The 72,089-nt window shown below is 47.2% G+C and overlaps 1 protein-coding gene across 2 annotated transcripts; it reads right to left on the reverse strand.

Annotated features, from left to right (window-relative positions):
- Positions 1-5,863: 5,863 nt before the first annotated feature.
- On the reverse strand, positions 5,864-53,279 carry LOC142559624 (uncharacterized). 2 transcript variants are annotated; one of them, XM_075671199.1, is made up of 9 exons: positions 53,190-53,279; positions 47,013-47,403; positions 43,942-44,085; positions 41,702-41,930; positions 37,093-37,222; positions 32,623-32,877; positions 13,377-13,611; positions 9,308-9,468; positions 5,864-6,205 (listed from the first exon to the last, which is right to left on the reverse strand). In XM_075671199.1, the coding sequence occupies exons 2-9, from the start codon at positions 47,374-47,376 to the stop codon at positions 6,083-6,085; spliced, it is 1,641 nt and encodes a 546-aa protein (XP_075527314.1). In that variant the 5' UTR covers positions 47,377-47,403; positions 53,190-53,279; the 3' UTR covers positions 5,864-6,082. The 2 variants fall into 2 exon arrangements, with proteins under 2 accessions (XP_075527314.1, XP_075527315.1); XM_075671200.1 differs by lacking the exon at positions 9,308-9,468 and having other exon boundaries at positions 6,094-6,205.
- Positions 53,280-72,089: the final 18,810 nt, after the last annotated feature.

Raw genomic sequence — 72,089 nt, forward strand, 5'->3', positions numbered from 1 at the left:
GTACAGCAAGGAAGCTATGACAAACACTGTAGCTTATGGAGATTCTCCAATAATCTTTCTCGTCTGGCACAGCGCTTTCGGGCAGCCCATTTCCCTTTCCATTCTTCGCGCTCTTTGTCATTGGCTCCTCCGACGTGGCTCGAAGGGCCCCGTTATCGCCGAGATTAGCCGCTTTGGACGCATAAGAATAATGGGAAAGGAAAACTAAATGGAATGTCACAAAAACACGCGCCCCGGAGTTTGCTCCCAAGGCTCAGTACGTGAGCGCATTTGCATTCTGTCCCCCTCCCAGTGAGACTTCCACCGCTGAATTCGCATGTCATTGTCTCTTTCCACACCAGCGTCTCCGTTTTTACGGTATTTTTTTTTCAGTAACAGTAGTGACATATTTGCACCCAAGCGTTTCTTATTCACAAGCCCCATCGCCAGCTAGGCAGCCGAAGATGAGCCAAACTCCTGCGTCACCTTCCTACCGTCAAGATACATCAACCTGTGAGCGGGCTTCTCATTTCTTTCAGGCGAAGGGCGGACAGACGACAGCGGAAGGATCCGTTACGGAGCATAAAAAAAACGTCTTTAGACCAAGCCTCCTCATCGACAGCGTGAAAAACTGCGTAGTTTTAAAAAAAATACCGACTGGCTCAAGTAACGTGTAAGACTAGTCGATAACAACATAGGTGAGTTACCGAAGTGAGGCTCACTTTTCTCAGGAAAACCTCGCTGTGTTCTGCAGATGAAGCCAGGCCTAAACCAGAAGGAAGTGAACCTGGGTTGATCACGTGCTTGCTCGCGCGCTCCTCGTGTTATGGTGCTTACCCACTACGCGGGATTGGTCAAGAAACCGGCTGCTAAACGGGTTAGGGGCGACACAAGTTCAGAAACAAAGTATATGTCACGGTAAAGCAGAATTTGTACAATTAATGAAAGAATTGATTGAAGATAGAAAAATTTGTGCTTTATGAAAGGAAAGAAAATATTAAAGTAGTAAATTCTGATCGATTTAAAATTGGAATTTTCTGAAATATCAAACTATCGCAGATCTAGTAGCGTCACACAAATGAAAATACGCCTAGCGCTTACGACGTTAGCCGAACGCCGGCGCTGCTTGCGTCTCAAATTTTTTCATAAGATCTTTTACAACAATACTGGCATTAATAAATCAAAATACATGCTTAAACCGCATTACATATCCCATCGCCGTGAACACCCATTAAAAGTAAGGCCAATGAACTCAAGAACGAACTTGTTAAAGTATTCTTTTTTTCCCAAAACCATCAATGAATGGAATGCTCTGCCTCAAGATACTGTTTCTAAAACATCAAATTCAGCCTTTTTCAATGAACTGCTTGACATGTGATCATTTCGCGTGTTTCGATGCTTTTTCTCTCTTTTTTTTCTCTTTTTATTTTTCGCGTTTGCTTGCCTACTACATGTATTTCTGAGTGTATATATGTTCATATGTTCATGTATGCCCATGTATGTGTGTATATATGTACATATAGTCTATTTCTTCTTTTTTTCCTTTTTGTTTTGAGGTAGTTATGCTGCCTGCACTGCATTATTCGTCACCGTGTTTTTTTTTCTTTTTTGTTATGTAACCGTAATTACAACTGTTTAACATATGCATTACTTCCTAGGATACGATACGAAAGGGGCAATAGATCGAGAGGCAGACATCCCAGACAACGTCAGACAAACCCTCAGAATAAGTCCAATTCCACGCAACATGGATGCGAACCTACACGCAGCCAGAAGGCAGGCAAGGGCAGATTACGTGGAAGGCCACCTGGCAACACAGGAAAACACGGTGTACACGGATGCAGGGCTGTACCCGTGGGACAAGCACACTAGAACACACAGAGTAGCTACGGCTGTAGTAGACTACATGGGAGAGACAATCAGCTGCGCAACCACAAGGAATTGCACGGTAGCGGAGGGGGAAGAGGTCGCCATAGCGCTTGCAGCGACCGAAGGCTACCGAAGTAACAGATCACTAACCATATTAACAGACTCCAAAGCTGCATGCAGGCATTACATGCAGGGGAGAGTCTGTAAAGAGGTCCTGCGAATCCTCCTCGGAGCAGGAACCCTCGGAAATAAAGTGAAACACAAACTTTTCTGGATACCGGCCCATACCGGGATAGAAGGGAACGTGAGAGCAGACAGTCTACTTCGCGAGATCACATACCGAGCTGGACAGATAGAGCCTCTCGAGAACCCGACAACGGTGGAGCCGACGTGTGCGGAAATATTAAACTACCATAGAGGGCAGAGAATCAAATATCCTCCGCCACACACACTACTTACACAACAGAAAGCAGCCGACTGGAGAAGGCTACAAACCGGAACTTTCTATAATCTACACATACTAAGTAAAATGTGCCCGACACAATACAGAAACACCTGCCCATGGTGCGGAGAAATACCAACTCTTTACCACATAACATGGGAATGTAAGCATAACTACACATTCCATAAACATAAAAACCCGAGTGCGGAGCAATGGGAGGGCCTGCTCACCAGCAGCGAGCTCACCGCCCAAAGGGCAATGGTGCAGCACGCGTGCGAAGTGGCCAGGCTCAGTGGAGCCCTGGAATAGGGGCACACCCGTGCTGAAGAGCCAGGCAGCAAGCGCAAGGCGGCTCACCGCTAAACCCCTTGATAGAATCAATAAAGTTTTTCTCTCTCTCTCTCTCTCCTTGTGTCCCAAAAGAAGTCGCAGGCAGCCACGCATACTTTACTATGGATAAAACACAATGCAGGTGCCTGAAGTTGAGAATATTTAAGTGTTTACGCAAGCCTAATTTTCCGAATTGAATTTCGAAGTATTTTTTCTGTGGATTGTGAAGTGGCGCCAGGTTAATAAAAAAAGGATAAATTGCATTAGGTTCTTTCCAGATATGGTATAGAGGTAACAGGGCCAGACCAGACATGTGTAAATAAAAATTTAATGATGGATTACGACAACGTAATTTTTTGGCGGCGATTTCCAATCTGCATGTGGGACACCATCGATTCTACCAAACAAGAAGAAGTTTGTTAAAGTCTGTCTGCTATTTGGAATCTCTGATTTGCAGTGTATTTCAAGAGAGAGTGTTTCTAAGTCTAGCCCAGCTGATATGAAGAAATGTTAGCAAAACAGTCAAGAGAGGTCCATCTATGAATGTACGCCCAAATGTGCGGGTCATTTGATTTAGGAACAAAGCACGGTGATCTGATACCCATATCAAGTACGCGAGAATTGAGATCGAGGGAATTAATGTTTCTAGTACATTCAGAACTGTAATGTCTGAATATAAGGGGTGTGCTGTGTACATTACTATGAATGGGTCACTAACACAGCGGCCGAAGAATTTCCAGGAAGTTTTCGAAGAGCTAAAGGAATCGCTAATAATACTGCCTCCAATAGGGGTGTAAAACAAGGCACTCGCAACAAATAAGGCCAGGTAGCGTCTGCGAAGAAAATTCCCGGAGCCGCTTCCTCTTAACACATTGATGCACACATCTCGATTAGAATATTTATTATCAATTGCGCTAAATAACTTTATGACATACCGCCTAATTAAAGAACCAATGGGCAGGAGTTTAGCATACGAAAGAAATATCTTGTCAAATTCAATCTTAACAGTATTTACTGAATTTTGGGGGAAAATGATGACTCGTATTTCTTAACCTTTAGTGGTTCTAGATGTGCTTGCATAAAATGTGCGTGCGGATTGGATAAACGGGAGAACGTCATGGCGACATGTATGTGGCTCGTACACACACTGGGTGTTTGGCCATGGATCGGATGGTTCAATTAAGCGAATTAAAACAAGAGAATTGACAATTTGGACGTGGGAACTTGTAATATTTCTGTGATAGTAAAAAAAAAGAATAAAAAATTATCAGCCATTCCACTCTGTGAAGGCGGTTGACCAGCGAAGCTGTTTAGCACACGACACGTAGGAGACACATAATTTTGAACAAACGTTCGAACTCATTTATTGTATTCATCGGGGGTCATTATTTCACTCGCAACTGCAATCACATTCTTCGATAACGTCAAATCGATGCACGCATAACGCTAGGTGGTCGGTTGGGCCAGATTGGCGTGGCATCGCAAGCGATATGTCTGCAACACGGAACGCGTAAACCGCTCCCTTGTCGGTACAGACACATCCCTATGAAATCACCGACGACGACAACAAGGGTAGTGTCATCGCAGATAATTCACTCAAAGCGAGTAGCCATAAACCTTACAGGACTAAGAGTCATTTCAATTTTGCTTGCTTACGGGGGTATGAGCCATTGCTCACGGGAACTAGTCATTGGTGATCAGTTTTCGACATGTTTTTCTGTATGTTGTAGGCGTGATTAGAAGGAACTTAAGCAGTGTTCGCTTCACTTTGGTGTGTGCTTGTAGCCACTGCCTAACGAGCACGGCGAAACACACTGTATAAACGGGAGTACGAATACTTACGCGTGTAATGAGCCATTGATGATGATAGACTTTGTTCACGGAGAACAAAAATGCACGGAACCCTAGCCATACACAGCTTCGCTGTAGAAAGAAAACTGTGAACTAAAAAAAAGTAAGTAAATCCCGTTTGGTTTACTTCACTTATTTCGCCACTCCTTCTACCGACTTCAGTTTTCTGTTCACGTCGTCTCCAACTGTTGTTCTGCTTGCGCATGCGGACGCCTTCCCTGTGGATGGTAACCACGGCAACGCGTATAGCCGTGTGCTTCATATTTAAAAACGACACTGCGCAGGCGCACGAGGGGGTTACGGCCGTTCGCGTATAATGAAAAAGCGTAGTCGGAAGGGGGGGGGGGGCGTATCCAAAGGTTTCTAATATAACCGGCAGCGCGTATTTTGCGGAGCAGACCACAAAAAATTATGGATGCCGACAGAGAGTCCGTAATCGCGAAGCGGCGGTTCTTTGTCGTCAAGGGTTGGCCCGGCGTCTCGCTGGGGCGCACGTAACATAAGGGTGTGCCACTTCGCGAAGCGTCTTTAGCACTGCCTTTTGCCAGCGTCACTACTCCCAATGCCAGGATTGTCGGCGACATAGCGCGCCCGTCACCGACACCTGAAGCGTTTGAAAACGGAATTGCGGCGCTTTCGGCCTAAAAGGTGCATCACAATGGCAAAACTTTAATAATGCAGCAGTATTTCAAAGAAGAAAAACTCGATCGAACACGCGAGTCGAACTCGGGACCTCGAAGCCATGAGCACAATGCTCTTGCACAATGTCATGGGACGCGAACAGCAGGGAGCTGTGGTCATTACGACAGCTTATTACAAGAACTGTGGTCTGGTCCACAGAATAAAAGTAATGCTTATCCTGCACTCTGGTCAACGGAGCAGTCACCAGCGAAAATCGTTTGTCACAATTGTACCCGTGCGTGGTCCTCACGGGTACCATTCATACACAGCCGAGGATTTTAATATTTGCAAACGGGACTGCGCAGGGGCACGAGGACCAAGGTTGCGTTCGTGTTCTTCTTGATGGAAAGGGAGGAAAAAAGCGTCACTATTCCTTGCTGGGCTAGTTGGCCCACACATTTACTTTATTTCGCATCCTGACACATCGTTGGAAATAAAACGACAGGCCAGCATGTTTTACTGGCGAAAATCCTTTTTTTCGGCGTAGTATACGTGGATTGTTGTCAGGGCAACGCATAGCCAGTCATTTCATATTCACGAACCAAATCAGGCAGGCCTTCGGGAAGGTTACGTCCATGTTCGTACCACGAAAAAGACCACACAAAAAAAGAAAGCAGTATAGGCGAGCAGGCTTACAACGTTACCAATAAATAAAACTAAGTAGCCATGATCATAACCGGGGGGGGGGGGGGGGGGGGGGGGGGGGGGGAGGGTTGTCACGGGTACGTCAAGTCGTGTATCCTATATTTACGCACCACACTGCGCAGGCGCACGAGGAGGTTACGTCGGTGCGCGTATTGATAAAAAAAAGAAAACAAAAGAAAAGGGCCGCTGGCGAGCAGCTGCGAGTCCAGCCGCATCCTAAGCCGGGGTCGGATCCGCAGCTGGCGTTTGAGCACCGGGATCTGCCGCGTCGGGCGCCGCGCCAGGTCATCCCGGAACCGGTTCACCCGCGGCCGGTTCGAGTGCTCCGGGCAGCGGCGGTGATAGTTCGGCCGCTCCTGGTTCAGCAGCGCCTGGTTCAGCCGCTGCTGGTTCAGCTGCTGGTGGTTCCTGCAGGTAAATGAAACAGAACGGCGACTTTAGAAAGCACTCTCGGGACGCAGTAACAGACGACAACTGGCTTTGCAGAGAGGATGGTTGCAGTCCGTGGCAGCGATTTCCCGTTTATTTTCCGATGACAGACCACTACGTCAGCGGTGACAGCTGTAGGAATAGCGCGGATCTCTATAGTAGCGGACATGCACACGATGTTACTGGAGTTTGGAGCAACCCAGTTCGTATATGTGTGCTAGTTGCGTCCCCTAGACAATAAATAGCAACGAAGCCTCGTTATACGAAGTGGAGCTCATGTTATCTGGACGCTTCGTCTTGTTAACTAATGCGATGCCATGATCGTTTCTCTTTTAATTGTGCTCTTGCCATGATACCGTTTCTGTACATCAATAAAGCAGGCACACGTCGTTGGCGTAGACAAATCTCAAACGGCTACGCACGCGGCGATGCCGGCACACATTCCGTTCACCTTGCTACTGACGAATGCACGTTATGCGTACGCTAGTTAACGAAGTCAACAAAAACACGCGTGAATGAAAGCGCGAGATAGCGCTGCTCCTCCGATGCAATTCCGCTGCGCTCGCCAACGAACTGCCCCTTCCCGCTGCAGCTTCCACAATTTCAAATTCCCTTTGTGACCTGCTTCGAAAGGTACAAAGCTCAAGTATTGCAAACATTCGAGCATTTCTTTAACGTTACGGAAGAAAGCAGACACGCTATGTATTTAAAGGTGGAGCAGCGCCGGCGAAGGCGTATCGGCGCTGGCGGCAAGGCCAGGTTCCGTTGCCAGCGTAGGCATTGCACTACTAGGCCGTAAAAGATAATCAGAAAAGAAAACAATGGAATAAAAAATTCACACTCAATATGGGCAACTGGAAACTAACAAAACACTGTGCGTGGTAGGTCTGCTCAGACATCATCGAGGTGTAATGACTTGACAAATATGAAGCAAATTTCTCAGGGAAAAATCGAACGAAAAAAACGTGTGCAGCAGCTAACAGCATTCCTCGCCCTGAGCTACATATCTCTAACTCTTTTCTAACACACTTCCCAAGCAACCATAACGTCGGAGGTGTCTTCGGGAGAAAAGAATAACTCTGTTCAAGAGTGTACTCGCCCGCCCTCATCCCGATAAAACACAACGTCATTTAAGCCCCCTTACAAGCGAAGTGAGACAAAAAAAATCACTATCAGTTCTGCATGAAGCAACTAGCAGCAGTTCAACATGCGCGAAGCCACACACGAAATAGATCCAAAAGCCTAAAGTGCGTAACAGCCGGTGTGACGCTTTAACGGGCCGCATAAACCGAACAAAATCGGCCCTTACAATATTCAGCAGCTTTAGTACGCAAAGCGGCGCACTCGCGCCGTCGTGAATCCTATCTAGAGCAACAGGATAAAGATGCGGCAAACGGTTTGAATTCGAAGTGCAATTCAGAACCTAAACGAAATGCCCTTAAGCAGCATGCTGCCCTACGGACAAACCGAAACAAAACATAAGTATGCTGCGATCGATTTCGTCGCTTACCCGTGCAAACGTGATCGAGCGCAACAAACACCGAGATGACAAAAGAAAGCCCCCTTGAGGGCAAGAAATTTTCCTCCCAACAGCGGCGATCCATCGTAGCTCTTGCGCCCGCTGATGAAGCCTCGCGGGGAATGATTAGAACCTTGTCGGCGGCAAGTTCTTGCAGGTATTTCAGTGCCCCACCACGCAAGAATTCTACTTCGACATGCCATTGAAGCTTTGGCCACCGCACAAGTGGGACGAGTGTTTCTCATCTCGCTCCAAAAACGGCAACCAAACAGAGAAGCGCGAGCAACGACGCGGGAAACCACGGCGGGCGGCTGCCTCCTTTCCCGAGTGTAGTTAGCAACGCCGCCACCAGCGGCGCGTCCGTCGGCGCGTACTTAAGGGAACATACGCGCACTATGCGTATACTATGCCATCATCATCATCATCATCATCATCATCATCATCATCATCATCATCATCATCATCATCTTTTATGTCCACTGCTGGACGACGGCCTCTCTCCCTGAGATCTCCAATTACCCTTGTCCTGCGCCAACTGATTCCAACTAGCGCCCGCGAATTTCGTAATTTCATCGCTCCACCTTGTCTTCTGCCGTCCTCGACTGCGTTTCCCTTCTCTTGGTACCCATTCTGTAACGCTAAAGTATAAACCCCATGCAAGCGATTTCTTGCGCGCGAGCGACAAGCGACGCGATGGAGCTGGCTGTCGCGTTCGCTCGTCGCCCAAAGTCAAACTCCAAGCGAGCGACCACTTCGTGCGAGGGCTCTCCAGTGTTGCCGGTATTAGGGGTTCGAGTTAGCGCCAAACCTGGCTTGGCACTTGCTATAATTATTTAAGTTGATTTGTTTGTCTGTACAAAGCAACGTAAAGTATTTCTGAAGGTCTTGCAGTACGTTTCTTTTTTTTTTCGCTTACATATCAAAATTCGGTAGTTCGCTCGTTCCGCTCGCTCCGTTTGTGAGAAGCGCGCGCGTGCGCAAACCGGTAGTACGTCACTAATGTACATCCCGTTCCGGCGGCCTACTATTGGCTAGTCGCTCATAGCACTTCCGGGCGACGAGCGACGAATTCTAGATTTGCAGAAACGAGCGATCGTGCGACAAGACCGAGCGATCTGTTCACGCGACGGCCCGGTCCGTCGCTCGAAGCCGTCGCTCATCGCTGTCGCGCACAAAATCGCGCTCATGGGGTTTCTGTTGTCCTGCCTTAATGGTTCAACGGTTATCAAACCTTCGCATTGCATGACCTGCCCGGATCCATTTCTTTCTCTTAATGCCCAGTAGAATACCGGCTATGCCCGTTCGCTCTCTGATCCAAACCGCTCTCTTTGTTTCTTAACGTTATGCCTAGCATTCTTCGTTTCATCGCTCTTTGAGCGGTCCTTAACTTGAGTGATACTCGTTGTGAAAAAATAAGCCCCGTCGGGAGCAGCACTCGTGCGCATCTTGTCATCCTCCCCATTTTTATAGAAGAAGAAAAAAAAAAGAAATATTCCTTAATCCGTAGCTGACCAAAATGCCCCGGAAAGATACAACCAACACAAACCTTATCAAGCGCTTACATTTCGTGGGTATTCAGACGGCGGGAAAGGGATCCTGCCTCTGGCCTCGTCCATCTCCTTCTTGAGACCAGGGAGCCAGAGGGTGCCGGCAATAATTGAGAAGAGCCCGGACAAGATGAAGACGGTCGCGTGGGACTGCGTCTCGCCGTCCAGGAACACCACTGTCGATTGCAAACGACCGCAAGACTCGCCTTGTAATACACGGCACCGAGATGCGCGCAGTTCTGCATTGCGAGAAGCGCCTATACACGAAGCCTTCCACTACGCCCAGAAGTGAGGGATGCAAGACGCATGGATGGATGGATGTTATGAGCGTCCCCTTTGGAACGGGGCGGTGGATTGCGCCACCAAGCTCTTGCTATTATAGTGCCTAATGTCATATCTAGGTTAAATAAGAAAAAAAAAGTAACATGAACGGACACGGCAAATTAGAAATGGGATTTCTCGGAAAAAACGCAGTTATCAGTTAATGTTTCAGTGATATTTTTAAAAAATTGCTATTTGGCGAGCAGCTTCAGAAACTTTGAGCAGTGTGGTAATAGGTTTCCGATTAGCCTGATGATTTCGGTAGGACTTCATACTAGCAAAGAACCGAGCTGCCAAGAAGGCTATATTGCCCAAACTTTCCAGAGATGTTCCCAAATAGGTCTTCGTCAAGTATCAACCAACCACTAATTGATGGCAACGTTTTTCTCAGACATCTCTCTGTTTTATTTGTTTTGTTTTCTAATTGGGGTGGCCATTCAGTTATGCAGGGCCGAGCGGACGTCCACCGAAAGGGAGTGCCAGGCGTGTATCGAGCCTCATGTCCCGCTATTCTCGGCATAGGCCGGCTACTGCCACAAGATCGCAGGAGACGCACCGTGATTTTCATGTTAATGCCCCTACTTACGGAAAAAACATGGCACAAAAGCCCTGCGGTATCCAATGAGGCCAGCTTGTATAGTTAGCTGGCGATCACGTTCGCGTGCTCTCTTTCGGAACCACAATAACAGCACTGACAATTCTGAACATTAAAGGGACGCTGAAAGCTTTTCCAGAAAAAATTAGTAAAGAGCAGTAAATCGTGGTTTTCAACCCTCTGAATTCGAATATCGCATCGAAATTGAGCGAAAGAAAGCGCAAACATATTTTATTTCGACGAAAAGTGCAGCAGCAGACACACCGAGCTCGCGTGCCTCGTTTCCCCCTGTGATTGGTCGGGTGCCTCGTGACGTCAACGATGGTGTTCGTCCGGACCGACTTCTGCCACTACACACGAAGCACGGTGCAAGGTAGTTTGGTGCTGTTTTGCTGAGACGGTCATGGAAAATTTCGAGAGCTTGCGTTTCTCTGAGGAGTTCGGCGTTAAGTCCAAACTCTACGAGTGCGAGTTCGCGCGACGGTGACGAGCGACGGCTTCGAGCGACAAAACGGGCCGTCGCTTGAACAAATCGCTCGGTGTTGTCACTCGATCGCTCGTTTCTAGAAATCTAGAACTCGTCGCTCGTCGCCCGGAAGTGCTATGAGCTACTAGCCAATAGTGCGAAGCCGGAACTGCATGTACATAACTCAAATACTACTGTTTGTCGCACGGAACGAGCAAACTACTGAATTTTACACGTGCAAGAATAAGAACCTAGTGCAAAACCTTCAGAAATATTTTAAGCTCCTTTTTCAGTAAAATACATCAACTTAAATTTATAAAGCATGCGTCACGCTAGTTTCGGCGCGTATATTGCTGCCCTCATACCGGGAAGTCGTCGCTCAAAGTCGTCGCTCAAAGACGTCGCTTGCGCGGAGTTCGGCTTGCAGACGACGAGTGAACGCGACAGCCATCGCCTCGCTTGTCGCGCTGTCGCTGTCCCGTGCAAGATCACTTGTAAGGGTTTTATAGTTTACTCCGTACATGCATACGAGCCGATTGCGAAGAGCGGGCCTCTCCAAGAAGCAAAAAATGCTGGTGCAAGCACTGCTTTCCACGCGAACGAAGGCGAAGTGTTAGCATCTCCTTGTGTTGGAAATGTTCTTTGGAGAGTATGTTTTTTGCTAAGCTGCATTCAGCGTTCCATTGAGTACGTTTCCGGGCAAACAACTGTAGTGTTATGTTCCTGCATGTCTCCTCGTAGAACGTAAGCGGGGATGCGATTTTCAGCATTTGTGCGCTGCCCCAAAGCTGTCGGCAATCTAGAAAGACGGTTTAAACGCGGGAAAAGTTTACCGGCTGTTGTAGCACCTGTAGTATAGAACCTTCATCAGCGCGCCATCCGCACGCTACTCGTAACCGGCGAATTCCGTCGGCTACGTGAGATGGTCGGTTTCTCTACGTGTGCGAGAGAAGGGGGAGCGCAGCGTCCTGGCGTGAGCAGGCTTTCCAACACATGCAAACTTTAAGCTTGCACTGCGTTGCGGTAGCTGCATGCAGGCTGTTTCACAACACACGTGCGAATAGAAAATTTGCGGCGCTTGGCGATGAAACCTGCGCCAAGGGTGGGATATAAACATGCGCCTTCCGTTCAGCGTGCTAACACGAAGGAGAACCCAAAGCACGCATTATTGATAAACTCCGGTAGTAATTGTCACGGAAGTGATCAGAGCACAACAGTGTTGTGCTTGAGCGCTTGAAGTTGTTTCGCTTCAAAGCAGCCTCCCATTTAGCTGAAAGCTTCTTGTCTTGCAGGAACTAATGGAACATCGGAACATCGTCGCGGCCGCTGGTGTTCGCGCAAGCGTAGGCTGCACGGAATGCCGGCATGATCGGCTTACAAGTTCAATTGATGCTGCGCACGTCAACTACCACTCCTATATACACACAAACAAAGGAATGTAGGGTCGAGCGAAGCAGGTTAGGACGGCACGCACGCAGAAATAAGCCCGGTCAGGCACGGTCGCGGAGACTTCGAAACAACGGAATACCAGCGCTGACGTCACTACGCCACGGTTTCCGGTCTACACTCGCATCGTCAGCGTCAGCAGCAGCGCGTGGCGTTCGACGGGGGGCGGAGCTACAGCGCAATTTTCCCCTACGATTGCGTCGCTCCTAAGTGAAAAATCCCCCCCCCCAAATTTTACCTGCATGGTTTATAAGGTTCCCGCATCCATATATGAGCATCTTATTGAATTCGACAGACTCTTCAGCTTCCCTTTAAGAACAACGGGTTGACAGGGTGATGCGCCATTGGCCCGTTTCCTCATTTTTGTCACACGCGTTTGGCAGGAATCACGGTGTCGCGACACTACATCGTTGCGGGTAAGTATGAAGAAAGAAAATGGAGAGGTGCAATACACCCTACGGAAGATCGGTTCATTAAAATAAAAAAAAGCTTCTGGATATCTGTTGGTAGACCGGCCTACACAGCAGGCCTCACACAGTCCTTGCAAGCCCTTGCCATTTATCGTGCCCCCTACATTCACCGCCGAATAAACCGAGAAGCAGCACTCCTAAACAGCGGCTTAGCTCAGCTATGCCAGGATATACGTAGCGAAAGCTAAGGCATAGCATGGTTAGCCTTGGTTAATCTTGATTGCAAGTCCAGGTTAGTCTGCTTGTCTAGCTATGTTGCGGCGCTTAGCCAGTCGTTCGGCGCGCTGTTCGTCTGTTTCCTTGGCGATTCGTTTCTTCTTCATCTCGTTCCGATGTCGATGACAGGCTTCCTCCTCCTTATAAGAATTGTCGCCGTCCATACTGCCACCTCAACTCTGGCTTCGGTGCGCGCGAGCTCTCCTTTTCAAGCCTCCGACATGTTATCAGGCATGCGACGCAGCCGGCGAAGCGAGCGGAGGCGAGCGCAACGACGAGGAACGCGTGTGACATCATGTCCATCTTCGGAGTAGGGCCACGGCGAAATCGCGAGTTCGCGGCCAGTAAAGCTTTCGCTTTAAAAAGTTGGCGGGGGTGTCGGCTTATGCAACCTACCACCTGCCTCTACCAAGTAATCTCACCAGCCGCTATCTCACTCCGTGGTTAAAGCCATAGAGTTCTGTGGTTAAAGCTGGGCACAGATCAACGTCAAACTGCCTGCTTCTCTTCCAGAGCTTTTTACAAGCGGAATGCAATACTGCCCATGCTGCAAGGCATCTGTTCACTCACTGACAAACACCGGTCCGAGCAGGCATCCGATGCCCGAGGCGGCCCGGCATATTCCCAGCTGGCGTTCCACGGCGTCCGGTTCGATGTAGCGCTGCAGCACCGGCACGGGCAGCAGGTCCAGCGCGCTGCTGATGCCGCCCAGGCCGAAGCCGACCGGCGCCAGCAGGAACACCTCGTTGGTCATCGCCATGAGAAAGAGGACGCCGCCCTGCAGGAACGCCTGCACCGCCATCACCTGCACCGGTGACGGGCGCGTTCACGTTGGACGCGAGCATTTCGGGCATGTATCATCCGTATGTCACTCTGATTTAAGACGTTTCATCATCATCATCAGCCTGGTTACGCCCACTGCAGGGCGAAGGCCTCTCCCATACTTTTCCAACAACCCCGGTCATGTACTAATTGTGGCCATGCCGTCCCTGCAAACTTCTTAATCTCATCCGCCCACCTAACTTTCTGCCGCCCCCTGCTACGCTTCCCTTCCCTTGGAATCCAGTCCGTAACCCTTAATGACCATCGGTTATCTTCCCTTCTCATTACATGTCCTGCCCATGCCCATTTCTTTTTCTTGATTTCAACTAAGATGTCATTAACTCGCGTTTGTTCCCTCACCCAATCTCCTCTTTTCTTATCCCTTAACGTTACGCCTATCATTCTTCTTTCCATAGCTCGTTGCGTCGTCCTCAATTTGAGTAGAACCCTTTTTGTAAGCCTCCAGGTTTCTGCTCCGTAGGTGAGTACTGTTAAGACACAGCTATTATACCCTTTTCTCTTCAGGGATAATGGCAACCTGCTGTTCATGATCTGAGAATACCTGCCAAACGCGCCCCAGCCCATTCTTATCCTTCTGATCCCCCTAAAGGCGTCGTCACTGGCACCGGTGACGGGTATGCGTTGGACGTGAAAGGTATCTGCACAGCATCCGTATAAGTCGCCTTGTATTCTTTAGTATGCTCACACTGCCTGAAGCGCCAACACCTGCTGCCAAGAAAGCGCAAAAGAGAAAGCGCGAACAGGAGGGGGCAACACATGCGGGTGTCCTTTGCCGGCGTTTTTCTTTTTCTTTTTCCTTCTTTTTTTTTACCTGCAGTATATGTTGTACAAACAAGGCTGAATTTCTACCCTTCCTAATTCAACACGTGCCCCGCAATGGCAGGTATGCAAATGTTTGCAGGTGAACGTTTAGGCACAGCATCTATGGGTTACCTTGTGCTTTAGCATCGTTACACTGCTTTCGAAACGTCATCACTGGAACCACCGACCGATATGTGTGTGTTCCACATAGACTCTTGTGCGCACATCCATGCCTCAATGCGTCGCGCTGCTCTTATTGACATAAACGCCGTCATTTGTGTTGGAAACAAACGTGCACGAGCTAGACAGAGACAGTCTTGCATGCACACAACGTCTTTTGACGTATTTGATCTTAGTGCTGCTCGATTTCTGAAATTAAAAAAAAAATTGGAGGACGCTTAACTTCAAGAGTGGAACACAATGGCATTCTAATATCCCTGACCGCTTCTCACGCTTCCCGGCAACTGCACCATATGCAACCGTAACGTTTAGCGACAAAAGCTGGCGGTGAACGCTACGCACGAAAGCGACCTTTCTGGTATAAACCTGCGACCTTTCGTACGACCTCTCGTGCGACCTTTCTGGCGGCCTCTTGCGCCAGCCGATGTCGGAGGTTGCGCATATCCGCGCCAAAATTTTCATGCTACCGTTACTGTTTCGCACTTTTAATATTTAAGTCTGAAAAGATTTATTATAAAAGGCATGCGCTGCGGGTGTTTTGTTTCGTGACATTTGTTTGTGAGCTGACATTCTCAAAATTCTTTAAAATAATTTTGTCAGGAACGTAAAGCAAGATATGTGTAACTTTACTGTTAGAATGGTGTGGCAACGTCCCACCCACATAACGCATGAAATGTACCAAGGTATAACATGCACACATATTCCCAAATATATACGGAAATTTTCCCTCACGGAGAACTCCACCGACACCGGATACACGGGGCCCTTAACGCTATCGCGTTAAAACACAATTTCGTGTCTCTCCCCTTGACGTCTAATTTCTGACGCCAAAGGGTAAAACGAAAGATTATTGAAGCGGGATTTTTTTCCTTAAGAAATCCATATTACTAAGTTCAAAATCTTTGTCTTACATTTTGATTCTAGCATACCGGGCTGCTAGCCGATGACTCGTTGCAGACTATACTGATGTTTGATGACTCGCACGTATCACTTTCCGAAATTGGCCTTTTCCAAAGACTCGTGAGTCTGCACAGGTTTTACACCTCAGCCGCTTCAAGAGGCCTTAACCATAATTGTAAACTAGCCAATGGGAGGCTCTTCTGGTGCCGCAAGACCCTGACAACCAGCTACGGTTGGTGAAGAGGGCTCGGGCGGCGGCAGCGAGCCATGGCTACCTGGACTGAGGAGGCCACCCACCTTTGGGCTCAAGAAATCTGGTCTAGCAATAAAGTTTTTTTCTGTCTCTCTCTCTCTCTCTCTCTCTCTCTCTCTCTCTCTCTCTAGCTCGACAGCGCTCGCTTGCATCCCCTCCATCAAACAACTTGTCCTTGTCGGGTCTGTGTCGTCTCCTCGCTAGACAGCAAAGAAAGAAAAAAAAACCGAGGGCACCTAACCATTTCTTATGAGTTGTGAATACGGAAGTGTTAATTTCCGAATGTACGCCGCTGAGCAATCCTTCGAGTTTTGCGCTGCGAATAAATGCTTGTGAATGCTCGTTCCGTCAGCCGTTGGATTTTGAGGACGATCCCACCGCTGTCAACCAGTTGTAGGATCTGGAGGACAATCCCAATTGCTGTCCCCCAGATTTTGGACCTTGTCGTTGGGTGCGGGAGTTGGCCGAAGTTGAGGAGAACTTTGAGATGAAAACTGGAGGTATATTTACATTATTTACAGTGAGAGTACAAAGAAATTAAAAGTCAAAGTCATTACGGGCCGGCAGCAACTCGGACGCTGCGGCCCGTGGCAAGAAGCTCGAAAGAGATGAATGATGGAATGCTCTTTTGCTGCTCCCGGCCTCTGGCTTTTAACTCCTTCGGTGTCTCGAAGTCACGTCACGTTCGGCCAATCGGTGAGCCCGCTCAGGTGGCGTCATTTTCGTCCAATCGGCGAGCCCGCTCAGGTGTCGTCATTTTCGGCCAATGGTAGGCGCCCGTGCGATTGTGTCACACCCGGCGCACAGGGTCGCTCCTTGGGTCCCAATTGTCTGAGGGCCTACTTCTCTCTGCGGTATTGCCTTCCCGGTCTGCAACTGCCTTCACAAAGGCGGATGGGGGGATTGCTGCCAGGGCTTCACGGTCCATTACAGCCGTCTTGCCTCGGGACCCACGTTACCTGGAACAGTGCCAGGCTCTCGCTGCACTTTCGGGAAGAGTCAAGCAGTGAATAGCTGCACCTGCGGCACACGAGGTGGGGGACGCCAACTCATTTGCACGTGCCGCGCGCCCGGGAACTGGGTAGATCTGCTTCTGCGTTCCTTACTTAGGTGTGGCGCGATTCTATGTGGTCTGGTGAACTCGAAGGAGGCTCAGGAAAAGGTCCCGTATCTAACACCGTGTATTGGGAGAGCTGACGAAGATGGTGGATTTGGCGGCCTGCCTCCTCGTTCGTTTTGCTGCGTTCCTACGCTCCCTTACTTCGTCTGTGGTGTACTGGCGTGGACGGCCACGTTTCGCCACTGCCGAGGTGGCAGCCGCCGACGATGTAGGTGCTTCAGGCTCCGTAGCGGCACGCGCTGCCCAAGCCGGCAAGCGCGAGCCCACGTGATGCCAGCAAGCGTGACGTGGCGACGCCGACGATGACGCCATCAATACGGGCTGCATCATTGCACCACCTCCATGCCATCTCTTCGAAAACTTGTCTTATTTCCCGTCTACCCCACAAGTGGAACAAGACAAAAGAAGGCGGTTGCGCGTCTTCGCCCGAAGGGTGTCGCGCGGTCGAGCCCAAATTTGGACACACCCGATATGCAGCACTGCATTACGAATCTTGTCACCCGTTTTACGTTTGCCCCAACGTGCGGTTGCTTAACAGGCTAACTTTGCAGCTAAACGTAGCGCACGGGCATCGCAGTATTTCAGGGAACGCTCGAAGACGGCCACTCTTTTGAACGATATTTGACAGTCTAGCATTGTTAAATTTAGTCACTTAAGTACCCCACGCCGAATGAGTTGAGACTCGCTAAGGAACAACGCGCATGGAAAGCTTTGCGCTCCATCGGCGAGAGGCGAACCCACGACCTCCGCCATGACGAGCGCAGTCGCCCTTCAAAGCTGAGTTTAAATTGTCGGAAGAACTAGTGATTCTAGCAAGCTCTAGCCCCAGTTTTTGACGTTCTCGAGCTTATACAAGCACCCAATTTCGTGTACCTGTTCTATAAGCGCACTGCTATTATACTGTGACCGCGGTATACAGCTCACTTAACACTTATAACGTGTCTTTCTCCTGGTCTGGTATACTTAACGCCCTCTTCTGGTCCACTCTCTAGCTATCACACACTTTTCCCTCGTTCCGCTCCCTTTTTCTGCATACTACAGCTATCCATCCACGCTCTCGGGCGATCTCCGGGGCTTTCTTGACGGAACATCGCAACCACTCGCGAGGATTCATCCGCCGAGAGGATCGATACCCGCTAACATCGGAACACTGCGACGTGTCAACTTAAGGTTAACGTGATCGGTTTTAATGCAATGGACTGACGTAACCTGGTCGCTCGCTTACGTCAGCCTACGGCGCCGCAGCGCACATTGCAAATAATCGTTTGCGAGTCATCGTTGCTCTTTTCGACGCTCGCACGTCGTCCTAAGTACTGGTGCTAGCTTTCAAAAACGGAATGACATGACGAAGATGAGATTACCCAGGCCACCACTCCGACTACGATATAGAATGGCGACGGCCGCGAATGCAACAGGTTAAGGCCTCACGTGACTTCCACACCTGTGTTGCTGGTTCATTCGCAAACAGTCACTTCCGGTACAGACGCGAGCCTCGCCCTCGGCGCCTTCAGCAAGCGCGCACGCGGTCGAATGTTTGTGTTTACCTTCCGGTGCTCGCCGGCGTCAAGAAGCGCCTCGTAACCCATGCGCCCGACCAGGTCGCCAGCGCCGTACGAGAGCAGCGCGAGGGTGGCCGAACCAGAACGCGCCAGGTCCCCGTCCAAGGCGTAGTCGTAGATGAGCGCGCCGGCCGTGACCGACAGCGACGTGAGCGCGCCGTGTGCAGCCAGGGTTATGCCCACCGCACTGTCCAGAGTGGTCTTCATCATAGATAGATAGATAGATAGATAGATAGATAGATAGATAGATAGATAGATAGATAGATAGATAGATAGATAGATAGATAGATAGATAGATAGATAGATAGATAGATAGATAGATAGATAGATAGATAGATAGATAGATAGATAGATAGATAGATAGATAGATAGATAGATAGATAGATAGATAGATAGATAGATAGATAGATAGATAGATAGATAGATAGATAGATAGATAGATAGATAGATAGATAGATAGATAGATAGATAGATAGATAGATAGATAGATAGATAGATAGATAGATAGATAGATAGATAGATAGATAGATAGATAGATAGATAGATAGATAGATAGATAGATAGATAGATAGATAGATAGATAGATAGATAGATAGATAGATAGATAGATAGATAGATGATAGATAGATAGATAGATAGATAGATAGATAGATAGATAGATAGATAGATAGATAGATAGATAGATAGATAGATAGATAGATAGATAGATATCGCTCTTTTTATTGGGATGGCGACAAGTGCTGCCTTGACGTAATTGAAAGTTTCGTGACCTTACGTATTTCTTGCATGTCCTGTCGAAACTGTTCATCCCAATTCTCCGTCCAGTGTATCACTGTGCGTGACGTCGCATACTGCGTCACTACTACTACTACTTCTCGTGTCACTATCTTGTACCTTCATTCGCGCCACTCACTTTCCCGACTCACTTGTATCGCACGCACTCATTCACTCCAGCAATTTTTAAGGCATAAGTATTCTTCGCCCAGCGCTCCAGCAAAATCTGTCTGTCACGCTAAAAATGTAATGCCTTGTATCTGCAAAATAAATGCGTTAATTTGCGATGTTAAGCCATTACATCGTTATAATAGTGTTAACGTAGATTATTAGTAGCTTTATAAGCGATAAGGAACAATAGATGAAACCAATATATATTTATATATATACACATTGTACTGTAAACTAAGGAGCACTGGGGATGTAGGGATCACATCGACACCGGCAACCATGCGCCTTTATGCCACAGGCCGTATCGTGTACCCGCCACGGAGCGTAGCGTCATCGCTGAGCAAGTTGGAGACATGCTACAACGCGGCGTCATACAACCTTCGCACTTTCCCTGGGCTTCTCCTGTAGTGCTGGTCAAAAAAAAAAAAAAAGATGGCACAATTCGCTTTTGCGTGGACTACCGACGACTCACTAAGATCACCCACAAGGACGTTTATCCATTAACCCGTATTGACGACGTGCTAGACTGCCTCCAAGGCGCCGAATTCCTCTCATCTTTAGACTTACGATCCGGGTACTGACAAGTGCCAGTGGCCGAATCAGATCGTCCAAAAACGGCCTTCATCACACCTGACGGTTTATTTCGATTCACCGTGATGCCATTTGGCCTGTGTAAAGCGCCTGCCACATTTCAAAGAATGATGGGCAACATCATTAAATAGCAGATATGCCTCAAATAGCAAATATGCCTGTGTTATCTGGACGACATCGTCATCTTTTCACCGGACTTGCCTTCCCACTTACTTCGACTTGAACGCGTCCTCAAGTGCATCGCCGATGCTGGCTTTCAGCTTAACTTGAAAAAGTGTCGCTTCGCTGCCCGGCAGCTGGTCATCCTCGGCCATGTCGTGTCGAAAGAAGGTGTACTCCGTGATCCGGCGAAACTACAAGCTGTTGCCCAGTTTTCGCGACCAACGACCTTGAAAGAAGGGGGGAGCTTCATTGGGTTAACGTCATACTTCTGCCGTTTCATCCGCAATTTCGCCACCATAATAGCACCTTTCACGCAGCTTCTTCGTGGTGGCCACAACCTTTCGACCTGGGGTGCTATGCAGGATGCGCCGAGTTTCTCGTTCACCCGACTTTTACTCGAGTTTGCTAGACGGCAGTCAGTGAACGGATATAGCCCGGAACGCGCTAAAGCTACACGCAAAAAAAAATATGTAAACAAAAAGCCGCGTATGACAACATGAGCGCACCCTGCGCGGCACGCTGCTTCCACGTTTCAAGCGCAGAAAGCTGCACAACGAAACGCGCCAGCGCCGCGTATTGTTATCAACGGATTACCGCAACTTAGCAATGCCGTGACTGTCCCGCTGTCTGTCTGCACACTTGTCACGAGCTGCTTGCCACGCCTTTCCCCGGCGCGTCAAGGGCGTGCCTCCTTTTTCGGGCACTATCTTTCCATCCTCCATCGGATGCGAACAGGGTACATGCGGCGCATTCTTGCACCAACACTTTCATTCAAACGAATACGTTAAAATACAACAAATCAAATAACGAACATTTTTATTTCTTTAAGTATCTGTTTTTCATTTCGAACGCTTGAAATTTCTGATGACAAACGGAGATCGAGCAAAATATTAAATTTTGCACTTCTTGCCGTGAGTGGCGACAGTGAGGTGAAAGCTTAGAAGCGGATACATTGAAGAGTGTCGCACGCACGAGGGAGTTCATACGGTGAGAAGTCGCCTAGGGGCACTGCAGCACCATTCTCAAAAAAATCAGACATGACCCATGAAGGGTCATGACCACTCTTTCTTTATTAGGGGAATAGAAACGCAGCGCCGCGGTACGGCTATTCATCGCAGGCGCTTCACTAGGCCATTAAGGTCCCCGCTTTATCAACTAAAACGGCTCACTACTCATTAGTCATAGATACGGGAGGAACGGCTGTCGTTGCAAAATGGCGGTACGTTATTTTAGGGTCCGTAGTGACGCACTTCAGTGAAAATGTACCAGTTTATCTTTGTGCGCGAAGCCTCTGCGATACATTACGAAGAAGTGCGTGCTTCCCAGCGACACAATTCATCGCTTGTCATTGCTTACCCAGTGAAGGTGCCTCTGAGCGAATGTACGCAGTATTTGAGTGTGTTGTACAGTCCAAGGTGCTTGCGGATTACCTCTGCTGGAGCCAGCAGCGATCGCAGATGGATATCGTAATGACACCGCAGCAATCGCATTTTGGCAGGTGAGGGCTCTTGTGTGCAGTTATGAAATGAGACTTCGAACGGAGACAGGTGTTGCAACTGTTGAGTGCGCAGTGATTGTGATGAAGAGATGTCATTGCACTGGTTCTAGAAGAGCGAGCGATTCTCGGACGCTGATCGTGTTTACGACGCTGTGGCTCCGATACATCACCGATGACAGAGAAGCCATCTCAAACGACTGCAGAGATACGCACTCTTCAGCATCGTCGTCAACCCTCGGCGCATCGACGCCTTGAAAGCAGCTACAGTGACGTCTCGATAATTATTTACTGTGCGCTACGTCGCCACAATGCAGGCAATGAAACCGTGTTGTGGGGCCATCTCAGCCCGAGAAAATGTATGCATAAGCCAGCGACAGTCAACGCTTTGTTTTTGATAGTGGTGCTCAGTACATCACCGATGACAGTGCGTTGCGCGTGTTTTATGTCGGCGGTCAAGATTGTTGACGCCTCTCCGCTCGACACCGCGTCACTGTTGCCGAAAGATAAGTTGGGCGTGGCCCAACCGCGGCGGGTGCGCGCACAAGAGTTACATGCCTCGCGCGGGGCGTGACCTCTGGTTTTGATTGACAGGCGAACTCGTGCTAAACTCGTACATCGCGAAACCCCCTCCGAGTTCAACTCGGGAACATGGCGGCGGCAGCAGCAGCCTGTGTTATTGCATTCAGCGGCAGCAAGCGCCAGCATGACCGTCTGCACCCGTTCACCTACATGACCGACATGGAGTTTCAGCGTCATTTTCGGCTGTCGAACACATCAATGCGCTGGCTGTGTGACGAGCTAGGCGAAGACTCCCGTCTGCGGAGACAGCGTGGCGGGATTCATTCCCTCACCTTCGTAGAGCAAGTCCTCTGCGCCCTCCGTTTCTACAGGACTGGAAGTTTTCAGGGAAGCGTCGGCGCCGAGCGTTACATTGGACGTCATCAAACTACTGTTTGCCGCTGCGTGAGAGATGTGTCTGACGCGCAGTGCGTAAGCGGTGGCTAGCATTCCCGAACACTGCGGCTGAGCGGGCTTCTATAAAAGAATGCTTCCTACTACGCGGGAACATTACGAACGTAGTCGGGTATGTCGACGGAACGTACGTAGGAATTAAGGCGCCTTCAATGTCAGCGTTACTGTAATTAGCATTGAAGCAATGTTTAGACACGCCTTATTGCGAAATTTGTCACTTCCGTGTATCCGACTTAAATTTTCTGTTACCGACATCTCACATGCGGCTGCCTACGATACTGACTTTTTTTCTGGTTGCTGACTTTTTACCGAGTGTTCCACTTGTCTGTCAGGGTGCCTTCCAAGTGGCTCACTTTCTTGGGAAAGAGGTTAATTAAGTATAAATCGATAACTGGATATCACAAATTGTGTGAAGTAACCTATGAACGCTAATCTCATAAAGAACTTGGGGTTCTTCATTGGTGAACTTACTTAGTATGCATAATGCTGAATTTTGGTCATGCGTCATCTATCGGCCGCACTATGAAACAGCAAGGCATTGCACAATTTGTTGCAGCGCGAGACGTGGATATTGTGCCAAGCCGGTTGTGACTATGCATTTGTGGCGAAATGAAAATGCATTGAGAATCTTAGGGTGCTGGCTTGCATGAAGAAAATACTTCAGATTGTTTGCTCTGTTCACAGTTGATGCATGTGCCAGAGGTTCAGTGTATCATCTTTTTTGGTGGGGGGGCAGCGTTATTTTGGATGGATAAATCATATATTTCCGTCGCATAATGAGGCTCTCATTCTTAGGCAGTAGAACAATGCAAATCTAATGCTCTGCAGAACTCGGTGTGCGTGAAGATGTCATGAACTTCAAGGCAAAATTGCATATCGGGAGAAATGGGGTGCAGATGCCAATGAAAGTAGGTCTTTAACCCGTCATGATAAACCTAAAAATTGCCGAGCAAATATACCTTTTGTACAGCTTTAAAGCAATGATTACACAAAACGTGATATGCTCAAATGAGTAAAAGCTTGCCGCAATGCCAGAGTAGGATGAGCGACATGCAGAATATTTTGGCATTGAACATGTCTTGTAACTGCTATTTTTATTGTAAGCCTCGCTGTCACACCTTTCCCTCCGGCACTCCCTTTACTGAAACGTGGCACTGTCTTTCCATTGGTGTCATGATGGTAATGGCAGCATTAAGGCTTGTTAATGCTTGCCCCTTTCATTCCTATAAGTTTAGAGGTAAAGAATATGGCACGTGCATACACTTCTGCTGCAAAATTTAACACATGTGATTTTTTAGAGAGCTAATTTGTGTTGAGACATTTCAAAGATGTGCGCTATTGTGGCCTAATAACTAGAGCATTGGTGAGGTTGAAGACTGGGTGTATTGGTATAGAAGCTTGAAGTTGAATTGCACAACAATTCGACGGGACACAAAGAAGAGAAATACACAGCAGAACGCTCTGCTGTGTGTGTTACTCTTCTTTGTGTGCCGTCGAATAGTTGTGCGATCCAACTTCAAATAGAGCATTGAGCCTCTTTGGTGCAGGACAGAGGAAGTGCAAGCTATTCGACAACATGCCAGTGCCTTGCCACACAGTTATGGAAGTCTGAAGGTTTGTAAACAAAGCCTTGGTTTCAAGTCCACCTGCTCATGTAATACAAGCACTGATTGAAAGCACCGTCATACAAAAACAATTGCGAAATGAACGGCATGTGAGAAGTGTAATTTGTATATTGACACTGTTGACATAATAGGTGACATACCAGCCTTAAAATTGTACTGGACAGTGCAGTTTGTTTCCTTTGTGAAGCACAAGCTTCCATTACATGCTGTGCAGATAACCAAGCTGTTTGTTTTGACGTGGTACTTAACATTCACTGTAATCTGTTTTTGATTCTAAGAAGTGCCAAACACCACCTCTTCTTGAAGGACGTCGTCGGAATATTTGGCGAGACCTTCTTACAGCCCCTCATAATGGAAGTGTGTCCAGCCAGCTTTGCTTGGATGCCTTTATAGATTTCTGTACCTGATCATTGTGTGCTATCAAGTTGCTAAAGTCTATGCAACTGGTGCAAGGCATTACGTGATTCTATAGTCGGATACAACTTTAAGAGTCCGCGGAATCTGCACTTTAAAGGCAGGTGAACACAAGCCTGCACCAATGGGCACACACTCTAGACTGACGTCGTGCCGCCGGACGCACTAATACCCGTTCGTTGGAGAGGGACTATTTCTTTAGAAGTGGAGGCAATCGGCTGCTGCGCTTTAATCGTCTGGGCGGGGCCTTTCCTGTCTTCCGAAGTTGTATCCGACTGTAGAGGATGCCGCTTTTCATACAATACAAAAGGACAAAGTGTACAATTATTTGGCCTATGAAATAGATACATCAGAAGTGAGCTACGCAAGGGCTTAAGCTGTGTGAAAATTAGTACATGAAAATATATGACATTGTTGAAGAATATGTGGTATCGACCATGCATGTAATGGCACGTTTGAATCGGGGAGTGTTGCAGTCATATGCACAGTCTATAGGTGATAGCATTATTAGGCTCCTGCTGTTTCCTGTCTTTTCATTGTGAATTACACACACTGTTCATTTTGTGGCTAATCATCACGCACCGTATTCTTGCACATAGAAAGAAGAAAAAGCAGAATGACGTGTATGCTGCATTAGTGCATTTTTCATTTATATGGTACAAGAGTGGCACAGGTTGTCTTACACTTTTGCCTATTTTGAAGAGACACCAAGTGCATGTTACAAGTGTCCTAATATGCACAGCACAATGTTTACTGCAAAAATTTTATTCATGTTCTTGAATAATAAACAAAATAATAAACTGAAAGTTTTTTTATAACGTGTCTTCTAGGGGCTCGACTGGAGAGCAGTGAGGGTACCGATACTACTCTTGCAGAGCAGCCCTCTGGACCTCTGACACACTCTCAAGAGCACGTGCCTGGCGCTCGCCACCAGGCGGTTCAGTGCCTCCTGCAGCAGAATGTTTCGCTGCAAAAGAAAGTGGATTACTGGAATGAACCAACCGCATATAAACCATTATTTACAAAGAGAAATGCTCGTTGCACTACAGGTACTAAGTGCCCTTAACTGTGGAAGCCTTTAGTGTAGTATGCACATTAAAACAATGTCGAGACAACGTTGCTTTATTTTTCATAACTGGGGTTGTCTTTTTCGAAGCCAATTGTCATGTTGATTAGTGTGCCAGCAGCTGAGGTGCCCCCACACCTTCACGAGTTTCTACTGTCAGCACCACAAACCTCTTTTTGTTCACTGCAAAACAAATGCCTATCCCTACAATCCCGTCTGATATGAGGTGACTGCATCCTATGCCTACAAACATCGTATTTTCTACCATCCTTGGCTGCAGTTCTCTCTCCTTGATATCCATTCTGTCACGCTTATGTAATCACCTGTTATGAATTGGCAACAAGTGATTGAAGACGTGCATGGCCTGCCTGCCTATTCCATTTTTTCTTCTTAATCTCAACTAAAATATCAGTTGACACGGTTTACTACGCCACTCTCTTCCTGCCTTAATGCTATCTCCAACAATTTTTGTTACTTCGCTTTCTGCGCAGTCCTCGACTTCTCAACTTTCTTTGTTAACCTCCAGGTTTATGCGCCACATTGCATAACCGGTAGAATGCAATGATTCTAAACTTTTTTCAAGGATATCGGTAACGTGGCGATCACGATTCGGTAATGCCTTCCATGTGCTGTTCAACCCATGAAATTTTTCTGTAAGTTTCCTGCCTTATATCAGTACCTGCTGTTGATATTTCACCTGGATAAAGATACTCTTCCATAGATTCTTTGGGCTTAATGTCCCTCATGAATTTCTGTTATCTCACCAAGTTAGTGAAGGTTACCTTCATCTTTTCCATATTTTCGCGGGTCCACATGCATGTAAAAGCACGAACACTCATTGGTTCTCAATGCCTTTCTTAAACTGCTGGACAGTCGGTTCGTTACTACGAAAGGGACTTAACCCGTGCACTGTTATTATGCTAAGTATGAAACAGTAGATGTCTACTTATCTGCAGTTTGTCGATGTCTCCTTCACTGCGTTGGTAGCGAGATCCATCGTCGGCACCACCTCCTTGTCGCATCGTAGCTATATAGGCTGTCTTCCTTTTTGTTCACACTATGTAATGTTCGTGACGCTCGCAGTCACGCAGAGTGGAGAAACTCAGCGCACTCGCAGAATCAGCACTGGACAGGTTGTTTCTTCACCATTGCGTCGTGAACAGTAGGAGCGCTTTGCGATCTGTAAAATCGCTGAAGCTATTGGCAATCTTACAGGGTGCACGGAAAGATTGCTCACGGAGGAACAGAACTATCCAAGAAATAGTGGCCATCGTCGAGCCTGATCACTATGTCGCGCACTGCAAGCTCGTTGTACGAGTTTGTTTACACTGGGCCTCTTCGATGTTCAGCCACCATGCTCGCCCGGTGAATGGATGTGATGACGCCACCACAGCGTTCCCTCGTGGTATAATGCGAAGCGTACTAAATTACAAATTAGTAAATTACACATTCAGTGAGCATCTTGTAAGCGTTAAAATGCTTCTAAACCACGTTAAAGTAACTAAAATTATTGTACTAAATGCATTTGTTTTATAACTCGCTTGTGCATGTAATGCACTCGGTTGAACGACAAACAAGTGAAAAAAACCCGCCGTGGTTGCTCAGTGGCTATGGTGTTGGGCTGCTGAGCACGAGGTCGCGATATCGAATCCCGGCCACGGCGGCCGCATTTCGATGGGGGCGAAATGCGAAAACACCCGTGTGCTTAGATTTAGGTGCACGTTAAAGAACCCCGGGTGGTCAAAATTTCCGGAGTCCTCCACTACGGCGTGCCTCATAATCAGAAAGTGGTTTTGGCGCGTAAAACCGCAAATATTATTATTATAACAAGTGAAAGAAGGCACGACCATGCACCGACGGTACGATCACGTGAGCCCCAGTTTGTCGACCGCCCAGAAGGCAACGCCCAAGGAATGATAGCCACCCAGAGTGAATCTAGATAAACCAATGAAACTGGAGGCTTGTGGAAAGATAAACTGTATCGCGGTACCATTTGTGCTTTCATCTTGGGGTGTCGCCAGAGCTCGTGAAGATCCCGAGTTTCGCCAAACTCGACGCATCCTGCATAGCACCCCTGGTCCCCGGATTGCGATGCCGCATTCACAAAGCTGCGCCATCTCTTGACGTCCCCTCCAGTCCTGCGCCATTTCGACCCAAGCGCTTTAACTGAAATACACATGGATTCCAGTGGTGTCGGCCTTGGTGCCGTTCTCGCTCAGAGAAAGGCTGGCTTCGATGAGTACGTCGTCGCCTTCGCCTGTCCTGCACTCACTAAACCCGAATCAAACTATTCTGTAACAGAAAAGGAATGTCTGGCTATACTTTGGGCCTTAACCAAATTCCGTCCGTATCTCTATGGACACCCATTTGACGTGATAACTGATCACCACTCGCTGTGCTGGCTGTCGTCCTTAAAAGAGCCATCCGGTCGTCTTGCTCGATGGGCCCTTCGACCGTAGGAGTACGACATCCGAGTGCTGTACCGTTCTGGCCGAAAACACTCGGATGCGGATGCCTTGTCTCGTTCGCCACTAACAGACGAGGTTAGCTCTCCGAAGACCTCATTATCTGAGAATTCCTTTGCTGCCTCGGACATTCTTCCGGAGCAGAAGAAAGACCCATGGATCGTGTCCATGTTGAGTTTCTTGTCCACGCCATCGACACCCACTGCCAATCGCGCAGTACGTCGCCAAGCACATCACTTTTCCATTCGCGACGGGCTCTTGTACCGTCTTAGCTATTTTCTGGACGGCCGCAAATGGTTGCTTGTCATCCCTCGGCATCTGCGTTCGGATATTTGTGCAGCGTTCCACGACGACCCCCAGTGCGCGCATGCAGGTGTCGTAAAAACATACGCGCGTTTACGCCTTCATTACTACAGGCGGGGCATGTATCAATTCATCCGTCGTTATGTCCGCTCCTGCCTCGTTTGCCAACGCCGCATAGATCCACCTCGTGGTGCCACCGCCCCATTGTAGCTGTTGCCTTGCCCAGCACGTGCTTTTGATCGAGTAAGCGTCGACATTTATGGACCTCTGCCAACCACATCAGACGGCAATCGCTGGGTAATCGTGGCCATCGACCATCTTACGCGCTATGCGGAAACTTCCCCTTTGTCCAGTACTTCTGCACGTGACGTCGCCTGGTTTCTCCTGCGCCACATCATCCTTCGCCACGGATCTCCCAGGGAATTACTTAGTGACAGAGGCCGCGTTTTCCTCTCCGACATCATCGAGGCTCTCCTCAAAGAATGCCCCCCCCCCCCACATCATTAATCGCACCACTACTGCATATCATCCGCAGACAAATAGCATGACCGAGCGCTTTGATCGCATTCTTGGTGACATGCTGGCCATGTACGTTGCATCTTACCAAAGCAAATGGGACCATGTTCTACGATTTCTGACGTACGCTTATAATAGCGCCATGCAAACTATCACGGTATTTTCACCCTTCTTTCTCCTGTACAGACGCGAACCTTTTTCCACAATGGATACTATCCTTCCTTGCCGCCCTGACACCACGGAAACCACTACATTACCCGAAGCTGTTGCACACGCAGAAGAGGGTCGCAAGCTATCCCGTATATTTACAGCAGAAGACCAGCAACGCCAGAAGCACCATCGGGAAACTTCCCATGCCCCTGTATCCTATGCGCTTGGCTCGCTAGTGTGGCTTTGGGTTCCACACCCTACCCCTGGACTGTCACCAAAACGCGCGTCGAAGTACCAGGGACCATACCGCGTGATCAACCAAACGTCTCCAGTCAACTATATCGTGGAACCCCTCGAGCTACCTTTGATCGTCGCCGTCGAGGACGTGAAATTGTGCAAGTCATGTGTCTCAAGCCCTAATGTGATCCGCCTGTGTTGTCCAGCCCGTAGGTCGCCGGGACGGCTTCCTTTTCCGCGAGGGAGATAACTGTACTGTAAACTGAGGAGCAGTGGGGATGTGGCTTTGAGAGAGAGGACGACGACGAGAGAGACAAACCTTGTTTCCGTGCTCGAACGGCTGTATTACCTCTCGCTGCTCTGTCACTCTAGTCGCGAACGCCTACTGCCCAAAGTGCTTCACGACAATATATATATATATATATATATATATATATATATATATATATATATATATATATATATTGATCAGAGGAAGTAACCGTTCTCGTCAGACCGCCTTGAAAGCTTACTTTGCCGTATTATGGGTTTTTATGCAAAGAAGCCTGCTGCGGGGCAGCTGGGTATAAATATAAGAATAACTGATTGGTAGATGTGGTAATAGGTGAATAATAGTAATAGTAATAATAATATTAATAATAATAATAATAATAATTAATAATTTATGGCGTCAAAAACGCACAAGTGACGTTGTCGTCACCGCATTAACGACGTAACAAAAAAGTAAAAAGAGAAACGAAAATAAAAACATCACGGAAACGCTGACGGCGACGGCAGAAATGCGCCTGGAGTGTCCATATAATTTCCATATAATTATATAATATTTAAGCCCGTATAATTGCTTTCGCAGTAAAATAGCGAGAAAAAGTTGGAGGATGCCTAAGCTTCGCCTTTAAGAGTGGTACGCGATAGCATTCAAAGATGCCCGACTGCTTCTCACGCTTCCCAGCAACTGCAGCTTGTAACCATTTGCTTTACCGTTAAGCACGAAGGCGAGCTTTCTGGTAGAAACGCGGCCTCCTGCGTGGACCAATCCCGGAGTTCTTGCACAGCCGCGCCAAGAACGTTACATCATATTCAGGTTTGTGTTATTGGTCCGCACTTATATTTCTGTCTGAGAAGACTTAACATAAGAGGCACGCGATTTCAGTGTTCTGTTTCATGACATTTGTTTGTGGGCTTTCATTCTCAAAATTTCAACTTTGCCAAAAAATGTACGACAAGGTGCGAGAAACAGTGATAGAATGGTGTCGCAATATAACCCACATATACGGCACGCCATACAGCAGGGCCTGACATATGCGTATAAGTAAATATATACGCGAACTTTCGCTCACGGTGGCGCCGGCGTCGGACGCCAACGCCGTAACACCGTATTTGGTTCCAACGTCAAATTTGCGCAACCGCCGACGCAAGCATCGGGCGGTCATCCGCAGTGTTGTCTGAACAGACCAATCAAACGCTCCCCTCGTTTATAGGATGTCACTTTTGTTTGCTCGAAAAACGAATAACATTGCCTACCCTGAGCGGCTCGTCTTATCTGGTCGGCTGAAAAGAGGCGGGGAGCACGCTCAAGTGGAGAGGGATTCAATGGGGCCGAACCACTGCACTGAAAATCGATAACCGGATGAAGAAGGTGGTGCCGGCGTCTGCGATTGGTCTGCGTTTCCTTGCTTATCTAGTGGTGTGTGGTCGAAAATTGCGGCGGCATGCAACGGGAGGTTAAGAATGCCGCTAAAAAGGATCCTCGGCAAAGAAAAGCTTGCTGAGCGAGGTCGTAAACGTGCCCAGAGCGCGCGAAAATGTTACACGACCATGCAAAAAGATTGTTATTATACGCAAATAAACTCATGCTCTCCGGCAGGTGCGAGTTTCCAGTGCCTAAGCGATCGGGGGCAGCCATCTTTTATTTCTTTAGGAACGGGGCAGCCTGCAGCTATTCAGAAAAATTTTCAGTTTTGTTCGGCATATTAACGCATCTTTAACGCGTACACGTCACTTTGACGCAGTGAGGTTTTGCGGTTTTATGACGTCGCGTGACTGGCAGGTGAAGTGGGTGCAGCCCGAAAACTTTTCACCAATAGCCGAGGGCTAATGGCGAAAAGTCGTCGAATCAGAACTAACTACTTTTCTTTTGTTCGGTCAAATCATGCATACGCAGCGTGTGCACGCCATATCGGATGGGGAACTATCGCGGTTTTCGTGACGTCGCTTGACAGTTGAAGTAGGGATGATCCAAAAGAAGTTTTTGACCGATCCCGGAGGGGTGATTGCAGAAATGGAATAGAAAAGGTTGGAATAGCTTTACGTTATAGCGCCCAATGTGGCATTGAAAGGGCCATGCAGCTTCCTGGCAACTTAACCGCCGTGGTTCCTCAGTGGCTATGGTGTTGGGCTGCTAAGCACGAGGTCGCGGGATCGAATCCCGGCCACGGCGGCCGCATTTAGATGGGGGCGAAATGCGAAACCACCCGTGTACTTAGATTTAGGTGCACGTTAAAGAACCCCATGTGGTCAAAATTTCTGGAGTCCTCCACTACGGCGTGCCTCATAATCAGAAAGTGGTTTTGGCACGTAAAGCCCCATAATCTAATCTACCTCGCAGCTCATCTTCCCACTGTTCGATACGCGGATTTCAGTTTTTTGGCACCGAAGAAGCGCTGGGTACACATGCACAGGCTAGGGAATACACGTAAGGAAAAGCAAAGTAACAGACGAGCGAAAGAATGCCTGCGCATTGGTAGGCAATTCTCGGAATTTCTGTAGCGTTCTTTTTTATGAACCACCTTGGTTGCGGGACGCTCATTGAAAACCACGTGCTGTTAGGCAAGAGGTTTGGGGCGTAATCAGTGGCGGAGCGCGCGCTCATTGACTTTTCGCTGATGCGAGACGCAGCACGAAAGTCAATTCGCTCCCTGCTGCTGCCGCGCTTCCTCCCTCCAGCGTTTTGACAGCGAGTTTCGGCGGTCATCGAGCGAGATGTGCTCGTGTTTTCTTACGCACGCGTGACACAGCGCTTGTTAATTTAGTTAGTGCGCATATCTTTACGAGTTATCTGCTATCCTACTTCGCATGGCTAGCTCTCGACTGATCTGCAATCGCTATCGATGCTTCGCCTTTCGGACGAAACTGCAACTTCTTTTAATTCCTCCACACTCCGAGATATGGGGGCGCGCCTGCCGCTCTCGGAGGCCACGTAAGAAACCATATGCTCACCCCCCCGACTCCGGTAGGCGACGCCACCTTAGGCGGCTCCGCTGCGGCCCCCTCGGGCTGCTGATCGGCGTTGACTTGGCCTTCGAGCACCGCGGCGGCCTGCTGTCCATCAGCCTGGGCTGCCGAGGTGGCCGCCATGCCATCACCTCCGGTTGTACCCATCGTGCCGGGATCGACCGACGTTGCTCCCGAGACGCCGCCCGAAACTAGACCGGGATTCGTCGCGTTCGACTGGTCTTCGACCCCCACCGACATCTGTTTAATATGGATCGACCAGCGGTTTCCTCAATACGGGCCAAGAGTGATCGATTCCGCAGTAATGCATTCTAATATTACAGTGGCTAATGATGCAATGCCTACTAATAATACAATACCTACCTTATGGCTTGACGCGTCTTATCGATGCACTTCATATTCAGCTAAAGACAACATAGCTGAGGGTTCACATTCTGTAAAGGGAATACAGTGCCCAATATGCAAGGAGCGAGGAAAGCGCAATATGTTGACTACATAACAAAGAACGTAAAGTACTAAACTGGGGGTATATCCCTGTGCAAGGACACATATAGGGAAGTCTTAACGATAGCAAAGATCACGTGAAATCCTGCGTGCCAGCAGTGTAATGTAACGTAGCTCCAACAATCAACACACACATGCAGTGGCATGTAGTTTCGCAGCATTTACCAAAATAGGTTAAAAAAGGGAGACAAACACCGACGACCAAAAAAATTTAGTCCGAGCATTAGACGTTTCCTGACTCTTATCTAAATACATGCAAACTGAAAAATCGTTTTTCTCAGCAACCACAGCACCAATTTTTATGAAGTTCGTTGCATTTAAAAGAAAACGCTAAAATCTATAGTGACTAGAGGAAGCCATATATTCATTTATATAGGCGATCAATGTATTCTACAAAAAAATATTTTAATGTTACAAAATGAAAATTATCTATCAAGTTTACAAATATAATTCAGTTACGTAAACGATATCGCATTTCTGTAAACTTAACCTAATACATCTAAAGCGCACAAACAAAACTGATTTATTGTGCAGTGCTCTGAAATATGCGACTAGTTTGGGAATGGGACTTTTGCAAAACTACGCGTTTTATGTTTTATGTTATAACTGTAAATTCCTTACTTCAACCTTGTGTGCCTTAGAAGCTATAAAAATTGCTGTTTATGGAACTGTGATATCCCTTTCTGGTGCAGAGTTCCAGATTTGTAAACTTCGTGCTTTAATGACTTTCCTAAGCTTACCAGCTTTGGGTAATTATGACATTGCAAGCTCTAGATAAAAATTCTGCTTGCTGGAGTCACTATTAAATATATTTCTCTCTCAAATCCAACAAATGTTATCCAAATCGGTGCAACAGTTGTTTAAAAAAACATTTCTGCGTTTTACATCCAGCCTGTCTGTCTGTATAGAACTCTATGAATAATCAATTGTTTAATAAAACTGTATGATTGATTTGGCGACTGCTTGATTAATTTGATTGATTGATTGATTGATTGATTGATTGAAACATGTATTCAAACAGGGAAATTAGACTCGGCCCGGAGCTAAACCTTCTGCAGTTTGTTTCACTATTATACTCGGGTCCCATGTGCAGGCACGCAGCAAGATTACCGTCGTCCCGGTTCAGCATGTATTAAAGCAACGCTTTCATTGAGCACCCCGTGTCCGGCCGAAAGGCTCATATGCAAGACAGCACCACCACCTTTACTACCCTTACAGGTATCCTGGCTGCTGGCTCTGTTTCCTACAGAATTACTCAGTGATAAAGCAAATGATACGTAAAATATCTGATCGAATCAAGTATACGTGGTCAAAAGCACAATTCCTTTAATAAAGCAAACCTTTTTATAGGCCTACTTTACTAGGCTTTGTGGTTTAGCACGTCTGCTTGTTCGGTCTTTACGTGGTGAAAAGTGCGGTTTGCTGTTGCACTGTCTCGAGGATCCGTCCGCTCTAGTCGGCGGATACACCCTGGATACAGTGTCACAACAAAGCGGGGCCAATCCCTGTGACAGTATAATACGTAGTCACGTGAGTCACGTGGCGGGGGTCGGCGCACCTTGCTGTCTTCAATGGCAGGCAGGTAATTGCTATATGGTGGAAACGCTGTGCACAGTGTGACCAACTGCAGGGCCATTTATTCCAGCGCTTCGCGAAAGCCTCGCTTCTCAGATTCGAACATGTGGGTTGGATCTGCATACTAATTTTGTTTTTCTAATTTCTATGTAGCCAAAGGTTCTATATATTGCCATTGCACTTAGCTATGTTTGCCTGGCGATAGCCAAAACCAGACGTTGGTTAAAACTACGCTGCGTTGTTCTTGCCTGTTGAGCGAGGCCATTGGAAGCGACCTTTCTTTCTGTTTTTACATCGATGTAAAAGCAGGGCGCCTAAAACAGCGTAAGAACGATCTCTCAGAGCTGCTGTTTTGCCCCCGTATAGACATAATCACACTATGCGCGGTATTTTGGAGGCAATGTCAAGAAACTCATTTCTCCAGTCTGTCCTCCGTCCTTATAGAATTGAACTGAATATTAGTTTACTTCCCGACAAGGTTACGCATTGCCCAATTATTGATTTTACCACGCCGCCACGGTAGCTCGTATATTGACTATGACATATAGGTCGTTGGCTGCAGCTGTGGCATTTCAACAAGAACGAAATGCAAAAACGCCCGTTTACTTAGAGTTGCGTGCACGTTGAAAAAGAATTGACTCGCCATCCCGGCCCTGTGAAAGTGGATGTCCAGCGAACCTGTTGAAAACCATCATTACAACTGCCGAGAGGGAGGGGGGGATATGAAATGCTTTGTGGCTTTGGAGTAATGGTACGTAGTACTATTTTAGAGTAATGGTAGTTATGACAATAATGACAATTTTGACGCCACACCGCTGCCCATAACGGTGGTGCAACTACACTGAAATCAGTTGCTAGGCTGGTTATTTTATATAAACGAAAGGATATAATGACGTCACTCCCCACGTCGCAAGCTGCCGTCGCCGCGGCAGCTTCCACAACATTAATCTTCACCGGCAAACACATGCGGGGAGCGCTACGTGCTTCGCATTGTTATCAGGAGTGCCTTAATTGTTCTTATGTGGTTTGCATCTTTCTTTAGATTGTTCTTCATGAAAACTTATGCTGTTTCTTAATGTTATATGCGTGATTCCAAAGAATGTGTGCACCGTTCGCTTCACTTTGCTTAGTACTGGTAGTCTGCGTTAAGGGGATAAGAGCCATTACATTTTTGCTTGTTAATGCGGGTATGAACCACTGATGGGTCTGAGCACTGCTCGTAGCCTGTGCCTTACGAGGGTATGAGCCATTGCTCTGTCCTGATGATTCTGCGCACTGGTCATAGCCTGTGCCTTACAAGGGTATGAGCCATTGCTCCGCCCTGTACTGCCACCGGCATCGTACCACCATTGTTTTCTGACGACGTTGCGCCACGAAGAAATCCCGGGATCCCAGCCATAGACAGCTTCGCTGTAAAAATGCAGGTGTTTAAAATCAATCCGTAGGCTCCCCACCGCCCTTCCCTGCGGCGTGCTTCAATATCATATCCTGGTTTTCGCACGTCAAGTACCATATATTTTTGACAATTTTTACCCCATTATGCATGTAAGTGTTCTCACTCTGATTTTTATGTTGCGAAGGCCGCTAAAACTGCATGACCCCCCCCCTTGCATGCTCCGCAATAAACCGTAGCTGGAGAGCATCTGATCGTGCCTTTCTTTCTGTCCTCTTCGTTCATTGTTCTCGCTTAGACCAGCCGTGAGTTGATAAAGACAGCCTCTCACAGATTCGCGTCGCCACCTAACAGAGCCAGGTACATGGGGTGAAACTGACAGCGATAGCAAGGTATTAGAATATTATAAGGACTAAGGTTCGTACATTTATAGGCATTGTAAATAACAATGAACACTCGCTTGATAATTAAACATGCGTAGTATACGACACGCACGCAAAAACGCACGTGAACAAAGTTCACTCAATGACCACGAGCACCCCAGACTGAGGGCTCCCTAACCTAGCGGCTCCTATTTATTAGCAATAAAGTTTTCATTCATTTCATTCACTCATGCGTGGACACAAAAGCTTGCGTCAAGTCCCTTGAAAATCTTGCGTGGTGAGGAGCGCCGGCAACGGGAAGTGCTCGCGCATCTGCCAAATCGAACGTTCCCTCCTGCACCACTTCCCCTTAGCAAATGGAGCGGGCCGCACGCCTCAAACTCAGCAGATCACGTGACCTCCAGCACGGCGCGTGGGAAGAGGAGCACCGCATCGAGGCGCCAGCCTTCGGACTCGCCGTCACGCTCTCCACGGCATCAGATCACGCGACCTACAACACTCAGAGCGTAGGCTCGCCGTCACATGGCCCGAGCCAGTGCCGTCGCGCCCGAGGTCAGCATCGGAAAGGGTCGAGCGCGCTTCGCGTGCAATGAAAAGCACCTTGGATGCATCCGGCTTCTCGGAGGCGTCTGCCTTGGTGCCCAGCTCTAATTCGGCCGCTGGCTGGGCATCCGCGTTCTCTGGCCGGTGTATCGATGGCACGGGGTCGCTCGGAGACATCCACGGAGGCCTGTGGAGGGCGGCGCAAGAGAACAGTGAGGAAAGAAGAAAGTGATAAAAAGAAAGTATTTCTCGTGCAGTTCCTAAATTTCTGTCACGTTACCTTAACTGCGCATGTGCCAGTGATGCTCACTGCCGAATTGTAACACAGGGGACCGCGCTCAGCCGAGCTGCAGTGAAGCTGCTTTTCCCCGTCACACACTTTTGATCTTCTTAGATTAATAAACGATTGATTGATTGATTGATTGATTGATTGATTGATTGATTGATTGATTGATTGATTGATTGATTGATTGATTGATTGATTTGCGGAAGGCCTTAGCAAGCGTTCAGTGAATAACGAAGTACTGACACATACTATTGAAGTTGCAGAAACTTTGCCACACGCTTGTCACGGTAAAAGGATGACACTTTGCAAGTGCGAAGGCTGGGATGCTTATAAGATACTTTAATTTGACAGTTAAACTTAAGTAAGGTATGTGACCGGGCTATAGTCGGTGTTCCGTCTTGTTAAACAGTGCGAAACGAGACAAGGAACGGCAAAAAAAAAAAAAGTGGGACGAAAACAAGTGCTGACTTCCAACTTTGGAAGTCGCCGTGTAACGTGCATTTGGTCCGCGATACAAAACCATAGGCGGTCAAAGTTATTCCGGAGTCCCCCACTATACAGCGTGCCTCATAATAAAATCGTGGTTATGGCGTCCCCCCTTTTTCCTTATTTTCTATTTCTTTTTGTCGTCCTTTGTCTCGTTTGGATGATGACAAAGTAAGGAACATCATGTTACTTGAACTTGTACGTTGGTCTCAAAATACCCGACCTGGTGTCACTGATAATATCGTGACGCCACGACACAGATAAAAGTCTGCTGACGTCGCGAAGCGATAAGGTTAGTCACAACGGCATTGTTCACAAAACAATGAACGATAGCGATGCGTGCTTTTCCTTTGGCTGCGCTAAAGTGCAGCAGCCGCAGCGATATCAGGAACGGACCTAGCCAGTGTATCACAAGGTCATGGCTGTAGTGTTATAGAACGTTTCTTGAACGCTGCAGTCATGACCTATCGACCTATTGGATAGCGAAACCAAAGCTGGCTCGTAGAAACCAGTACTCATTTTTTTTTCAGCATGCGCTGACGTTTACGAATATTCCTTTAGCGACTATGGACCTTCATTTACCATAAAATATGACCAGACGAAAATATCATGTCGGTACTCTTTAAAGGCTCTCAACAATGATGCTCATCTCGGTGGTGTTTATGGTGGGCGTGCTGGCGGTGTAGCCAAGCCTGTTTGCATCGGGCGATCACATAAGCGGATCAGGCCAGAAAGGAATCGCTTGTTTTTATAGTTGGTTAAAACTAAAGGACAAAAAGTAAAACATTGTTTATTCAGTGTTTGTAACCTCGTTCACTTCCCGTGAGCCTGAAACCGTAGACGGACAGAGATGGTGAGTTTCGTTGTCCCCGTTTTTTTTTTTTTTTTTTTGCTGTTTTTCTGTGTACTACGCGCTGTGAACATACCAATGAGCCTGCAACTGCTTCCGTGTTCCCTGAGCCTGTTCCCTTTTCTTCTGTTCGTTGTTCCGTCCCCTGTTCCTTCTGTTTCTTTTTTCTGGGTACGCGTTTTGATGCTATTAACAAGCGTAAAACACTTTCGAATAATGAGTGAGGTAAACCCCGTTTATTTCTCGTCAGCTGTACACTGCCTCTTAAAGAAAATCACTTCTTTATCGGAGAGCCCCCCGGAATGGTAATTACCAAAACAGCTATCGCCGTCCTTTTTAAGCTGCTGTGCCCGTGCGATTTCTCTTCCCGGTTAATCTCGCCGCTTTGATAAAGCACCACACTCTAAAAAAAAATGTTCACCCTTCAGTTGGGGTCTATCTTGCGCTGCTCGCACGTGACCACATGCTGTGTCGTGACGTCACGATACAGTATCTTCTTTGGAAACGAAACCAAAACTGGCTGTAGGAAAGTTTGTATAATAAGTTATTTACGGCGCTCTCAGCCTTCTCACCATCTTTTCTAAGGTTTAGCTGTCTAGGATCTTCATTCAACGCAAAAAAAAAATGGTCGAAAATATCACATCAGTACACCCTTAACGCAGCACACCTAGTACTTTCAGGTAACGCATTTACCTGCATAACACAGCGCTCTTGTCAGCAATCCACACACAAAAAAAAAAAGGTAGGTGACTGTATGGTTTGGAGACGACAATCCGCAAGTCTGTAAACCTATTTCGGGGAATAACTTTAGCGTTTGCAAATTCAGAAATGCGACCGCATTGTTTGCAATAAAAAGATAGGTAGCGAGATGTTAGTTTTCTTTTTTTATTTATTGTAGTAGTGTTCCTTCAGTCTTTAGTTCCTTACTTCTGATCTGGTAGCACTGAGCGCACTTCAATGTCGCCCGAAGATAAGTGGTAGCCCAGCGCATGCATCGCAATTATCAGAAGCGTCTTTGTTATGATTTTTCGTGGGACAGGAGCCTCGACTTCGGCAGCTATAGAACATTTTTTTTTTTTTTGCTTCTGATAAAGATAATTCGTGAGTAGCAAACTATAACGGTCAAAAGCGTGGACGTTTGGGCGAGTTGGTATGTCATGACTGTTTTAGGCTTGTAGCGGCAGCTCAGAAAGAGCACAAAAGGAAGGAGGTAGGGGTAATCAAAGGGTAATCACTCTGTTTTCCGTTCCCTTTAATTACCCCCACCTCCTTCCTTTGCTACTCTTTCCGAGCTGCGCTACAAGCCTAAAATAGTCACGTTATAACGGGGCATAAACCATGGAGCACGTTGCGCTTAGAATGTCATAGTATCCATATATGACGCTGTGGTCGGTCCTTGGTGTTCGCGCTGAATTTTGCACCTGAAAATACTACGTACCACCCAGACCCAACTTAAGTTTCGTTCGAAAATTGAGAGACGGTTGGAAGGTTGGTTTCGCACATAAAGTAGAAACACACGTTGAGGCGACATTAGGTTCACTTTTATTTGGAATGTGACAACGTATAAAAGCATTCACATTAATTTAGAAAGCTTTAAGAAAATAGCTTCTGTGACACCATCCAAGGGGCGGCTCATACCATCGTCGTCCACCTCGGGTGATCGTCGTCTACCTCGGAAGCAGATAGTTTGTCTCGTGACTATACCCACAGTCGAAGACAACATCGATATTTTTTTCTTGAAGAACCACCATATAACTGTGCCAAGTGTTATATTGAACGATAGGGTCGATAACTTGTGACCTTGTGATTAAAATTTAGCGAAAGTAACGTAGCGGAAAACGCAAGAGACTAACTTTTTACCATAAAAGAATGCTGTAGGATTTTATAAAAAAATTCCCTAATTAATGCGTAAGCAATGTTTGGCTCAACTGTTACTTCGATTTTGCTTCCTTGCTTTCCTAGCTAATGCATGTCCACTCGTCTTTACCCGGCGCCAAAGAAATTAGGTTCGTGTACTTAACGGTGTAGAGATGAGTTCCCAGATGCGTGCATCGCCCCTTAAAAGCGATCGTATCAACTGAGCCGAAACGCCCCCATAATCACCTTAGCCACAACTGGTCTCTCCTCTTTCTTTATTTTTCTTCCTTTTTTACGACCTTGACGCGGTGATGGTGACGTCATCATTTTTGAAGCGCCACGATTTATTTATTATTAATATTGAACTATTATCACATATGCCAATAAGTTATTTTTATACTGAGCTCCCCCACAGCGGGCTTCTTTGCGCACATACACTTAATGCGGAAAAGTAACCTTTCAAAGCGGCCTGACAAGAAGGGTTTTCTCTCGGATCAATATTTGTTTTTCAATTGCTCCTTATCGCTTATAAAGCTACCGATCATCTACATTAACACTATTATATTGACTTAATTGCTTCGAAAATTACGCACTTTTGTGCAGCTACAAGGCATCACACTTTTAGCGTGACATGCAGATTTTGCTGGGGTACTCGCCAAAGAAGGTTTACGCATTAAAATGTCACCGGGTACAGTGCCGTCCTAAAAAGGATGACGGTATCAACGTACAGCTATCAGTAAACGTCGGATAAAATATGCTGTCAAGTACTCTATATATACATAGCGTGAAGGATAGACGTCAAAATAGGGGGAGAAAATCGGAGAAGGTCCTGACATCGCTCACCGCGAAGCCTCCTGTGACCGGCGCCTCCAACGTACAGGTCAACTCCTCCCCTCTAACCTGCCGCTTTTCCCTCGCATCCCAACATGCCTCCGCGCTTCACGCCGCGCCGAAAAAGGTGACGCCAGAGAGAGAGGGAGAGTGAGAGAGTAACCAGCGGTCTTATAGTAGCCGTAGCTAATGCTAGCGCAACCCCGTAAACGAAGAAAACTGCGAAGCATTCAAATGCCACTTGACTTCATCGCACACTTTTTTTTTTGCAACCACACTTCTTCCTCCGTGAACCTATATAGCCGACTGGTACGCGCGAGCATCAGCGGCGGAGGCACACCGCGAGGCGACCGTACCTGGCCATGAGGAGGGAGCCGGCCAGGGCGTTGAGCGATATGGCGCCGGTAACGAGCAACGCGCCGTCCAGTCCGTACTCGCTCACGAGCAGCCCGAGCACCAAGGGGTACGCGATGGCCGACAGCGAGAAGGCCGCCCGGTAGATGGACAGGGCCTTGCGACGCTCCGCCTCGAAGTGGAGGTGAATGACCGTCTCGTTGACCACCATCGACACGGCGGCGCCAAGGCCTGCGACGACATGAACAAGGCACACACGTCGTGTGCGACCGTGCAAACGGGCACGCATACGGATAGAATTCCGATTCCGTCAAGTGCCCCTCTGATCGCCGCAGCCGGTCACGAAGCACATTCAACGAGTTCGATGTGGAAACCAATCGTAAATTTAAATTAACTTTAAATTAACTTATTATTAACCGAGGATCTGGTTGCAGTCTGTAACTTTGGGATCCTCGTCTGTATATATTGTCTTTTACCCATTTAGTGTTTCTAAAGAGTAATAAACTGAAACTGAAACTGATCCGTTTAAATTCGGGATGCTTAAGAATATGGCGATCGAAATTACTTGAAGCAGCAGATGCGATGATGCTTGAGCGATTTCCTCGCAATTTTTTTTTATCCTTGTGATATAGATATAATATGGTCAGATGAAGCGATTGAACACGTAAAATTGACTTTTGTTCGATTTGCTTTTTAACAAAACGCTATGTTATGCATTGAAGCACAAGAGCAACTGGAACGCCCACGTACTTCGTCCCACCATTGTGGGCAAATATAATGTCGAAACTGGTGTCATCGTGGAAACTCGCCGGCTAGATATCGCATTGCACTGCAGTTGAAATCGATTTAACGAAGTGATGACCACCCTCGAATTATTTCGCTATATCGGGAAGTTTGTAAAATCGAGAAAGGACAAATTCTTCGTTCCTTCGAAATTAAAATTGTAACCTAGCGACACGCAAAGGCTACCGCGGCATTGTGTTTGCCACTAACCCAGCAATCTGTCGCATTAACCATGAAATAACGAAAGCAACCACCACTGCCCCTACCGAAGCAATGTTAAGTCGGCTGTTTCGTGCATGGGCGCGGCGGGCAGCCTCGTCAAAATAAAGCTAGGGATGTGAATATGGCGCCTAGAGGTTTTAACGTGATAGATTTAGAGCACACGCTCGCAGAAGACCCCGCTTGTGTCAAAATTAGGAAAAAAAAACGCCACTTTTTTCACTCCTCTTTTTTCACGTCCGTGTCGTTTTTTGTTGCGCAATATCAATTAAGTAATGGATCACCAACTTGCCCGGAATGCCGCTCTCACTACTTTCAGGAAAAACTTCGTTAAATCGAGTTCGACCAAGCTTGTTTCGTTAATTCCGGTTGATGGTCACATTGAACCCTATGCGTACCTGCCGGGGAATGTAAGCTTCTTCGTTAGATGAACTTCGTAATATCGGGTTTCGTTAGATTGAGTTTTAACTGTGTGTGCTACGTGTTTAATTAAGTCAATTGGTGAATTTTATTAATTAGTTGAATATGTGTTTCAATTGCGCGTGCTAGTAATGCCCGCCTCTTCGAATAATCCAGCTCAAGGAAAGAATTATGCCCATCTGCAACAGGCCAATTAAAAAAAAAACTTCCGTGGAACTTAAAAATATTTACCCTGTATATTTAACAATATCAATCTGTCACCCTCCGTGGTATAGTAGCTCCGTGCATGGCTAAGGAGCGCTGCGCTGCTGTGCACAAGGTCGCGGGCTCGATCCCACAACGTTCGTGTACGGCGAATTGGGGGGGCACGATTAAAAAAAAACTCAGGAAGTCAAATTTAACCCGAAACCCTCCTCTACGGTGTCAGTCATAATTAACCCACTGTGCTGCTTCTGAGGACGCTAAACGCACCGTACACCTCTGTATATAAACACTTAAGTGTGAACAGTTTACCCCTGAATTTAAGGCCATTATTTAGCGTGGCCCTAGGCGTATCACAATTTGCGACTGAACGGGAGGCATTAGGATAGATTTAGCATAGTGCTTCGACCACCTTTGTGGAATTTTGCAAGCGGTTTGCGGCTCGCTACAAGCATGTCTGCAGAGAGGCTTCTAGCCAGATGAGCTTCGCGGGATACTCTTTGCCCACGAAATACTATCCACAAAGTATTCTTTTCAAAACCGGCTCGCAACCAGTTTCGTTCAGCGCGCTCGATCCTGAAAACCGTTGCCGCGATGTACAAAGCCTGCCGAGACGTACCGCAGCAGAGTCCTATCACCGGCACCAGAAGGGCAAGGCTGCCGAGGGCGAAGCACACTATTTGGCCCACGCCGACCAACAGGGCGCCTCCGATGGACAGAACCTTCAGCGGCATGGTCCGGCACTGAACGGTCACAACGGGCGCTGCGAATGTATGGGGGTGAGACATGGACTATAGGCACGGCGGCCACCAACTACAAGCTATTTTGCTCAAATGAACGTGATTCACCCTGGTTGAGCTGGAAGTATAACATTACTACATATAAGATATGAAGAACTGAGCTTTCCAAAAGGACCGTTTCTCCATCTAAGAGGTCGGTAGACGGGTGCTTACACAGCTTTCGCCTGCATTGGTCGCCTGCATGTCCCTGTAATTTCGCTCACATCCTAATATCTGTGCCTGGCCAAAACCCCACAATCACCAAACAAAGGAGCGCAGCCGCATTCAGGAAATTGAGCAGACAGATGAACTTCTCGGTAATTTTAGGGCGGAGCTCTTAGCCGGCCGTTTCAGCGTTGAGCGTTGGTGTCTTTCGGCGTAACCGAGCGAACGTGCACAACGATGAAAGAGTAAACGCAGAGGGTAGTGGGAGATGAAAGACGGCGAGAGCGAAGCAATCGCGAGGAAAAAGCGTAGGAGGAGGGTGCAGCGGAAGCATGAGGAGGTAAGAAAAAGCAGGAGAGTACGATGAAAGGCCCCGGTGAGGAGGAAAGTGGAGTGCCACACGAGACGCGCGTGCTCCACGGCGGCGACCAATCGTGCGGCGAGCGCGCCCACCGTTACCATATATGGAAACGAAACGATGGCGTGGGCTTCGGACCCACTGCGCATGCTTAACGTCGCCTGTGTCGCCGCCGCAAGAGAATCCACTCCGCAGGAGCCAGGCGTTCCCGTGTTAACGCTTTCTTTCTGAACAATCAGCGACGCAGCTGGTGGAAATGCTTCGTAGCCGCCGCTGCTGCTAAACGAGCTGCTCGAGCCGAGGCTCAGCGCCTACGCCGAGAGGACACTGAATTTCAGAATCAATTTCCTTGCCACGATATATTGCGAAGTCAAAACACCTAAACAGCTGCGCTTAAAATTCGCATCAGGAAGTGTCGTAATCGTCGGTGAATTTTTTTGTTTTTACATTTGAACTACGCTCTCTTGGGCGATTGTTAAGACACCTTCCTGTCTGCCTTGTATGTACTCAACACCACAGGACAGCGGCAACTCGCACACCACTTCTCCTTCGCAATACACTATAGGATTTCGATGTATCTTGGGACACCCAACCGCACATTTTCGCCACTGGTTTGTCAACCGACACACTCTGCTAAGCAAGACAGCGTGCCATCCTGTGAAGATAAGGTACACCTGTTACCTTTCATTTGTATTGCGTCTGTTCATTTTCTGTATCCCGAGTGCTATTTTCTGCACGAGATTGCTCCAGCCAACCCTCTGCTACAGAAACATGCAAAGACTTCGGAAACCCTGCTGTAGGCAACCGTTCCAATTGATTCTTCAAGCTTGTGCAAATACTGTGATGGCACGAATTTTCTAAAGCATTTCCAAGGCATAGGTTAGCCATGCTCCTTTTAACAAGTTTGGATAAGCGGAGTTGTGCGGTAGAAATGGCTTATGAGCTGTAAGTTTATATATCCAACAGGTGTGCTGGCCCGATGGTCCGATAACTCAAGCTGGATAACCAAAAACCGCAGTGCTCCTTTGGCGGGCTTGGATTGAGGGCTTCCGCGAAAATTTTAAAATTTATCCACTGTAAAAGTTGCTTCCAGATTAAAAAGAACTAAATGTTCATCGACGTATCTGAACACTTTAAAAAGGCTGAAATAAATCAATGCACCTGGCAAGCTTCTGTTATGACGGGCTAAGTACAGGCGCCAAATACAAGCCATGTAGACACCATGCTTCTGAATAAACGCAGCATCATTCCATTCTGCATATGCCGGGTTAAGATAAAGGCGAAGCAAAGCTAAAAGGCCTGGAAGGATAACTCAGATGTTTTCTGAAAGTCAACTGCACCTAAATTACAATTCCCTCTACCACGCAAATTACTATTTTATGATGAGGCAAGGCGCAATACAAGTCCTAGATATCAAAAGGAAACGCAGAAAACCTTGTCAGTACTTTATTTCAAGAAAACTACAACTGTCGTTGACCTTTCGCCAAAAACAGGTCGTCAGTGTTCAGAACTCTTTAGTTTTAGAGCGTAGCTCTCAGGTAACCGTTCCTACGGCGAACGTCGGCGTAACCGAGCGAACGAGAAGAGCTAAAGATGAAAGAGCGAAACCAAAGCGCAGCGGGGGATGAAAGACGCGATGAGGAAAGCGGAGTAGGAGGGTGTGGCGAAAGGGTGAGAAGTGTAGTGCGGTGACGATGCCTACTAGATGGCGTCAGAGAAGCGCGCGTTGTCTGGGAAGTCTGTTGACGGCAGCTGCTGTGAATCGTACCCACGCGTCACACACGCGCTGCCTCTCGCGATCTCCAGATTAGCGAGGCAGTCGCGCCAACCGTCGCTCCGTTTGCAACGTGCCGCACGAGACAGATTGTCCGCGCCAGCCAACATGCCGCGAAATGAAAGCACAGAGAGCTGTGCTCAAATTTCGCATTAGGGAGTATGGAGTACGGAGTATTTCTTGCAAGAAGGGTGCAATCGCAGCGGGCGTCTCCCTTTTGTCCTTGTCCGCTGGCGCTAAAGATGTTATCGAAGTTAGGGTATCAACGTACAGCTCTGTTACTTTTATTTTCATAGCAGTAGCAAGAAACAAATGATGCAGCCAACCATCGCTTTGTCTCGTCTCAGATGATCTGGAATTCAGGCTAGTTGGTTATTCATGAGCGTCGAGTAACAGCGCGTAAAGAACTCACAGTGAGGACGGAAGTATAAGCGAGATTTCGTCGTTATTCAGATCACTAGTTTCTATCGACGCTCCTGGCCCCAACATTTACTTGGTAATATCGTTACGCCCGGAGGGACGACACCGAGACGGGAAAGCCTCTCGATTTCCACTAGACCGATGGCGCCGCATGATTGTACGACATCGATCAACGCTAAGTGATCAGAGCTTACACAGCGTGTATGCCAGGCTGTAGATGAAGGCGTTCATCCAGGCGACTGCGCCTTTGGAGGTGATGGCGTACGCGTCGCCCACAGCGAGGAACATCACCGGCATGGCGCGACGCAGCAGGGAACAGCAGAAGACGTTCCACGCCGCTCCGACCGCCACCTTCCAGCTGTGGCAGCCGTCCGGCACGAGCTCCTCTCTCAGCTGCTGCGGCTGTTCGCCTGGCTGCGGTGGCGCCTGTTCACCCGGCTGCACCTGGACCTCTTCAGCTGGCTGCGGCTGTTGTCCATCTGGCTGTGGTTGATTTACGTCGAGTTCCGGCGGTGATATGGACTGCGGAAGGCCCGGTGGTGGTAGTGTTTGATCCATGCACCTCCGACGACTCTACGAGTTTATCTGCAAAGGCAAGTCGTGAAGTTGCCATGTCTTTACATTGGGGCAAGCGCTTTCGGGCTAACTTTTTTTATTGCGATAGTAATTATATGGACCCTCCAGGCGCATTTCTGCCGTTGCCGTCGCCGTGAGGTTCCGCATGAGCGAAAGCGTGTGAGGGTGAGCAGGTGAACGCGGTTCAACCTCGCGTGCGTGAGCGAGGAACGCGGCCCGGATGCGTGCCCTCTCCTGTAGCGTGCGAGGCAGGGGGGTCAGGCCATGGAGGAGGGACGTTCTTCTCCGGCGGCTGCTACGGTGCATCGATGTCCTCCTCACCCGCCGCTCCGTACAGAGTGGAGACAACCACAGCGTCTACTACGGTGTTGGCGACGCGAATCGCGGACGCCGTAGTAGACGCTTTGGGGGACACCGTAGGGACGGGTTGCCGGCGTTCGTGTGTCTCGAAAGCGGTCTGCGACGTGGCTAAAGTGAGCGGCCACGTGGACCTCATTTTCGAAGCGATCTGCGATGGTTGCAGAGTGCACTTTATGCCAGTAGCTTCGTAGGCGCTGTGCATTCGACGTTTCGTACGCGGTGAAGCGACACGTGCACGAAGGTCAATTGACTCCCGGCTGCTGCCGCAACTCCTAACTCCAGAGTTTTCACAGACAGTTTCCGCTGTCATCGAGCGATGTGTGTTCGTGTTTTCCTGTGCGCGCGTGACACCGTACTGGCTAATTTAGGTAAAACACGTTGTTTGGCTAGTCGGTTTGAATCCGTGATAGAATTGTAAGCGCGACTGAACAAGGTCGTAGAAAGAAGGAGAAAGACAAAGACAGCGCTGCCTCCGTGTGTCTGTTTCTTTCTACGTCCTCGCTGAGTCACGCCTACATATTCCATCATTGTTGATTTATAAAGTAAGCGAATGTTTGCAAGTTTATACGGCCGATAAAACTACTATTCTTACTTCGCACAGCTATCCACTAATTTGTTATCGCAATGGTTGCTACGCCGTTTCGGCGGAACTGCGACTGTTTCTTAAAGCGGGGCTTTCTTAGCGAACGCCACCGAATTTGTTGATCGTGGCGGCGGTTTTCTTGTCGAATTGCTCGACGCAGGACAGCACACAATTATTATCGAGTCGGCGTATACGCAAAGCAATCTGTACTGCCCCTACAGATGTGCCGGCGACTGGCTTCGTTCGTTGCGGATTTACGCAGTGAAGCAACAAGCGCTACCTAAACATCCTCGCTGATATAAATAGGTGCCTACAAACGCGCCATTCCTTTCTTTATAAACCGAATTTACCCGCCGTGGTTGCTCAGTGGCTATGGTGTTGGGCTGCTGAGCACGAGGTCGCGGGATCGAATACCGGCCACGGCGGCCGCATTTCGACGGGGGCGAAAACACCCGTGTACTCAGATTTAGGTGCACGTTAAAGAACCCCAGGTGGTCAAAATTTCCGGAGTCCTCCACTACGGCGTGCCTCATAAACAGGCAGTGGTTCTTGCACATAAAACCCCATAATTTATTTTTTACAAACTGAATTCATTTCTCTACTCATCCGATTCTTTGATGGGAAGACCGTTTAGCGTCAATCGCAAGAGTATTTCAGTCCTTTCAATACCAACTTGCTCTTTAAGACCCACGTACTTTGGCGCGAGAGCTGAGTTGAATCTGAAGGCTTAGATGCTGCGGATCGCCTTCGTCAACCAAAGTACACTGCGCGTCTTTTACCAGAACACGCTGTTTCACCTTGTCGCTTCACCCACACATTTGCTTAAGACCGTCTCGCACAGTGCGTGCGGTCTGCATTATTATTAACGGGACAGCGTTAAGGAGCTCGTGTCGCAGAAAAGCCGGTGTCGTCGGCGTCGGTGCCGGCGTCGGCGGCGTTGGCCGTGAGCGATAAACCCCGCCAGGCACTTTATGAATAAAATACAACTTGCAAGATGGGCTGGGTGGGAATCGAACCAGGGTCTCCGGAGTGTGAGACGGAGACAACCACTCAGCCACGAGTTCGATGCTTCAAAGCGGTACAAAATTGCCTCTAGTGAATGCGGTATTGCCTTATAAACGAGCCGTAGAGAGTTATACTTCGGTGTATATCAGTAATTATGAACATGTGACTTACAGAAGTCGCAGTTACACGCGTAGCGAAGTGCGTTTCCGCTACATTTCTTCTGCGCTTTCCGCACACGCAGAGCCATCTTGCGGCAAGCACATAAGACCCCTCCTCTCAATGTACGGCGCTGCCCCGACAGGTGGCGCGCCACGCGCGCATTGGGGCTGTGCGGGGACCGGTGCGAGGCGTGTCGCGGCCCGGACTCCCTCTGTCCTGACGACGCTTCGCCTTGCTCCCTCACGGGTTGCAGAATCAAGCGTCCTTCCTTTCTTTAGATCACTATCTGTCTATCTCTCTGCCCGTGCCGATCACGACGTTTGGCTGGCGTGCATCGTTTCCCCCTCCGAGACACCGAGTTCTTTCGTTCGTTCCGCTTGCTCAGGCGCACGTTTCGTTTCCGCGCCGAACGCTGCGTTGCTCGACGCTCACCGCGTCCGATGCGAGGCGCCTCGTAAGTGATCGCTGCGCCGTAGCCCATTGTCTTACACCCCTTGGCGGGTCGACGGGAAAGTTTTCGCGTTTCACTCTTAAGAGGAAGCTTTAGCTCGAGTGCTCCTATCTAAATACATGTAAAAGGAGAATTCGTTTTTCTCGGCAACCACTGCACCAAATTCGACGAGGTTTGTTGCATTTAAAAGACAAACTTAAAATCTAGTGACTGTTGGTTTCGAATTTATGAGTTAAATCGTTAATTTTTTATTAAAAATTGGCAAAAATCGAAAATTTTCAGAAAACGAAACTATCAAGTTTACGACTCCGTAACTTAACCACTAAAAATGATAATACAATTCTGTGAACTGCATCTAATAGTACATTTAAAGCGTACAAAATTGATATGTTACACATGAATATAAAAAGAATTAATCCTAGTGAAATACAACTTTTGCAAAACCGTTGTAACCAACGTAACAAATTCACGTAAGATGTAAAATGACATATTGAATTTGTCCGCTTTGAATGATCTAATGGATGCCGTTTACAGAACCGCGATATCAGTTCTTGATGCAGAGCTATGAATTTGTAAACTTGGTGCTTCTATTTTTTTCAAACGGTCAAATATTTGAAAATCGTTTTTAAAAAATTCAAGCCCTAAATCGAAATTCCGCTTCCAACAGTCACTAGAATTTAACTTTCTCTTTCAAATGCAACAAATTTCATCAAAATCTGTCCAGAGGTTCTCTCATAAAAACGTTTTTGCGTTTTACATGTATTTGAATAGGCCGCGTCGGAGTTGGGCCCGAGCTAAAGCTTCCTCTTAAGAGGAAGCTTTAGCTCGGGCCCAACTCCGACGCGGCCTATTCAAATACATGTAAAACGCAAAAACGTTTTTATGAGATAACCCCTGGACCGATTTTGATGAAATTTGTCGCATTTGAAAGAGAAAGTTAAATTCTAGTGACTGTTGGAAGCGGAATTTCTATTTAGGGCTTGAATTTTCTTAAAACGATTTTCAAATATTTGACCGTTTGAAAAAAATAGAAGCACGAAGTTTATAAATTCATAGCTCTGCATCAAGAACCGATATCGCGGTTCTGCAAACGGCATCCATTAGATCATTCAAAGCGGACAAATTCAATATGTCATTTTACATCTTACGTGAATTTGTTACGTTGGTTACAACGGTTTTGCAAAAGTTGTATTTCTCTGTGATTAAATTTTTTTATATTCATGTGTAACATATCAATTTTGTCCGCTTTAGATGTACTATTATGTGCAATTCCCAGAATTGTATTATCATTTTTAGTGGTTAAGTTACGGAGTTGTAAACTTGATAGTTTCGTTTTTTGAAAATTTTCGATTTTTGCCAATTCTTAATAAAAAATTGACGATCTAACTCAAAAATTCAAAACCAACAGTCACTAGATTTTAAGTTTGTCTTTTAAATGCAACAAACCTCGTCAAATTTGGTGCAGTGGTTGCCGAGAAAAACGAATTCTCCTTTTACATGTATTTAGATAGGAGCACTCGAGCTAAAGCTTCCTCTTAAAGGCGAAGCTTAAGCGTCCTCCAATTTTTGCGATAGCAGTTAGAGACTCAACGCACATTCCCACCGTCAGCCTCATCGTGATGTTTCGTAAGCAAACGATGCCTTTCGGAGAAACTGGCGTTTTAAATGCGTAATCCTTTCTATGCCTACTCAACGAGGGAACCCGACCATCCGTCAGTCACGTTAAAACGATTGCTTTCAAGATAGGGCCCGCAGCAGCGAGCGAATTGACCTTCCTGGCGCCTCTCGTTTCAACGCCAACGAATCGGCGAGCACACAGCGCACACGAAGCTATCAGCAGTAGGCACACTCACTCCCCATCGCAGATCGCTTTTAAGGTTGCGTCCGCGCGGCCGAGTACGATTGATCACGGTCCAGAGTGGTTCGCCGCGGATAGATAATGCGCAAACTAGCGATAACGGCCCATAATTATTGCAACGTCAATAGCGCACGTGGCGCCGCCACCTGCAGTAGTTTGCTTGCGTAATCAATTCACTTTGCGCTATTTCGTGTCGCCGCAGCGCTGTCGGTTATACTGGTCGGATCAAGTTTCATAACATTGATAATGACACCGGGCTGCGTGGAGATGAGCAAGTGGCACAATGCTTACGCATACTTACACAGCTCCAAGAGGAGTTCCTGCTGGAATTTTCTTTACATTCTTTTTTGTCGATGGGAAACAACTAATGCATGAACTGCGCCTAAACTCACGAAGTGCTGATGGAACCATCAAGTCACTGCACGTTACATGCGGGTGTCTCCATATAGCACACTCTGCACTATAGGGATGCATGCGAATAGTAATCTTCACTGCCGAATCCAATACTTAACGAATAGTGCCAGAGGCGAATCGAATCGAATAATTTTCGAATACATTTCGAACACTTTATAAATAATGAACAGCCGTTTTCGCCATTTCCATAAAAGGATCTTCTCACCCTACAGTATATTCTAAATGCGAACAAGTTTCCATCATCATATTGCAAAGTTATGAAGCGTTCTTTATTGAAAGCACAAATAAACGGCGCAATAGAAAAGGATGAACAGCTTAATAATCGCACACTCGGCGACTCCTTAGATAATGCAATGACTGGTTTAGCCGGAAAGCTTTACTCCCTGAGGGACGTAGCGAGCTCCACTAGGGAACCTTTATGGTTTGAAATGTATCGCACTATTACTCTAATTGTTGTTCGCTCCCTGTTGGGGACTTGAAGTATTCGAAAACTTTGAAAAACTGTGAAGTTGAAATTATTCGTGCCTACGATTTGAAGAATATATATAGCTTATTGCGCAACGGCTCAAGGTACAATCTGACAAAAAGTTGAAAAATAAAAATAGCCAGTACAGAATAAACTTTAGTTGGAAGTCAGAGAGTGTAGTGGAGGGGGGGGGGGGGGGGCGTCCCCTTGACCCTTTCCGTACCGCGCCCATTGGGCATCGTTATCTCGCTATCGATGGTTTGAAACGCCGCTTTCGAGACCTTCCGCGCCGCTCAAGGACACACTGCGCTATCGGACATGAAAGAGAACTGTTTTTTTTTTTCAAGCAGTTCGCTTTTTCCCTGCCAGGCGTTAATTTTTGAACGCACTGCGATGTTTCGCGATCGTCGAAGCAGAAAGCAAAAATGGCAGTCTTCGAGAGCGCCGCTGAAAAAAAAACGCGAATCGAGGAGCATTGTTGCAAGCTCAAGATGCTTACCGCGCCGATGAACTGCAGCCGTTCCTGCGAAAGCCTGTTCTTCTTCTGGTGACGCCTGAACGCGCGCGGAGAACGAAGCACGCGCTACGCCGATGCTTAGTCGCTCTTCTTCCTTGTCTTCCCCGCCTGAAAAACGCGGCACGTGACTAGCATCTTGTAAAACACAGAGATAATAAACTTTTATTCCGAGTAAGCGCAGTGCCCGCCCTGGGTGTGAAAGAGCAGCAGATATTTAATATTTTCATTTTTTCCTCCAGGGCGGAGGCATGCAGTAACACTCAGAAGGCCACAGACTAACTCCTACGTCCACGGGATCGTAAAAATCTAAAAAAAAAAAAATTGGCTACTAAACAGAGAACAGCAATGAGATACCAAACTAAGTTCAATAGACGCACACAGAACTGCCGGTTGTAAATGTAGTTGCGCGACGTAAAATGAAGTTCCGGGGGTTCACGCGCCAAAAAAAAGAAAGAGAAAGAAACATCTCGTTACGAGGCACACCGCTATGGGATTGGATTGTAAAACTTTATTTGTCCAACAGATGTAGGGAAGGCTTTAAGTCTTCCCACCTAGACGACGGCCAGGAGTCCTTGGACCCTAGCGGCGATTTCGGCCAGTTGGACGGTCTTCAGTTGAATCTCCGGATCGGAGCTGAGTAATAAGGTCTCCCATTGTTCGAAGGACTTTATTCTTCCCTCAGAGGGAGCCTGTGGGCATTCCCACAGAATGTGATTAAGATTAGCCCTGGCTTTACATAGCTTACACTGGCTGGAGTACTGACCCGGGTAGTAGAGGCTGCACGACACCGGGCTTGGAAACGAGTTGGTTTGCAGGCGACGCCAAGTGGAGGCCTGGCTCTTGTTTAAGGATGCATCAGCCGGAGGATATTTAACCCGCGCTAGTCTGTAGTGTTGTGTGATTTCTCTGTAGCACACTAAGCGGTCTCGCCCCGTGAAGCCTTCGGCTAGCCCACCAGCTCGGAATGTAAGTCCTCGAGCTAATTCGTGGGCCGCCTCGTTCCCAGCGAGGGAGGCGTGCGCAGGTGCCCAGATTATTTCAATTTTCCTGCTATCTCTGCAGGTCTGCAGGATTCTGTTCGCCTCGGGAGAAATTCTGCCTCTGGCAAAGTTCATCACCGCAACCTTAGAGTCGCTTACTATAATTTTGGCTGAAGTACTTGCAATTGCAAGTGCTATGGCAGATTCTTCTCCAATCTGAGAGCAATCCGTTGGAACTGTGCCACTGGCTATCAGTCTAGTTTCAGCGCTCGCTACAGCTAGGGCCATGCGGTCGTTGCCATAGTCTGCAGCATCAACGTAGAGCACGTCCTTCGAGTTTTTGAAACGCTTCTCAAGAGCCTCAGCCCGTTTCTCTCTGCGTTCCTTGTGATGGATTGGGTGCATGTTTTGAGGTAGTGGTGGGATTATTAGTCGGTTCCGCACGCTTCGCGGCAGGTCGACTTTGATGCCTTCCTGCCCCTCATAGTTTATGCCTAGCCTAGCTAGGATTTTCCTGCCCGTAGGGCTTCCCGCAAGTCTCTCATACTGCGAGATCCTCACTGCTTCAATAATCTCCTCAAGAGTGTTGTGGAGCCCTAGAGCTAAAAGCTTTTCATTTGCAGTGCGGATGGGAAGCCCCAGCGCCTGTTTGATACTTTTACGTATGATGCCCTCAATCTTCTTCTTCTCGAATGACCTAAAATTGAGGAAGGGAGCAACATAAGCTATTCTACCTATCACAAAGGCCTGGACTAGCCTAACTAGATTCGCTTCTCTCATCCCGGACCGCCTGTTGGCGATCCTGCGGATCAGCCTCATGGTCTGCAGTGCGCAGCCGTCTAGTTTCCTTATTGTTTCGCCATTAAAGCTGTTGGCCTGAATCAAAAGCCCCAGAACTCTGATTTTGTCCACTTTTGGAATGGGGATCCCCCAGTTTCCCGCTATGGGAAACTGCGCGTTAATTCTCAGTAGCCTCGGGCTCTTCACCTTGCACCGAATGCACGGTGCACGAGCGTTTTTTGCATACCGCACCCACTGGAATCAGGCCACGCTGCGGTTGTGATTGGACCCGTGACCTCGTGCTAAGCAGCGCAACGCGATAGCACTGGGCTACCGCGGTATGCGTTCCGCAACGAGAAAGAAACATTATCGTACGCAACTCTGTTTTCAAGCCGCCTTAGAAACATAAGAAACAAGGATTTCGCAGTTTCGCCCGAAAGGCGAAGCCTCGATAGCCATAGCGATCTATTAGACAACTACACGAAGCAAGGTTCGTGGTTTTGTCGGCTGTATAAAGTTGCAGCAAACATTCGCTTACTAATTAAATTAGCAAACGTGGGGTCCCGCGCACACGTGCAAAATACGCACAGATCTCACTCGACGACGGCGAACACTCGCGGTCACGACGTCGGCCTGATAAAAAGAGCGCGAACCGAGGGGAACGAACGCTTCTGCTGCCTCTTCAACGCGTCTCCGAAACTTGAAAGCACGCTACATCGGCTCACCCAGCCTTTGCGCCGGTCCGGGACTACCTCCAATACAGGGCGAGGGTGGCGCAAGACCGGGCCAAAGTAACGGCCTGACGGGCTGCCTAGGCGGCGCTGCGGAAGCGCCGGTCAACAGCGCCCTCCAGTGCCGCGCTTATAGGTTTCGGGTATAGTACAAAACGGGACGCTCTCCTGATGAATGCATGGCGCCACGGTACATCTGCTCGTCTCAGCTGCGCTGCGGTGGGAATTTTGGAGAATTTCGTGCATGGGGGAGGCACTGTAGCGCCCCTTCCGTCGCCAAGGAAGCAAGACGCCTTGCCGAATGCGTGCACTGCGCACGAGAAATCGCAGACGCCGTTTCGGTGCGCGGCCGCTTTCAGTGCGTGTGCTGCTCAAGTAGCATGATGCTAAGCTGCAGCGGCAGACTTCTGCAATATGTGTCTATTCGCTTAAGCGCGTGCGCCAACTCCGAATCGTGGCCCAATAACAATAGATTAGTTACACCAATGAAAGGAATAATACGCTGCTGGCGTTAGCACCGTGACTCAGCTTGAGCGGTTCTGATAGATGTATGCCGCGAAAACGCATTTCAAGACATGGCAATCAGTAAAAACTGTGATTGAGTGTCTGTATTCTCAGCGCTGGCTGACGCTCAGTGCCTCTTCTTTTAAGAGCGTTAGCTCTTATTCATCACGTTTCTCAATTTCTTGGCGTCTGGTGCCACCTGCCTTCGGCGCGAAATTTTCAGTCCGAAGAATTCAAGATGGTGGCCCCCACAGTAAATCATTATGAAATATCGTTCCAGCGCACAATATAACGCAGACGAGAAGGACAACACAAACGCCGGACTTCAAACTCCGGTTGAAGTCCGGCGTTTGTGTTGTCCTTCTCGTCCGTGTTCAATTGTGCGCTGGAACGATATTTCATTACGCCCAGCTGCCCATACATAGTAAATCAATAGCAATTCAATTGGTTATTGCTTATGTCACGTGTCTGTGACGTCATAATCCAAGATGACGGCCAAACTCCGGTGCCAATGATGACGTCGTAATCCAATATGCCGGATAGAAGTGAATCCAACTGATAATGACGTCATAATCAAAGATGGTGGCATAGCTTAGAAATCTCAAATCCATGGTGGCGTCCAATATCAGGTGACAATGATGACGTCATAATCCAATTATCATCATCAGCAGCAGCAGCAGCAGCCTGGTTACGCCCACTGCAGGGCAAAGGCCTCTCCTACATTTCTCCAACTACCCCGGTCATGTACTAATTGTGGCCTTGTTGTCCCTGCAAACTTCTTAATCTCATCCGCCCACCTAACTTTCTGCCGCCCCCTGCTACGCTTCCCTTCCCTTGGAATCCAGTCCGTAACACTTAATGACTAAGGGTTATCTTCCCTCCTCATTACATGTCCTGCCCATGCCCATTTCTTTTTCTTGATTTCAACTAAGATGTCATTAACTCTGCTCATTAAATCTGCTCTTTCCTTATTCCTTAACGTTACCCATCATTCTTCTTTCCATAGCTTATTGCGTCGTCCTCAATTTAAGTAGAACCTTTTTCGTAAGCCTCCAGGTTTCTGCCCCGTACGTGAGTACTGGTAAGACACAGCTGGTTATAGACTTTTCTCTTGAGAGATAATGGTAACTTGCTGACCATGATCTGAGAGTGCCTGCCAAACGCACCTCAGCCCATACTTATTCTTCTGATTATTTCAGTCTCATGATCCGGATCCGCGGTCACTATCTGCCCTAGATAGATGTATTCCCTTACCACTTCCAGTGCCTCGCTACCTATCGTAAACTGCTGTTCTCTTCCGAAACTGTTAAACATTACTTTAGTTTTCTGTAGATAAATTTCTAGACCCATCCTCCTGCTTTGCCACTCTAGGCCAGTGAGCATAGATTGCAATTGGCCCCCTGAGTTACTAAGCAAGGCAATATCATCAGCGAATCGCAAGTTACTAAGGTATTCTCCATTACCTCTTATCCCCAATTCTTCCCAATCCAGGTCTCTGAATACCTCCTGCAAACAGGCTGTGAATAGCATTGGAGAGATCGTATCTCCCTGCCTGACGCCTTTCTTTATTGGGATTTTGTTGCTTTCTTTATGGAGGACTACGGTGGCTGTGGAGCCGCTATAGATATCTTTCAATATTTTTACGTACGGCTCGTCTACACCATGATTACGTAATGCCTCCATGACTGCTGAGGTTTCGACTGAATCAAATGCTTTCTCGTAATCAATGAAAGGTACATATAAGGGTTGGTTATATTCCGCACATTTCTCTATCACCTGGTTCATAGTGTGAATGTGGTCTATTGTTGAGTAGCCTTTACGGAATCCTGCCTGGTCCTTTGGTTGACAGAAGTCTAAGGTGTTCCTCATTCTATTTGCGATTACCTTAGTAAATACTTTGTAGACAACGGTCAGTAAGCTGATCGGTCTATAATTTTTCAAGTCTTTGGCGTCCCCTTTCTTATGGATTAGGATTATGTTAGCGTTCTTCCAAGATTCCGGTACACTTGAGGTCATGAGGCATTGCGTATACAGGGTAGCCAGTTTCTCTAGAACAATCTGCCCACCATACTTCAACAAATCTGCTGTTACCTGATCCTCCCCAGCTGCCTTCCCCCTTTGCATAGCTCCCAAGGCTTTCTTTGCTTCTTCCGGCGTTACCTGTGGGATTTCACATTCCTCTAGACTTTTCTCTCTTCCATTATCGTCGTGGGTGCCACTGGTACTGTATAAATCTCTACAGAACTCCTCAGCCACTTGAACTATCTCATCCATATTACTAACGATATTGCCGGCTTTGTCTCTTAACACATAAATCTAGTTCTTGCTGATTCCTAGTTTCTTCTTCACTGCTTTTAGGCTTCCTCCCTTCCTGAGAGCATGTTCAATTCTATCCATATTATAGTTCCTTATGTCAGCTGTCTTACACTTGTTGACTAACTTAGAAAGTTCTGCCAGTTCTATTCTAGCTGTAGGGTTAGAGGCTTTCATACATTGGCGTTTCTTGATCAGATCTTTCATCTCCTACGATAGCTAACTGTTATCCTGTCTAACGGAGTTACCACGGACTTCTATTGCACACTCCTTAACGATGCCCATAAGGTTGTCCTTCATTGCTTCAACACTACGGTCATCTTGCTGAGTTAAAGCCCCATACCTGTTCTGTAGCTTGATCCGGAATTCCTCCGGATCCAATATGGCGGCTAGAAGAGAAACCTCGTGATTATGACGTCATAATCAAAGATTCGATCCCGGAGATGAGAAACACACACACACACACACACACACACACATATATATATATATATATATATATATAGATAGATATAAATTTATCAGTCATAGCGCACGTAGTACAGCCCTCTGGACCGTTCACTTTTCGAAAGTAGTGTCATTAGGGTTATTATATTTACACAACGGTATTTCGCTCTCGTGAGCAGCAGTCCTTGGGATAGTTACTCGGGCTGGCTTCCCACGATAAGCGTACCGCGCTCGCACCTGCTTAAGCTTTTCCTAGCCTATCGAGCAACTCTAGTTCGCTCGATTAAAACTAAACTATGTCCGCGCAACCTTGGGCGATCGGAACGCACTTTATCTGCGCTCGGCCGGCAGAGAAGGGGGCTTTGTTCCGGCCACAGAGCTCCATGTCTCAGTAAGGTGGCTGGTGTAGTCTGGAGACTATCTTATATTCCCTCATCTTTTAAAATGCTAAATACTTACAAGCATTTCTCTCGCAAACGATACTTAGTTCAAGGGAATTTTCTATGTCTCAATCGACTATCGCGGACAACATCAGCCTCTGTCCACGTCATTACGAGGTTCTGGACAACAGCTATGGCGCCGAAATATAAGCTGGGGCCTGACGGACCAACCGACTGAGCTATATCTCCGGGCAACATCCAAGGGTCACGAGTTCAAATCCCGTGCTCTCTTCTTTTTTTCTTGTTTCCCCCTTTTTTAATATTTCTTTTCTTTTAGTTTATCACTATACGAGGTATTCGCATACACGCATTTCGAAGTGGTTTTTCTTGTATTACTCAGCTTACAGAATTAACGCACGACCTAGCATCCACTCTTGACAAAGGGGGTTGTGTAAATTGCTTCTTTTTAGATTTCAGGAAGGCTTTTGACCTATTGCCCCATTCCTTGCTGCTTGAAAAATTGTCCTGCACGGTACAACATAAATAAAACGGTTGTTGAATGGATAAAAGAACACTTAAATTGTAGGACACAACGCGTAGTCATAGGCGGTAGGCCGTCGCATGGTGTTGATGTGCCATCGGGGGTGCCTCAAGGTTCAGTTTTGGGTCCGTTATTGTTTTTTGTTATACATGAATGACATTACCGTTGGCATATCATGTTTCATCGGATTGTTTGCGGACGACTGCATTTTGTATCGCGTTATGGAAGGTCCCGATGATTCTAATGAACTACACAAGGATTCAGACAAGGTTGCAGAGTGGTGTGATAAATGGGGCATGAGTAAAAATCTTGATAGCACTGTGCAGCTGTGCTTTACGAAACAAAGGTCACCAAATGTATGCACATAAGCATTAACGGGACACATAAGCATTAACGGGACAAATCTTGCGTCCGTGTGTGACTATAAATATCTTGGGGTGTACTTGACCCCTCGACTATGCTGGCCCCGTCATCTTAACTATATAATTGCTAAGGCGTGTAGAGTTCTTGCTGTGCTACGTAGAAATGCGAAATGCTTTCCTTGAGAAACAAGGAACCTTCTTTACAAGGCTAACATAAGACCAATACTGGAATATGCTTGTACTGTCTGGGACCCGTGAACTGCAACAGACATAAAGAAACTAGAAAGAGTACAAAGCTTAGCAGCCCGTTTCGTGGTTCAAAATTATACTCGGTATTTTAGCGCAATCCCAAACTAAGGAAGCATTAGGCTGGAATACACTTCAAGATCGTAGAAAAACATTCAGATTAAAATTTTTGCACAATATATATCGCCATAAGACTGGCCTCAATCGTGATAATTACACAAGGCCACCGGAGTATACTTCTGCCAGGTGCGATCACCCACTTAAGATTAAAGAGTACAGATGTAGATCGGAGCTTTTTAAGATGTCATTTTTTCCTAAGACGGTCAGTGGAGTGGAACAGGTTGCCCAGCGATGTTGTATCGCTATCTTCAAGTGATGCCTTTGCTTCAGCCGTGTGACTTGCAATTTTTTTTCTCTACTTTGTGCTTGCGTCACCAGAACCACTTTGTCTCACTTCGCGCATGTACGGTTATGCTCTGCTTCTTTCTTTTTTTTTCTTTTTGTTGTGTCGGCGATTTGCCCTGAACTGTAACTTTTTTCATGTATTCTATATTAACTGCTTCTTCAATTATATATGTACTACCCCCCCCCCGTCCCCGTCCCCCCTCTGTAATGCCAAACTGGCGCTGTGAGTACTGTGATAAATTAAAAATAAGTAAGTCAATATCTTCGCCATGACCGTCCGCACGGGGACCCTCTTAAAGGAATTCTCCTCTATTATCTATGGCCACGCATGTGCAGGTCATAAATACCAGGTTTCTCCAGTTGAGTGCCATCTGTGCGGTTTAACCGAGCTCAGATTGGTCCACCTTGACTGATCGAAGAAGGCACCACTGTTGGTTAAATGAGGCGTACAACTCCTGCGGTGGCGAAGAGGCAAAACATCCGCCTGGCGTGCAAGAGGACCGTGGTTCGAATCCCGGTGCAGCGCAATTTACCATCGGAAAAAAACGCGTGTTGAGAAAATTGCATAAAAAGGCCTGGAGTGCTGCCTGATCCCGGTGACCAGAACCGGTAAAGCACTCTTTCACCGGAGCAGGATTGGCCACCCTGGTGCAGTACTTGGCCACAACCTCCTATATGAATACAACAATCAAACCCCGGCCCTCAGTCCCCAGCAGCCGCAAAGCAACTGACCACGGCGGCGGTCAGATCTGTGACGCAGCAGAGGGTGCTAAGAATCCCTGGCTCCGGACAGGCCGCCATTGGAATCTGAACCTGGCAACGTTTAAAGTTATCTAGTGAGGTGAGTCTAGCAGTGCTATTGGAGCAATTAGAGGGTAGTAAATGGGATATAATAGGGCTCAGTGAGGTTAGGAGGACAAAAGAAGCATATACAGTGCTAAAAAGCGGGCACGTCCTGTGCTAAAGGGGCTTAGCAGAGAGACGAGAACTAGGAGTCGGATTCCTGATTAATAAGGATATAGCTGGTAACATAAAACAATTCTATAGCATTAACGAGAGGGGGGCAGGTCTTGTTGTGAAACTTAATAAAAGGTACAAATTGAAGGCCATACAGGTCTACGCCCCCACATGCAGTCATGGTGACCAGGAAGTCGAAAACTTCTATGAAAACGTAGGATCGGTGATGGGTTCAGTCAAAACAAAATACACCATACTGATGGACGACTTCAATGCCAGGGTAGGCAAGAAGCAGGCTGCAGACAAGTCAGTGGGGGTGTATGGCATAGGCTCTAGGAATAGCAGGGGAGAGTTATTAGCAGAGTTTGCAGAACGGAATAATCTGCAGATAATAAATACCTTCTTCCGCAAGCGGGGTAGCCAAAAGCGGGCGTGGAGAAGCCCGAATGGCGAGACTAGAAATGAAATAGACTTCAAACACTGCGCTAACACTGGCATCATACAAGAAGTGGACGTGCTCGGCAAGGTGCGCTGCAGTGACCATAGGATGGTAAGAACTCGAATTAGCCTAGACTTGAGGAGGGAACGGAAGAAACTGGTACATAAAAGGCCAATCAATGAGTTAGCAGTAAGAGGCTAACACAAGAGGAACACAAAACTAGAGGAATTCCGGATCAAGCTACAGAACAGGTATTCGGCTTTATCTCAGGAAGAGGACCTTAGTGTTGAAGCAATTAACGACAATCTTATGGGCATCATTAAGGAGTGTGCAATAGAAGTCGGTGGTAACTCCGTTATACAGGATGCCAGTAAGCTATCGTAGGAGACGAAAGATCTGATCAAGAAACGCCAATGTATGAAAGCCTCTAACCCTACAGCTAGAATAGAACTGGCAGAACTTTCTAAGTTAGTCAACAAGTGTAAGACAGCTGACATAAGGAACTATAATATGGATAGAATTGAACATGCTCTCAGGAAGGGAGGAAGCCTAAAAGCAGTGAAGAAAAAACTAGGAATCGGCAAGAACCAGATTTATGCGTTAAGAGACAAAGCCGGCAATATCGCTACTAATATGGATGAGATAGCTCAAGTGGCTGAGGAGTTCTATAGAGATTTATACAGTACCAGTAGCACCCCAGACGATAATGTGAGAGAGAATAGTCTAGAGGAATTTGAACTCCCACAAGTAACGCCGGAAGAAGTAAAGAACGCCTTGGGAGCTATGCAAAGGGGGAAGGCAGCTGGGGAAAATCAGGTAATAGCAGATTTGTTGAAGGATGGTGGGAACATTGTTCTAGAAAGACTGGCCACCTTATATACACAATGCCTCATGACCTCGAGCGTACCGGAATCTTGGAAGAACGCTGACATAATCCTAATCCATAAGAAAGAGAACGCCAAAGACTTGAAAAATTATAGACCGATCAGCTTACTGTCCGTTGCCGACAAAGTATTTACTAAGGTAATCGCAAATAGAATCAGGAAGTTAGAACGACAGACAGCTGAGCTAGTTGGTAAGGATTCATTAGGCAAAAAAGAAGTGAGGCGTGCAGACAGGACACAAGAGTAGAGAAGTGGACAACAAGAACGCCGACTGTCAACTGAAGGGAGCACTGAGGCGAAAAAAAGAAAGAAGACACAAAACTCATCTGCGCAAGCTCAGGAATGGTAACACCAAGTGTCAGTCGGGTACACGTGCCGGTCTACGTGAGAGATAACTGTTAAGCACTTAATCTCTTCCTTATGTAAAGTAATCGAAGGCTGACTCACGCACGCACTTCCACCATTATAATAATAATATTTCGAGTTTTACGTGCCAAAACCACTTTCTGATTATGAGGCACGCCGTAGTGGAGGACTCCGGAAATTGTGACCACCTGGGGTTCTTTAACGTGCACCTAAATCTAAGCACACGGGTGTTTTCGTATTTCGCCCCCATCGAAATGCGGCCGCCGTGGCCGGGATTCGATCCCGCGACCTCGTGCTCAGCAGCCGAACACCATAGCCACTGAGCAACCACGGCGGGTACTTCCACCATTATAGATATGCCATGCCTGTACCTTAAGACGCGTATCTTCATTCTTATGCCTGTACAATATCGCGCATTCATCTAACTCTGGCGTGCAGTTAAAATCTTGGCAATGTAGGGAAAGATTAGAAGGCGGTCCACTGGTTTTATGTTCCATTAGCCTCTGACTGATACGCCGTCCCGTATGCCCTACGTAGAACGGGCCACAGCTAAAAGGAATATTATAAACCACACCCATACGACAGCCAGTAAAACTGTTGTTCTTATTGTGCTTCATTGGACAAATATCTGTTCGTTTTTTGCCTTTTACGTGCCCCTTTTTCTTTGAACGGCAGCGCTTATCATACCTACCTCATTGGGAGCAGTGAAAGCAACATTAACATCATATCTACTTGCAACTTTTTTAAGCCTGTGCGACACTGAATGAATATACGGAATAGCCACGACTCATTTTTTGCTATTACTGCTTTCTGTAATCACGTCCGTCGCTCTCGAAACCGACTTCTTTAGGCGCTCAGCTACAGTGGCCACTGCTACACTAGGATAACCTGCTTCTAATAGGCGCCGGATCTGTGCATTAAATCTGGCGCTCATTTTGTGCAAGCAGGATCTGGTAAGAGAAGACTTAAGGCACGACATGCCAATTCCGTTTTTTACTACTTTGGAATGCTTGGATTGAAAGTTTAGCAACGGCTTCGAAGACCTTGGGAAGGCAGTACTGCCAACAAAGATGATCTTGTTCGAAGACCAAGGAAATGTCAAGAAACTGAATTACGCGTCGCTGAGGAAATTCCTTGGTAAATTTTAATCCTCCTCCATAAAGTTTAAATTGCTCACCTACTAAGGTAGCAGCGGAATCGAATTTTTCCCTATTGCAGAAAATCAGGTAATCATCAACGTAACGAAATATCTTGATAACGCTATCACCTAAGGTTTTCTCTAAGCTGTTGTCAACCTTACTCAGGTAAATATTGCTAAGAATAGGGGCAACCTTTGAGCCAATACAAATGTCTGATTTCTGCAGAAAAACGCCATCTCTCCACCCAATCAGCGTCGACTTCAAGTACATTGAAATAACTTCTAGAAAAGCTCCCATGGAAACACCGCATCTGTCAATAAAAGCCGACACTTGCACTTGTTCCTTAATGCACTCATTTACGGAATTTAGCAAACCGTCATGCGGCAAGCAATAATGCAGGTCTTCGATATCCATACTAAAAGCTGTACAATCACCAGGATTTTCCTCTCTCAAGTACTGAACTAGTGCCTGAGAATTGCGCAAGCAAAATGGATCTGAAAGAACTAGTGAAGCTAAGCAGTTCTGTAGGTAACAAGCGACACAAACCTGCCACGTCCCTTTTTCTGACACTTAGCACGAAAAGGAATTTTTTGCTTATGGGTCTTCGGGAAAGAAACAGTTCTAAGGTGACGGATTTTGCTTTCTTGACATTACAGACAACCCTATCAGCATAATGTCTTGACAAGAGGTCAACCGCACATTGCTTACCTACCGAAGGCTTGAATTTTGCTGGCTGTAAATTCTTTTCTATGGCTGAAATCGCTTCTTGTGAAAACATGTCATCTGGCATAATTACGAAATAACCTTCCTTGTCAGATGTTGCTGGTCTAAGTTTATGCTCCACAAGGTAATTAACTAATGGTCGGACAGGATCAGACGTCTTAAAATGAGAATTTGATTGTTTAATGCTAGCAATGCAATCTGAAATACAGCGCGAGCGTTCTTCTTCCGGACGAACCTGGTTATGCAGCGCGGTACGCTTAAAACAGTGCTTAGGACCTAAAGCAAGGGTTCTTCTATGGGTATCACTTACAATGGTGTCTCCAAGAACCAGTACGTTATTTGACGGAGAATAATTATAAAGGTGTTTCCTCTTACTTTGTTGAAGCTCCGGAAGTTTCATCCTCCATAGGAAGTCCTCGTGTTGCACGGCTATCCTAGCTATTGAAGCAGACGACGGCTTGTACGCAGCAGACGACGGAAGCGAGAAGCGTTTTGGGCGGAATAATCATGTGCTTTGAGCTAGCTGCTTTATTTTTACTGCGGAGGAAAACTGTTTTGCTTTACCGAGAAGCTTACGTTCAGCGCCTTCATTTCAGTTTCTTAGGCAAACCGTCAAGTTGGCGTCACGTTACGAAAGCAAAGTGGGGCCATCAGCGCCATTTTATTCGCGTCGCGTCTACGTCACGCATCGAAGAAAATGGCGGAATGTCCAGAGTAGCGCCCACTTATATCGTCATTCCCATAAAGGCACAAGGCACCTTAGGAAACCCCCATAGACGGTGGCGCCAGATTTCCCTCTAGGTGTTATAGTGAGAAAACCTAATATTGGGGGCGCCGCCATTTTGCGATCGCAGCGCTGTCTATTGTGCGGCGCCATGCTGATATATATATACGTGGGATCGCGCTGGAGGGTGCACGGCGAATGTACTGTTGGCGACGAGTGGCAAGTTTTCGCGCTTTGTCGAGAGGTGTCAACAAGTTGTTTGGATTCCAAAAGTTATTAGCGTGTTGTCACTAAAGCTTTAGCTTCGATATAGCCGCAATATCGGATGGCGATGGGCCTAGAGGCGCTCCCTCAGCTCTCCCCACGATAGAAATAGGAGGCGAGTCAAGGCTGAACATTGCCGACACGTAACGCGTACAGGTGACGTTTTGTTATTTCATGTCTAGCCTTGAACTCTGTTAAGCTATCACTCAGGCGACAACAATCAGAGCTGTCGCCATGTGTCATGCGGTGTGCCACACCAGCGTACATCCCAATCCAGGTAACTGCGAAGCTCCGAGGAAGCACGTTTTGCTAGCTTTCGTGGTCCTAAAATTTTCGCGGTACGCTTTTCGAGACATTGTTTATCTGGCATCCGGGCATCACGCTTTGCAAAATAAAGAACTGTAAAATAACTCGATCCAAAGGGTTGTTAACATGGAAAAAGTAAGCTGACGATAGTAGTTGCGAATATGCCACGATGAACCAGATGTACGCGACGCGTTGAAAGATTATATCGGTGACGGCTTCGACAAGCTGCTAATTCGTATTATTATACTCCGTAGTTAAACAAGAAACAGCGTAGAGCATATTTTATTACGACGCCTCTCACATATAAAGGAAATAATAGTTTCAATACAGCGCAGCTAACACAGTTTGTGAGAAGACGCTTAACGCTGAGAAGCATTTTAGGCACACGCATTGTCTTTCTATGCGCTCCATCAGGCTCTCAACATTTTCTTTCTAATATGTGCAACGTACCTCTGTAAGTTATTCAGTTTCCCTCAGTTTATTTAAGTCGTTTACTGCCTAATCTCACAACCGTTGCTGCTCCTCTACACGGCCACTCTTGAAGAAGGATACGACTTGTACCTTTGGGTTGGCCCACAGAGCTTGGGGGGCAGGATAGGCCGAGATTTTGAGTTCCCAAAACGAATAGCTGCATCAAAGTGCCTATGCCTTGCGGCAGAAGCCTCGTCAAGCCCGGAGCTTGCATAGGTTGTATCAGCACCCACAACCCTCTAGTGCCACTGTGCCGAATTTCCGCGAAAGCAGCCTGCCAGTGAAAAATAAACAGTTGCTTTCGCATCAAAAGCGTTCGGCTAGCCCCGCAGAAATATGGTCAGTTACCAAATGAAGCCTTTTCTACTTCAACAAAGTGGCAAGTAGGACTGGCTGGTTACAGATCATGTTGAACGTACCTTGAAGCGCTACGGATCCCGCGGCAGGAACACAGACAAAATTTGCAGAAAATGTCAACTACTATTCCCCACCCCAGTGCAGCGTAGACGTCCGGCAACTCACTTCTAGTTAACCTACCTGCCTTTCCCCTCTCTCTCTCTCTCTCTCTCTCTCTCTCTTCTCTCTCTCTCTCTCTCTCTATCTATCTATCTATCTATCTATCTATCTATATCTCTCTCTGTATCTATCTATCTCTCTCTCTCTCTCTCTCTCTCTCTCTCTATCTATCTATCTATCTATCTATCTATCTATGTATCTATCTATCTATCTATCTATCTATCTATCTATCTATCTATCTATCTATCTATCTATCTAGATAAAAGCAGAAAGCTCAGCGCTGTCCTGTGTGCTTTTCTGTAAAATTTTGGCCGCTTTCCGGTGCGCCTCAAGATTTGTTCAGCATCAAGTTTTCTGCTTCATAGATCGTTTATAAAAAATTCGTCCTGGTCCGGGATGAATTTTTCTGATCCAGGACGAATTTTTCTTAAACTTCGAGGCTTTTCTTTCGAGGAGCCCGTATGGGTTTCCTTTGTAGCAAATGATACGATTGGGCGGATATCGCATTTTCCCTTTAATAATTACTTCTCTCCACCTTGCTTGTTACCGCAGAAATATTTGTGTCAAATTCATAGATGGCGCATAACTTGCTCGAAATGTTAAAACATGATTTGCACTTTATTGCACTTACTAACTGTCATGGCCTTGGTAAGTTACTGGGTCCAGCTCAATTCGGCCTCATGTCTCTTTAAGTTGAAACTGTTCACGATGAGACTCCTTGCGCACTTGCGGTACGAACTTTGAGTTTGTTAAATTTCACTTTTACATACAGCATCATTTAACATATACAGAGTGTCAGAGTGTCAACTTTAGCCAGAGCTTAAAAATATGCGAAGGCAATGTAGCTGGACAGAACCAAGATAATCTTGTTTGCCGACGCTTGGAGATACTCAGATAATTTTTTTCATTCTCCCTCATTACATAATTAGTTCGAATTATTCAATTTCTCAAACATAACAATTATATGAAAAGTATCAATGAGAAAATTGTAGCGCAACACGAAAAACTCCCGATACAGCTTTCTATTGTTCAATACGTGTTGCATAAAAGTGTTTTTCCGAGCGTGAAGGAAACCCGCAAATGCATGCAAAATTGCCGCGCAACCGTCTGCTCGAGGTACTTTGCGTGTGTTCGCAGGCTTCTTCTTTCACGCAAAATTAGCAGTGGCAGCGGCCACCGCCGCCACCGCGGTCCACAACGGCATAAAATTATCGCGTACGCTGCACGCAATGCATCAGTTTTACCGTCATCACCACCCAGTTTTACGGCAAAGCTGTACGTGGCTAGTGTTCCGTGCATTTCTGTTCTCCGCGGACAAAAACTATCATCATCAATAGCGCATACCCCCGTAAGCACACATGCTACCGTAAGCAAGCAAAATATGCAACGGCACATAGCCCTTTAAGGCAGAGGCTACAAGCACTCTGCAAAGTGAAGCGAACAGTGCCCTAATTCTTTCTAATCATGCGTGCAACGTACAGAGCAACATGTCGAAAACTGTCATCATCACTGGCTCATACCCCTGTGAGCAATGGCTCATACCCCCGTAAGCAAGCAAAAAATGCAATGACTGATAGTCCCGTATGGTTCATGGCTACTCACTTTGCGTGAATTAGCTGCGATGACACTACCCCTGTTGTTGTTGGTGATTTCAATGTGCATGTGTCGGTACCGAAAAGGGAGCACTTTACGCGTTCTGTGTTGCAGACCTGTCCGTTGCGACGCCACACTGATCCGGTCCAAGCGACAACAATGCGGCCTACGTGCATCGATTTGACATCATCAAAGAATGTGATTGCAGTTGCGAGTTAAATAATGAGCCCCGATGAAGGCAACAAATGAGTGTGCGTACCTTTCGTTACGATGACCACCCCTCAACACAATAAATGCGTGCGTACATTGGTTCAAAATTATACGTGACCTCCGTGTCGTGTGCTATACAGCTTCACTGGTCAACCAATTTCTCAGAATGGAATGGCCTATGATTATATTGGCCTATCTCACACATTGATTTAGTGCCATTGCTGAAGGAAACGTGGCCACCATGCTCCGTTCTTTATCTTCACAATGCCTACGGCACTCGAAAACTCGACTTGCCATTTATTCGCTGTTCTTGCAACGACGTAAAACGTAAATGGGGAGTGGAAAACTTCCTAAAATCAAAAGGCACACCCAAGTCATAACTTCTTTTTCTCTTATTAGCCGAGTTGCTTTAAGGGTGCGCATCGAAAGTAATTTGTCGTGGTGTTATGCGCTGTGCTACTGAATCCTATACACTTTGGAATTAGCAGTGTTTCTTTTTTCTGTATAATGCCAATATTCTTGCTTTGTGTTCTGTTATCTGCGCTACAACTTACACCTTAACAGGATGTAGTGTTGCGCGATTGACGTAACACAAGACGAAGGTGACACATCGAAGCGACTTATAATTTGATACAGTAAATTACGTGTTTTCAGACACTACAACTAGCTTAGTTTATGGTTAAGTTCCTTATATCGCTTACCAATCCTATGTGTGTGTCATACCCACATGAAGTCGGGAAGAAGAGGTAAAAGAAGAAGAAGAAGAAGAAGAAGGAAGGCTCGCTGCATATTTTTGTCGGTTTCCGAACCTTGGTCGAGACCATTCATTTGCAGTCACTGGCGGATAGGTAAAAAGAATGAAGGCGTCTCGGGGGCATCCCAGAGGAGCCGACTCTCCATCCAAGGCTAAAAAGAACGCGATGCCCCACCAAGAATCCACGCTGCGAAACGAAAAAGTGAGTGAACGCTACAGTCTTATCCAGTACTGAAGCTATACCGGAGGATCCTTTTTTAAGTTTTACAGAATTTTTATGCGAAAGCATCATATGACCCATTGAGTGAAAAACCGGCACCTGTAGCACCAAAACGACACCTAAATTCGCATTGGCTGCGACGCCCCTTCGTGAGCGCGCCTCGACGGAGCAGCGCGGGCGAAGCGGTGTTGCTTGAGGGGAAAGGGCATCGCCGCGGCGCCACGTCACCGGCGCGCCTCAACGGAGCAGATACGGTGACGCGACGTACTCTCTCTCACTCTCACCCCCAATGGGCGTAGCTGCTGCACGTGGCTGCCGGCCTTAGGGGCCGCTGCTGCTTCCTCGGTCTCTCTACGCGCAGTACGACGGTGGCATGCGGCGTTGGCACCGCAAGCTGCTGGTGCTTGCTGGCTGGGGGCAGCACTCACAGCTACGGTACATCATTCGCCGCACAATATTCGAAGCACCGCTCAGTCGCTTTCAACTGGACATGAATTCTTTCGCATTTACAGCGCACAAGAAGCGCTTAGGTGTCCTCTAATTTTTGTTAGAAACAGCCCACGAAACATGGCATAATTCTTGTACTTAAGCTGGGTTGTTAAAAGCGGCGGATATTACTTGCATGAGAAATCGTGCAAAAAAAGCCGCGTGCCGAAATTACGCGTGCCGATATGCGCCGCGAAACATGCCATAGAAACGCAGTGTTGTTCCACTTACTTTTTTAACAAAACGCCGTTTCATGAAGATTCCGCAGTGTTGGTTCGACATAGTTAACACTTTTGCGCAGAGCGACGAAGGGTCTGGCCTTAAACGAGAAAACAACACACGACACCTGAGCGCAATATATGTTTCATGCATCGAAGCACGAACTAACTGAAATTTGCCTGTGTATTTCGCCATATGTATTTCGCCTGTGTATTTCGGCGCATATTTTGGTAGTGAATATCTCGACACAGATGTCATTCTGAAAATTCGTCCGAAGTGGATTCGCCTTGCGAACTCACCGGCTGAAATTCGTTAATTGCAACATGTGTTGTAAGTTCATAACTTAGACTGTTAATTAGTAACATTTGATAATTATTCAATTAAACAATTCAATTTCTCGTGCAAGTAATTTCCGCCTTCTTGAGTAATCCAGCTCAATGACTCGAATTATCCAATCTGCCACATGCGTCCTTTAACAACTCTGTACGGCCAAAAACTTACCCGGTGTCTAAAAAATTCGTTTTAATTGCAATACGACGCAGCGTCCAATTTTGTCAGTCGTGTTTGGATACTAAACACGCGTGTTAGCATAAGGTGTCATCTTTTAAAATAAACTTTGACTGGTGACAATCACTTCCTTCAATGACTCTGAGTTGTGTAACTTGTATCGATCTCAATATACAAAATACTGACGATTCTTCGTATGATGTATCGAATGTACAGATACCAAAATGCAATTTTCCGAATTTATCATGACATAGAAACAAAATACCCAGAGACCATATTAAGATAGTACCTAAGATCCATATGGTACCTTAGATACTTCCCGGCTTTGGCTAACGCGAATTATAGGGAACATTCAAGAGAACGCCTAACTTTGGCATTCCCGCTTTGTTTATTCTGCGGACGACAACCGGCTGTT

The sequence above is a fragment of the Dermacentor variabilis genome, chromosome 10, assembly GCF_050947875.1.
Source record: "Dermacentor variabilis isolate Ectoservices chromosome 10, ASM5094787v1, whole genome shotgun sequence".
Taxonomy (NCBI): Eukaryota; Metazoa; Arthropoda; class Arachnida; order Ixodida; family Ixodidae; genus Dermacentor; species Dermacentor variabilis.

Coding starts and splice junctions, on each gene's coding strand:
- LOC142559624 (XM_075671199.1), bottom strand. CDS start 47,376: ATGGATCAAACACTACCACCACCGGGCCTTCCGCAGTCCATATCACCG. Junction 44,086..47,012: donor CAGCCTGGCATACACGCTGT/GTAAGCTCTGAT, acceptor ATACATTCGCAG/CGCCCGTTGTGACCGTTCAG. Junction 6,206..9,307: donor CGTCTGAATACCCACGAAAT/GTAAGCGCTTGA, acceptor ATTTACCTGCAG/GAACCACCAGCAGCTGAACC.